We start from the raw sequence: 60,948 nt of genomic DNA, 5'->3' as shown, positions 1-60,948 counted from the left end.
AAAAAAAATGCTTTTTAATCTTTTTGTCGATCTTGTATTTACAAAAATCAACAGTATTGTTGGCAAAAGTGAATTGCAAATGATCGATAGCAAGCTAGACTGCAGCACGTAACATTCATCATATTTTGTTCATTTCTTACTTATTTTAGTTATTCTACTGTACGCTGAAGTTCTTCTTTATTATAAAAAAGAACCTATATGAAGCATTAATATTACTGTAAAACAATCATAACTTCTACAATTTTATACTAATAATGGTAAAAACTATAATAATCATTAGTTTGTACAAACCATAAAAATCCATTTAAACAAAAAAAAACGCATAAATCTGGTCTAAAACCTTTGATAATATTGAAATTTCTGTTGAACAAATTTTTTTTCATCGTTTTGTTGATAATGAATTCCAAACTATCACCAGTACTTCGATTCTCAAGCAAAAATTATGTACAAATGATTTATAGAAAATTAATTCACCTTCAATATAAGAAAAAACGATTTAAAATACATGTTATGTAGCGGAAGATAAACGGATTTCAGTGCAAGTACTTGAGCTTTTATTAACTAAATTTTATATTTTAAATTTTATTGAAAACTGGTCTGCTTGGATATGTTTCAATTTGATGTGAGGTAAACGAAATTCCAAATGTCATAAACTATCATCAAAATTTGTATATTTGTTTTCTAAAGTGCGTATACATATGCATCAGAGTCTGCAAATAATGTGGAAATTTTTCAAAGAACAATTTTCAAATAAAGAAAAGATTTTCAATACTTTGTAGAAAACCAATCAAATGATGTTAGACTGTTTTTATTCATGTGTCATAATTTTTTTTTAAACCAAAATTCGTTCTCCAAAATATACACACTGAATGATTCATATGACATTTGGATAACACCAATTAAAACAAGGATATTTCAAATAATAAAATTTTGAATAAAATGCTCATATAAAAATAAGTTTTCCAGAAAATCCAAATGACCTACCTTTCCAGGCGTTGACATTTTATATTGTTTCAGAATGACAAAAACTTGAATAAAAATAAAAAAAATACATTTTAACGAAAAAAGTTACTATTCCATTGCATTTGAATAATTTTACAGATAAAAATTTCTAAATATGGACAACAAATTTTCAAAAAAATAAAACGTATGGGGACTCACCGACCAAATATTTTAATTTTGCCTGAAAATGATTCAGAAAAGGCTAAATTTTCTATTTCTGAAAAAAATTAGAGTTACTGTATTTTTTTTTAACTTCTTCTATAAACACACCGTGAGCAATCTACTTGGGCCTGGATTCGCTGGATGAGAACTCATTCGGTGGTGCTGCTGGGTGGGTGATGCAACATCGAATGGTGCTTCGCTTGGCAAATCCTGTACATTAACTCAGATTTACAGGTTCTAGCCTGATGGGTCTAGCTCTCGCCGTGGGAAGCTTGACAGGTTCGAAAATGCTGGACATTGGTGAAGCGGATGTGTTCTCAAACAACAGTGGCATGTGCGAAGTGCTGGATTGAGTTTCGGATGTAGCTGTGTTCACGACAGATCGGATGGGAGCTGGTTTCTTCGGGATTTGTCCGGACACCTTGGAACCGGTGAGCGCTAAGGAACGATGCTGAAGATCGCTGTCCACGGATTTCAACATCCGTACCTGGTGGACGCGAAACTCGATGAGTTCGTCATACTTCACTTCATCTTTCTGTCGAGTATCCTGCTGCCATGCGCGAGTCGTTGCTGAGTCCAACTTGTTCGTTAAGATGAAGATAAGTGGAGTGTCCCAATGCTCGATCGGTTCCCCTAGTTTTCCCAGAACCTTAACGTGTCGCTGGAAATCTTCAACCAGTGTGTTGAGGTCTTGTGCGGACTCGTGCTGTATCGGTGGAAGGTTGTATAGGCCACGGAAGAGCTCCTTTCTGAGGAACCGCTTGTTGTCGTAATGCTTCTTAAGCGCGTCCCACGTCGGCTTGGATATCCACCGACTCGAACGGTTGGCTTCTCCTTCAAGCGACTGTAATAGGTACTGCAGCTTGTTGACGATCGGTATGTCCACGTTGCAGTGAATCATCGAAATGAAATTGTCGCGGAATGATATCCATCGCAATTCATTCCCGCTAAACTTCGGTAGATCGATTTTCGGCAACCGATGATGAAAACTGGAAGACATGCTATGAGAAGTCGATGCGTGCATGATCGTCGAACTCAGAAGATGCTCCCTGCCTTCCAGTTAAGACAGCAAAAAACCTTTCGCTCTGCAAAATCGATCCTCGAAATCAGCCCAGAACTAGATGACCTTCAAACTTATCCTGGTGATCACCCAGCTCGATGTCGTTCTGCACGTTCAAGAACGACGTTGGATTTGTTGAGAGCCTCCAAACGAACCGAAACCTGGCAGCTATCCCGTTCATAGGTGTAGTCCGCGATGAACTTCTCCACCTCATCTCGCTCAGCACACGCTCGTTGTCTCGTCAGAAGGTCCGCTACTAACTTTTTCTCCACCTTGCTAGTCATCACTCAACACCACTCAAATCACACTTGTTGACACCAAAAACGATCGGAAACCCCGTTGGGGGAGAAATTTCGTTTGCACTTCGGTGTATCTTGGTGATGTTCAATCACTTTGCAATTTGATTGCACTTGGTACTACCACTTTATTATAAGCCCGATTTTGGATAAACTTGAGAAGAAAGTCGAAAAAAGTAAAAATTTGTTCATCTATTGCTCGATTTTTTAAATTTTCTATGAGAATCAAAAACATAAAAAAACTAGCTCAAGATGTGTGAAACTATCATATAGTATGAAATTATTATTTTCTGTTAACGATAACTCAGGATAAATTAAATCAGTAGGATTGAAAATGAAAAGAATGGGCATGGTTGGGTTACGAAAAGTTAGGGGAAAGTAGCTGCAGAAGCAGTGAAAATATCTGGCTGAAAGAAAAGCTAGGAAAAGCAGTGTTATGTTGAATAAAACCACAGCCGGGGGAAAAGCCACAACCGTGCTTGGACGAAAAAAGCTATTTAACCTTCCCATGCCGTTCGGGTCAATATGACCCGAAGCGCACATTTAAAATCTTTTTATCATCATTCCAATATACTGAAGAACTTGGAATTTTGACAGACCAAGTATGTTCTATGAAAATAATGATCAAATTAACGTCAAAAAATTGAAATTTGAGTTTTGAAAATTGGTTCTTTGGGAAATGAAATACAGCTAAGCAAAGCAAAAATTGGATATCGTTTTTTTAAAGTTAGATTTTTTTCTACCGGAAGATCTGAGATAGCGGTCAAAACTTTCATTGGACCCCAACATATCTATACACTGTCGGATAGATGGATTCTTGACGATTTCAAACATTAATGAAACACTTAAATACAGAAAAGCTGTCAAAAGTTATGAGCATTTTAAAAATATAATTGATTTTTCGGACTTTTTACTTTCTGAACCAGTTTCTGATAACTTGGTAATACATATCGACTTTATTTTAAAATTTTGAGTAATAAGAACAAATTACCTACACAATGAATATAATATCATCAAAATCGGTTAACATTTACAGCCAGGAGAACGAAATCAAACTACAACTCAAATTTCCCCGAAACGGATATTTTGCGAACGGCATGGGAAGGTTAAGAGAGAATAAGATGTGAGAAAAGCGCGTGGGAGGTGGAAGTGGTAATTTTTTTTCGCAAAATGCCTTCCTGGGTATCAAAAATGAGTGTGAATAAAAAATTGAAAAAAGTTCAGATGATCTGTGGTTTTGATTTGAGGCGATTTAAGTGTTTTAAAAAGAGTTCAACGATGGCTTTTCGTGGTGGGGTAGGTCTCAAATAGCGAAGAAATAAAGAGAGTGAATAAGATAAGTTGAGGTGTATGAGGGAAATTCTCAGAAAAGAGAAAAAAGCATAGGGGTCTTCTTTGAAACAAGGGTAGGGGAAAAGTTCATATAACGCCCCATGTGGCTAATACGCGCCACCCTTGTTTTGAAGAATCTGTAACATTTTAAGCCTGCAAAATATTACCAATTGGGTTTAAATGCTGTGATTGGTCATGGCAAGTATGAATTTTTCCTTAAAATGCCCCTGTGTCGTAATAATTTCACAATTTAAGTTTTTCTTCATTTCGATCTAAATTTCAAAACACTTTCAATAAGGTGTCACCAAGCAGAGAAAAACGAATAAGACAATATTTTCTGACACATCGATAGAGGAGAATCTAAACTATGATTTTATGCTAAAAAATCATACTGAACTCGCTATGGTATGCTTTTTATGGGTATGTTCTATCACGGCCCATGCGCTCGTTATAACGCGCCAATCGAAGTAGGCTGAAAATAGCATTTATTTTTCAAAAAGGCCAATTTTTATTGAAAATGAACGAAAAGACTAAAACCATATTTTGAGCGTGAATTCAGCCCAAAAAATGTACTTTTATTTTTTTTTTAAATTTCGATTAGTCCATTTTGATTTTCTTTTCATTCAAAGTGTCTGTAAGTATTGGTGTGTTTTCGGTCTTCGGCTGCTTTCGGGTGTGTTCGGCTGCTAGGCGCGTATTGAATACACAGCGGCGCGTATTTGCAACACAGTTTTGTTCTGTGGCTTTGAATATGGTTTTAAAAAATCAAGTTTTTGAAGCAACTATAGCAATTTGAGTAATAAAAAATCATAGGCATTTGTAGAAAACACTTTTCTTCAACAATTTCACCCATTTTTAACACAATTTGTACGTGGAATGCATAGAAAATCAACGATTCGCTTAGGTGGCGCATAATAAGGCATGTTCCCCTATAGTATAGGGGCAGGAGTGAAAAGAAGAAAAAAAATTCATGAGTGGGTGGTGTGGTGTGAGTTTCGTTTAAAATGCTAGACGGATTTGTACTTGGAGTTCAGTATCGGCTGTAAGTTTTGGGTTAGGATCCCATCCAACTAGCCGATGGGTAAGATGTTTGTCTCAGATGATCGCATAAATTGGAACGTTCAATCAGCTGTCAGCTGGCCAGGTATATACACGGATGCCGGAATACCTGTAGTAAAGATATAACATTTAAAATGTTATAAATTTTTAACCGGTTGTGTAACTGATCGATTCGTTCTCCCAAAATATACTTTCATGTACACGTAATACATTCACTTCATAACAGTTCACACGAAATCATGGTGTCGGGTATAGTGTATGCTGCATTTTAGGTTTGATTATTGATAGGTGTTATCCAAAAATGCATGAGCACTTACTTTGATAAAACTGCGGTGAATCCGTGCACCCATGATGGATTATCTACATACATACATACATACAGCTCAAGATGTGTGAAACTATGTCATCATCATTTTGTAATCATTAAAAGATACCTATGTAACAGCATATTAAAATAAAAAAAAAATCAATATTCAACTGTTGCTTCTAACCCTGCTGTTGCATGATGCCCCTTTTGACGATATTTATCGTGCCTTGTAAGTGATCCTGTTAAGATACAAAGTGAAAAGACACTAAATGAAAAAAAACCTTATTTGCAATTTTTATCTTTTTCAAAGAATATATGTAAATGATTAGATTATACAAAGTAAGAATTTTTTAAAGATGGGGTATCAAAGTTATGTTTAGCATTTAGAATGAAAAATAAATACTCATAAATTTAACATTGCTAGAACAAAACTTTGTGTCGAAACTCAGGCATGAAAAACATTCTTCAAGTAAACGTATTGATAAACAATGTCCAAGATATGTTTCTTCTCTAAACACTTGAAGTTAGGACCAGGCTTGTAATTGGTCACCATCGTTTGAATTTTTCCGGAGACAACCACCACACATCGTTCGTGACAATCGTGGAGAGCGCAATCGTTTGATCGGAGAGCAAAAAAATGTCAAACGAAATTTTGATCTTTTTTGTGGTTAGTCGTTTGACTGTCATCCCTCTTGCGTAGATAATCGAGATAATCATTCCACATTGTTCGACCAACACATCCAAACATCACCCGGCGCTGCAGAGTGACGAATTTTTTTTTCAACAGGAGGGAGTGAATAGAAAAGATTGCATTTGCTTATTGAGTCTGTAAGTTCTGCTGCGTGAAAGAGATAGGCGATGTCGTAAACTGTCGGGAATGATGGTCGTTTGACCATCAAATTATCCCTCTCGTGTACCAAGACACGAAATTTCGTTCGACAATCACACAAAGAAGAATGAATGTCGTTTCGTTTGATGGTAGTCGACTGTTCGGCAAGTTTTCGGTCGCATTCGTTTGATGGCACGAACAATGATACTGATAAAAGCAGGCTGTGCGACTGTCAGAGAAAATGTCGATGGTTTACAAGTCTGGTTAGGACCTGAAAAACTTCCCCATTGTTTGCCAGCATTCCAACTTCAGCTGAAAGTTGTTTCCACCACTCAGTTCATCAAACCTAAGTTCATTGAAACCGAAAACTGTCCCTCCTTTTTGCGTTGGAATGGTCGAACAAATCTTTCCTCTCATATTGTCAACGATGTGGTATGGTCGGAAAAACTTTGACTTCTGCTTTGATTGGCATCAAGAACATCGTCGATGATTGTCTTTGGATTGTTGGATGACACAACATCACACCGGCTGCTGTCCGTCTACCGGTTCTGGTTCTGGGGAAAAGTTTTACGCCCACAAAACATGAGCTTTGAAACGGTCTTTTGGGGATCATTTTACGATGTTACGACAGTGATAAGTTGGGTCACACTGATGTTAAATTGATTGTTGTGGGAAATGACTGATAATGATTAGAAAACTTTTTCTGTTCAGTGAAAAGATGTTTGGACATAACTACAAAATACAAGCGCGGTTCGAGCTAATTCAGATAAACTTTTTAAAACTTTAATCTGGTTTATGGCGTTAATAGACTTCCAAGTCCAGTCAACTTCAAAACTCCCCAAAGCTATAAAAAAGCTCACGGTACCTGGTGGTGAATGAAATTCAGCTTTCTTAGCTTCAAAGAAACTCGGACTGAAGGTTTGGAAAAAGCAGATCAAAACACAGAACGAGAACGGATCAACCGGTGTACAGGTGCGTCTGTTTCTGTATGTGTGTTGAGGAGCATTCCTACGAAGATTCCTCACCGGTCCAATTCCAGCCGAAACTACCAGCGGTGGCTTTCTTGTGGAGCTTAGCCCTCAGGAATTTTTCAAATTTGGTGCTGATTTTCTGACTGAAAGTACATTTTAGAAACTTTATTCTTAAGAGTTAAGTGAATATCAATAGAATATCGTCAAGTTTCGTAGAAAGCTTCTCAAAATAAAGTGAAAAACGTGATTTAAAATTGTCAAAAAACTTAGTTGGAAGCTGCTGCCATGATTTGAGTGATCGTTATTCAAGTGTCTGACTCCTCGTCGAAGAAGTTGGTAGTTGTGAGCAAAACAAAAAAAGTGTTGCATACCTGTTGAGCCAACAGTAACCGGGTGTGTTTATTGATGTGTTTACCGAGTGTGGGTTCATTGCATAAGACCAAAACATACCGAGAGAAAAAAACGTGACTCGATCAGTTGTTTCTGTTTGTTTACATTTGAAAGCATTCGTTAGGGTTCGATTACTTCTTTTTCGTAGCATAAAAAAGATCGCCAAAAAATTCTACCATTAACAATTATTAGAGACACGTGTTCATGAAATACGAAATAAGCTACCATAGCGATTCGGAGAAGATGGGAAGCCGTGCGCAGTCTGTGATCTGTGACAAGGTGCTAGCCGGATTACCCCAGTTGCTGGATGATTTGCAGCGTCTGTCTGAGGAACAGGAAACGGCCGATGTGGTTTTCATTCTAGGAACGGCCGAAGAACGCATCTATGCCCACCGAATCATACTGATGGCGAGGTAAGTGTGGTGACATTCCTCTGTGACTATCACGTGTTTGACTTCTTAACGGCTTATGAGTTTTTGTTAACACCTTGCGAACTTAATACTGTGTTCGCTTCATTTAGAACCATAACCACAGAGAACCAGGCGCGTTTCTATGGGAGGGGGGGGGGGTGGGGGCGATTGGGGTGCTTTAAACAGATAAAATAGCTACTTAATTTATCGATCAAAAGTTTGGGCTCACCCCTCAGTATGGTGAATCGGCAAAAAGTTTGGGATCATGCAGAACATTCGATTTAATTTCGTGCGTATCTCTGTCATCAAACAACGTATCGCTAATCTGATAAGTTATATTTAATGCTCATGAGTTGTTTTCGCTTTTTGGATATTTAGTGAAAATGTTTTTTCAGACTAATTTCGTTAAAACTTTAGCTATAGTTTGATCATTTTTTGATGATGTTCACCAAATAGCCGGTTTATTCAATGAATACCCGCAAACTTGTTTCAACCATAACTTTATTATCTTACGTTATTGCAGACCGGTTTGGCTCCATGTTTGATGGATCAACATATTTCGATCCTTTTTAAAAGTAAAAAGACTTGAGCCTTAAGAGCCTTTGGGGCCATTCTACCACGTGGACAGAAAATGAGGTTTTTACCCCTCTCCGTGCACAAGTTTGGACATTTGGCAACCATTTGATATAAAACGATTCTTCATAATTCAAACTATCTTTGGTAATTTTTTAGATAATTAGAATATTAATTAACATATTTTTACGTCTGAAAAAAAAAACAAAATTTAGATAAATATATGGAAAATGGTCAAACACATCAAATTAAAAAAGTGTTTTCTCGAAATAAGTTTCTTTTTGTTAATAAAACATTTATTTTTCTTTCCAAGGCTTATTTACTGTGATATTTAACGTCTTTTATTAGCATTTATGCACTTATGCCCCTTTGGGGCCTCATGTATTTTGAGCCTGTTGAAACTTACGGTTTTCCTTGGTAGCAGCAACTTTTGCTGCCACGAGCAGAACCAAAACAGTTTGTTTTGGTTCCGCATGCTTTGAGTCAAATGCAATTGAAATTCCCGTTTAGGGAATATAAGATGTGGAAGTGACAATTAGCTATCGCTAATTAATATAGTTGTAATCTAATGACCTCATAGACGAAACATGAATAAAGATAACTCTATTCCACCACTGAAACCTGCGTTTTTCAACAGAGCCGTTATCACAATTAAACAATTTGAATAATGATTAATAGTTTTTATAAAAAAAATTCATTGTTTAATTTAAAACTTTCAAAATTAATTAATTAAGTAAGAAATGGTTATGATAAAGTTGTTTTGAGACCAAATTATGATTAAAATTATAAGAATAAATTTCAGTTATGAGGATTTTATGCTACTAAAAAATACATTAAAAATGTGAAACTTAGATTATTTGTTGCAGTTATGCTTCAAATTCTATACAAAGCACGAAAAAATAGTGTTTTAACCTGCTCTGATTAGTACTTTTGCTTTGCAATTCTATCATCACTTTTAAAATATTACTCACTATGGAATTTACTTTTGAACACATTTACAGCTTATTGAAGATTATTCGTTTCGTTTCGTTTCACCGAATTCCTGAAAAGGGCCAAAAGTCGGTATTCGACCGTTCGCACTATCCGGTACATCTCTAATGATATCTACATATTCAATTTTCGAAAAATACTAAAAATGCTACTTCTGAAACTAGATAAAATCTAAAATCGAGTTTAGAAATTTATTTCCAAAATCAATTTTTTTTTGTGATGGTCCCACAGGCTCATTTGGGTCCTTCCTCCACCCCATACGCAAATATTTAGAAGTGGGAGGGACAGTTTATCCTTAGGATAATATATATTGTTTACTTTATTTTATCAATTTCTGTACGACTTATTCGTCTTACTCCCGCGTATGTCCATCACCGTACAATTTCTATCTGGTGCTTCATCAGATCTTCATCACTATTGTATTATCCTTTTTAGGATTAGTCCTTTTCTCAAATTATCTGTTTCACGTAATTTATTGCCAACTTAAAAGTGTTTAAGTTTGGACTGTCTTTGATGCTTTGCGGTAGGTTGCTATACATTTTCAGTCCGTTATAGAACACAGAACGTTTGGTCATCTCTTTTTTCGTGTTTGGTAATCTGAAATCGTGTGCTCTTCTTGTATTGTATCCGTGTATATCAATTCCGTACTGCAGACCGTCTGATAGATAAGCTGGAAGCAACCCTTTAATCATTTTGTAGATAAAAATCAAACTGTTATACGCAATCCTCTGCTGACAACCATTGCAGCATATCAAGCATTAAAGCACTAGAAGTATATCTGTTGCATCGTATAACTACTCGCATTATTTTGTTTTGTATTCTTTGCAGCCGCTTTGTTTGTGTTTCTGATGCATGAAGCAATATCGTAGCACAATAATCAAAGTGTGGCATAATAACAGATTTCACGTAAGTTATTTTTGACCAAAAAGTCATATATCTATTTATTCGACAAAGTACACCATATTTAATGGCAATTTTCTTTATGATGTAGTCGATGTGAGCTATGAAATTTAGTTTTTCGTCGACTTGTATTCCTAGGTATTTAACCTGACGTACTTTTTCGACGACACAACCATCAATAAACAATTCTGGGCAAACTCCAATCTGTCGATTTCCAATCATCCAGTTGGTCTTATTTAAGTTAAGGCACAGTTTTCTATGCTTCAAAAACTCTGCAATGTTTTTCAAATCTGAATTTGCCTCTGACATCACGAGATCCAAGTCTTTACCACTCCAGTAGGAAACGGAATCATCTGCGAACAGTTTAAGGCTGCCATGGCGTAAGCACTTTTTCATGTCATTTATGTAGAGTATAAATAACAAGGGACCCAATACACTTCCTTGGGGAACCCCTAGACTGTTTTCTCTGTATTGAGAGTAAGATGAACCATATTTTGTTCGTTGCATTCTGCTATTCAAGTAATTTTTAAACCAGTTTAAAACCGTACCATTTATACCATATTTCATCAGCACTTTTAGGAGTTTTAATCGATCAATTGTCTCGAATGCTCTTTTGAAGTCTAGAAACACAGCAACTGTGTATTTACCGTCTTCAATATTAATTTTCCAATTACGAAGTAGTAGGTTTACAGCAGATTCAGTAGAATGCTGCTTCCTAAATCCTGACTGCTCAGCAATCAAAATGTCTTCACGCTCAATAAAGCGTAAGAATTGCTTTTTGACTGCTAATTCTAGGACCTTTTCTTGGATTTCCAACATGTTTATAGGTCGATATGATGAAACCTCTCGTGCATTCTTCTGTTTTTTCAATAGGAATCACTGTTGAACATTTCAAGGTATCAGGTATTTACTATCCCTGTTCGAAGACTTGTGTTTATGACATCTCTCAATGGAATTGCTAGTACAGGTAATGATGTCAGTGCTGCACAAGAAAACCAGACAGATGTTGAGCTCTGACAAAAACCATAAATTTTTTTCGATTTTTTTGACGTTTTCAGACTTAACTCTTCATCATCGTAGTTTTTAGTGATGGTCCCACAGGCCCATTTGGGTCCTTCCTCCACCCCATACGCATCTTTTGAAGAAGGAGGGACAGTTTATCCTTAGGATAATATGTATTGTTTACTTATGTTGTCAATTTCTGTACGACTTGTTCGTCTTACTCCCGCGTATGTCCATCACCGTACAAATTTCTATCTGATGTTCCGTCAGATCTTCATCACTATTGTATGATCCTTTTTAGGATTAGTCCTTGTTTCAAATTGTATGTTTTATGTAATTTATTGTCAGCTTCTTAAAAATATTTAAGTTTGAACTGTCTTTGATGCTCCGTGGTAGGCTGTTATACAGTTTCAGTCCATTGTAGAACACAGATCGTTTGGTCATCTCTTTTTTTGTATTTGGTAGTCTGAAATCTCGGGCTCTCCTTGTATTGTATCCGTGTATGTCAACTCCGTACTGCAGACCGTCCAATAAATAGGATGGTAACATTCCTTTTTTTCATTTTGTAGATAAAAATCATACTGTTGTAAGCAATCCTCTGCTTTACTGACATCCATTGCAACATATCAAGCATAAGAGCACTAGGAGTATATCTGTTGCATCGTGTTACCACTCGCATGATCTTGTTTTGTATTCTTGGCAGCCGCTTTGTCTGCGTGTCCGATGCATGAAGCAATATTGTAGCGCAATAATCAAAGTGTGGCATAAAAACAGATTTCACGTAGATAATTTTTGACCAGAAAGTCATATATCTGCTTATCCGACAAAGTATTCCATATTTCATGGCAATCTTCTTAATAGTGTAGTCAATGTGAGCTATAAAATTTAACTTTTCATCTATCTGTACTCCTAAGTATTTAACTTGATGTACTCTTTCGATTGCACAACCATCAATCAACAAGTTTGAACACTCTCCAATTTTGCGGTTGCCAATGATCATCCAGTTGGTTTTATTGAGATTCAGACACAACTTTCTCTGTTTTAGGAAATCTGCAATATTTTTCAAATCAGCATTTGCTTTTTGAATAACAAGCTCTAAGTCATTTCCACTCCAGTAGGAGACTGAATCATCCGCAAATAGCTTAAGACGACCGTACTGTAGGCATTGTTTCATGTCGTTGATGTACAGTATAAATAACAATGGACCCAAGACACTTCCTTGTGGGACACCTAAGTTATTTTCTCTGTATTGCGAGTAAGATGAACCAAATTTTGTTCTTTGCATTCTGTTATCTAAATAATTCTTAAACCAGTTAAGAACCGTATCATTGATACCAACTCTCACTAGTACATCTATCAGCAATAACCGATCAATCGTTTCAAATGCTCTCTTAAAATCCAAAAACACAGCAATTGTGTAGCTACCGTTTTCAATATTGATCTTCCAGTTTCGAAGTATCAAATTTACAGCAGCTTCTGTTGAATGTTGTTTCCTAAATCCAGACTGCTCTGCAATAAGTATTTCTTGGGACTAAATAAAGTTTAAAAACTGTTTTTTTACTGCTAATTCTAGCACTTTTTCTTGGATTTCCAACATATTTATTGGACGGAATAACGTTTCCTCTCGTGCATTTTTCTGTTTTTCTATAGGCACTACAGTTGAACACTTCCACGTATCAGGTACTATCCCTGTTTGAAGACTTGTGTTTATAGCATCTCGTAACGGACTCGCTAGTACAGATAAAGAATCTTTAAAAACTCTTAGAGAAACATTTTCGATACCCGCCGTTGGTTTCATATTGTTCACTATTTCAAAGAACTCTTGGCTATTTATTGGTTCAAAAGTGCGAAAATCTCCGCCATTGTAGGTTAGCTGATTTAAGCAGCCACTAAAGCTTGCTGGAATACTGTCATGAATTTCCATGACACTATCGATAAAGAAGTCATTAAACTTCTTTGCAATTTTAGATTCATCTATAATTTCAACACCGCTAAACGAGATCGAGTCAGATTTGGCGCCACTCGGATTCGTTAGTCGTTTTATCGACTTCCATAATAACTTTCCATTATTTTTGTTTCTCTCTAGCTCTTCTTGAATAGATTGGTTTTTCGCTTCTTTTTTTTTACGCGAGTATTCGTTTCTTACAACTTTATAATTACGCCAACTTCTTTCGCATTTAGTTCTTAAAAACTGTTTATAAAGCTTATCTCTTCGTTTTTTTATCTCACTAAGACTACTAGAATACCAATTAGTACCCGAACCAGTACCATTTAGTACCGATGTTTGGCGAACACTTTTCCGCTTTACTAGTGCATTAACACTATTTTTTAACAATAAATCGAAACGTCTTACCAGCTCATTAAAGTCTGCGCATCTCAGGGTTGGCAAACCTGCCTCAAGAAGTTGACGTAATTTGTTGCTTTTATACTGACTCCAGTCATTAACTATTTGATGTGTTTCGGGTATGACAGCTTCAGGTCCTAACCCCGCAAATATTTTTATTGACTCATGGTCTGATACGCGATAATCTGGAATGATAGTCGCTTCAGCTCTGTCCACATTTGTGAAAACCAAGTCTATTCTAGTACTGCTGGAAACCGTTATATGGGTGTCTGCAGTGACAATTTGTCGAAAACCATATGCCTCCATAACACGTTTCAAGTCTCGGCACTCTGCTTCTTTATTGAAATTTATATTAAAATCGCCACAAAAAATGTTATCGATTTCTTCTTCAACTGTTTCCTTAAGCCAATGATTCTCAAGAATATCCAGGAAGCGAAGATTACTTGCGCTCGGTGAATGGTAAATTCCTCCAACGACTATTCGTTTCTTTCCATCATTCAGTTTTGCTGCCAGAATCCAATTCATTTCTACGTTAGCATTAAGCAAAATGACGATTTTGTAAATGTTCCGAACAAACATTGAGACTCCTCCAGTATGCCTTGAATGAGAGAAACAATGTATCGTTGTGTAACCACTTATGTTCAAAAAATTTGAATTTGAGTCTTCAGTCAAGTGAGTTTCAACTAAAACTGCAACAGCTGGTTTCAGATCCTGGATCAATATGCAAATTTCTTCAAAATTACTTGTCAACCCACACACATTAAGATACACAATATCAGATTTTGATTGCTATTTACCGTAGTCTATGAATTTTTTAGCTTTTGAAACTTTGCGTTTGTAAATCTCGCAATCATAACTCCAAGCTGGATGACCAATATCTACTATTTTCTCCAATTCAGGTGTAATTGTGCTATTGAAGTTGACACAATTTACACATTTCTCAAACTGAGAATTGCATTCATTAATTTCGTGGCCTTCGCCACACTTAGCACAACAGATTGATTCTTTACAATATTCAGCTTTATGGCCATATCTCCAGCAATTAGGTATAACATCTTAGAACGCTAATGGCCTCATAAATTTTACAACGCTCCCATCCTACATTAACTTTCCCACGTTTTATTAATGTAGTGAATGTTTGCGAATCAACTTCTAAGGTAGCAATCATTGGATTGTACGTCCATTTCTTATTTTTTTCTATCTTGACCACCGTAATGACAGAGTCTAACAAATTATTCTGCTTTTTCAATAACTTTACAAAATCGTTTTCATCAAAATCATCTGATTCTTCAAATCCCACAATTTTAACTTTGGGTTTGGCCGGTTGCTTAATTTCTACAGAATATTTTTTACCTAAAACTTTTGTAGAATGAGCCATAAAACTTTGTGCTTTTTCTTTCGTACTACATCGCACCAAAACTTCCCCTGATGATTCAATGTAGCGAACTGATGTTACTCCCATTGAAATCGGATCGAAATTTGATTTCAAATCTTTACGTGTGATACTCATATCCTGCTCAATATTTGGTTTGAAACGAACTGTTTCCTCCAATTTAGCTAATGAAAAATTTCTGGTTTTGCTTTTAATTTGCTCGTCAATTTTAACCGGAGTATCACTTTTTACCGTTAGATTTCTAACGTTTGATAACACGACATTCTGCGCAGCTGCAGTCTTCACTACTTTAGAATATGTCATAGTTGGTGTTTTTTCGTTGTCGTTTAACTTACGTTTTTTTTGAATTCGAACGCAAATGATACCTAACAGCTTCATCACTACGATTTATATCGGATTGCTTAGACGTCCTTAACTCTTCTCTAACAATATCCTGAATTTGTTTTTTCAAATCGGAAAGAACGAAATTTTGATTTTTAATTTTATCGACTTTATCGCTTAAATTTTTGATCATCATCATTAAATTATCAAAATTTTTATCCAAACCAGGATTTTCTACACAATCATCGCAAACGGAAACAGCATTTTTATTTTTTCGAAACAAATCAATATTTTGACACACCGCGTGCGGTAAACAGCTGATGTGAAAAGCTCTGTTGCAATTACCAAAACAGAGAACAAGATCATCTGGCGAAGTAACTCTCCCACAGCATCGAGAGCATAACGCGGAACTCATTCTCGCACTCTCGCATTCATCCATGTCACGCACACACCACACGAAACGGCTTAGCCGCTTCTTCACACAACCCGTCGGCAGTCAGCAGCGTTCGTTTTTTTTTTCAGACGTATACAGGACAATACAAAAAACAACAACAACAACACAGAAATGATACTTATCGACGGTTCAAAATGGAACAATATAATATTGTTATCCTCTCGGAAATAGTTCTCCGCTATGATAACTCGATGTCATCCGATGGCAGCAGGTAGCATTGAGGATTATCACTGCACAGAAAACTATTTAGCACACAAAATAACTTTATTTCACATGAAAAAAACTAAATTAATTGGCACGAAAAAACGAACAAACATCACTTCATCACTTTCTAAGCCGAGGTGTTTATAAATATAAGATCGTTTATCGGTGCACTAGTAGCAAGAGGAGCTTGATACCACCTTTTTAAATAAACTTTTTTTTTTGGTTCTGTCCCATCTGAACTGTTTGAAAAAAAAATTCCTCAGGGGCGGTTGTTCATTCCGAAACAGGTATGAACGCTGCCATTAAAACGAGTTCATATACGTGGTGCCTGCAAGGAAAATCAAGCAGTTTTCTTTCAAGCAGAAGTTCTGAAATGGGCAATGAAATTGCAACTTATTTATTATTTGCTTCATGCAATCTGCTCCAGTCACCACGACAGTCAATTTTTCTATTTTTTTCCTTCTATACGAAAGTTGCTTTGAGTTCTAAAACCACGAAGCACCGAGCGAATTTTCCGGTTAGACGACGGTTTGTAGGACTTATGTACATATGGTGTGGAACCGCTGATGATGGGTTTATTAACTCCATAATAGATTTTTTTTTCAGAAAAGTTGCCTAGCAGTACACCATCAATGGCCCTTATTCTGCGCCGCGCGTGACGTGATGATTGTCACCTCACCTCGGAGTCACCGTGAGATTTGTCACCTTATTCCAGGAGTCGATCTGGGTAAAGTGACAGAGGTTCATTCTAGGTGAGCGACCGAATGAACACATCTGTCAAAATGGCAGAATTCGGGTTGGTGCTGTTTTGATTTTGCTCTTGCTTCGGATTTTTCGAATTAAGTTTTTGTATAACTGGTTGGAATTTCGGTTCGAAAATGGCCATCATCGGATTTTACGGTCACAGCAAGCTGCTCAAGGACGATAAACGGACGATTTATGCGACGTAAGTTGAAATTTCGCTCATCAAAACTGGGGTTGGATCTGGGTCATAGTGCCGAAAAAAAACAACAGCAGATGCCGACGGCTGCTGCTCCAAAAAAAAATGTTTGCTAAACATTTTCCTTTTTTCCAAACATTTATCAGGTAAGTAAAATATATAGTTTGTGTTTTGTACATGAAACTGTTCGATCAGAATGGTTTTCGTAAATTTTGACCATTCAAGATTAGATAAGTTTTATTTTTCGTTTTCAGTATAAGTGCTGCTGATAGTTCTAGGGTGAAATTCCATTTATTCTGAAGTGAAATTTAAAAAAAGATGGAAAAAGTGTACCCGGTGGAGCAAGTGTCAAGGAACCAAACCAGGAATACATCCCGGGGGAGCAAACTGTCTTTTGTGTTCAAAGACGGCAGCAACTGAATTTGCATCTTTAAAAATTAATTAAAGTTTTAGAATGTGACAAAAAGTGCAAATAAAATAAAAGATTATTATACATATTTTACCACTTTTACAATCAGAAAACTAATTCCAACAAACTAAATTTTGCATTTATATTAGGATATCAAATTTAAATGTTTGCATTCAGTATTCAAATATGAATGATGGATTTTAGGTAACAAGGTTTTTTTTTATTAAATTACATAAATAATAAATTTAATAAATTGGTTTCATTATTTCCAAAACTACAATTCTTTAGTGTAATTAACTATTCAGAGCCTAACATTCCGCTTTACATAAATTTAATGCTCAATTTCTATCCCGTCACCACCTGAAAAGGTACCGACAATTGTCACCTAAAATCGTCACCCGAATGCGACGATTCTCACCCACGGTGACTACGAGAATAGGGTAAGAACTCACAAAGTTCATCCGAAGTGACGTTCCTCACCTAAACCGACTGCTGGAATAGAGTGACATGGGTGACTCTACTATCGTCACGTCACTCGAGGCGCAGAATAAGGGCCAATAACATTTTTAATGTTTAAATAAATAACATACTTTCTTCGGCCAATTCGTTGTACGTAAAAATTCACATTCTTTGGTGGTCTTGGTTTTCAAAAAGTATAATGCAAAGTACACTTTCTGGACGGTTTAAATAAAAAGCTATCGCTAAAATAAAATAATTTATTAGAAAAAACCATTCTGAAAAACCTGTGAAAAAAATCGATTTTTTTTTAATTTTTCACGTAAAGTTTGTAACCTAAACAAAATAAAAAAAAATATAAAACTCATATGTTTACTGTAATTTCTATGAACCAAAATTATCTAAGTACAAAATTTTAAAAGAACGGATTGACCCAGTGCGACTTCTAAACACCATTTTTTCGAGTCGCCGCCATATAAAAGATTGTTTCTTATACCCTAAGCTACCATTTGGAGGTTGAGCCCCCAGAATTTCAGACAAAAACCAATTTGGGCCACCCTAGTGGTCACCTCAATCAGTTTAGTACATTAATTCGAAAATCAGATAATTTTACTGCATCAGCAATTGCTTTACGAGTAAATTCAATGTCAGCTTTCCAATTCATTTTCATTAGCTATTCAAACTTTCATATTATAATAAGAGATCTGTTTAATGAGAATATTTTTAACAGAATTTGAAATCAGAATGACCTATTTAATTTTTAAGATAAAAAATTTATATCCAGGGATTAAATTCATATTAATATTAATATTCAGGATTAAACTAATATTCAAGAATCGAAATTTAGAATCCTAGCAATTCTGAATTTCAATGTATTCAGAATGAGATATGCTAGGATTCTGAATGTCGATTCTTTTTTTTCGTCAACTTCCAGATGCAAATCTTTCCAAACCCAGAAGCGAGGCGAAATCTGTCGAGTTCCGGGTTGTTCGGTGCTTCCCTCCGCACCCGGAACTCCATCACTCATCCGTTTGCCCCACATCGAAGCGGACATCTTCCGGCAGTTTATACTCTACGTCTACACGGCAAAGGTTAGATTGCTGATAATAGAGCTGAATGAAAGGATTTAATTTGCAAAGTCTATATTTTAGATAATGCTTCAAGATTCTAAAGTGTTCGAAATGATGATTCTGGCCCAGGATTTGGGTGTCGATGAACTAAAAATTGCATGCGAAGAACACATCAAAACCACGATGTCCGTTGCAAATGCCTGCACGTTTCTGGCGGCTGTAATGGAGATTCAGGAGAAAGCTTCAGGTGAGTTCTCTTTCTGATTTATCACTATTGTATTTAATAAAAAGTTAATGTTTAAATAAGTAATTCATCATATCATTAAAACTTAGACACGGTTTATTGTTTCCAGTCATATGTGAAACGGCGCTAGCGTTTTACATTAGTAGCGACACCTTGTGTACAGTAGCACAACAACTTCTAAAAACATGGTCGTTTTCCATAAAATTATCTACTGGTGATACTTCTAGTCACCACTAGGATTATATTACATACACAAACCTTTTATAGCAAAATGCTTTGGTGTCTTGATGGGGTTTCGCATGTTCGTATAAAACACCCTCGCCATAACAGGCGAGATGAACATTTTCGCCGCTGTCATTTCTATCGTTTGACATTTCGGTCGCTCCTAAAAATTGTTTGTGTTCCTATCGCGTCTTTTCAACTCGGTGAAATTCGAAACGTTTTGTACAATTTTCCAACTTTTGATCGCGAATTTCGTCCTCCAAGATGTCATTCAAGGGTTCCAAAGTGCAAAAGGTGATGGTTCAACCCATCAACCTGATCTTCCGTTACCTGCAGAACCGATCCAGGGTGCAGGTTTGGCTGTACGAAAACACTCATCTCCGGATAGAAGGGCATATTGGTAAGCGGCATTTTGTTTTGTTTGATTCTCGTGATTTAACCTCAAAAAAGTCTTATCCGATGAGCGGTTCTTTAATAAATTATTTGATCTTTGTTTCAGTTGGATTCGATGAGTACATGAATCTGGTTCTGGACGAGGGCGAGGAGTACAACATCAAGAAACAGACCCGCCGGCCACTCGGAAGGATTATGCTGAAGGGCGACAACATTACCTTGATTCAGAACGTTCAAACGAACTAAAGTGTTGGATACAAATTCAACACTTGATAAATTCATGGCTTCACGGAATCCGATGAGCAGACTCTTTAATTTAATATTCTTACTCCTAGTTGTAGTATTTCTCGCGACGGGTGGTGAGAAGGAAATTTTGCTTTGAATTTCTTTGTAACATAAGTTTAATAAATAGAACAGTGAACTGAACTTACGAAAATTTCAGCTGTTTTTTTTCTTTTTTGCGAAGTACCTTACCATCATATTTACGGATACAATCCTTAGACACAAATTTTCTTGAATAAATGAAACATGAAACAAAAAGTACTGGTAGAATAAAACATATATAGAAGGTAGTTTAAAAAAAACAAACCCCTTTATTCAGCAGAAAAGGATTGGGTAAAGCCTTTACAAAACCCAAGATTATTTTATGGAAAATTTCTCGGTTGCTTTAAGTTTTGATTTACCTGTATGAATGAGATAAAATATTCATATCTTATTATTTTCTGAATTCAGTATCCTAGAATAAATGCGATTTATTTAGTTATTTTTTGTCAGTTTTTAGTTAAAATATTAATTTACAATGAAATATTGCATACACAAAGGCGCTAATATTAACTGTTATACAAAGTGAGCATTAGCGCAGGCTTTTTCTTACAGCAACCTTCTCGCAATTTTCGAAAAGCGTAAAGGCTCTTACTTTATACCTGCTAAAATTTTGTAATTTATTAACTTAAACGTAGCCTAACAGTTAATAATTCAACTAAAAGCTTAACTGAATCCAACTACCCTCAACGGTATTTCATCGAAAAAAGATAAAATCCACAGTGAAACTTGAAATTGAAATTGTTCCCAAGGATTGACAGGGTATAAAATAAATTTAACGAAAACGTAAGAACAATAAACCCAAGTTACATCCTGATCTCCATTAGACTCTTTGAAAAAAAAAAAATCAAACGCCATCAACATGATTTATATAAAATTGAGATTACAGTTGCAGACTTACCATTCGACAAGATATTTTTTGTCATTTTACCGGAACATTGAAACTCTTATGAAGACATCGAGGCTGCACTAGTCGATTCATACCGTCAGACTTGCAAATAAATCGAATTTTGATCACGATATGCACTAAGTTTGGTCTGATTGATAAAAAATGTTTTAAAAAAACTGCTTCCACTGGGTAATTTGTTCTAATTATTAGAGCCTACTTTCAGGCGCTTTCTTCGCAGTATTCAACGAGTATGACTGGTCCTTTAAACACGGTGTGTTTCGTAGAAGGACTTAAAGAAAAAAAAAATACAGTAACGCTAATTTTAGCATGGGTAGAAAGTAGAGCTTCTTCCGGTTCATTTTCACCGAAAATTAAAATATTTATTCGGTGACCCCCCATACAAATTTTTTTTTGAAAATTTTGTTTTTGAAATCTTCAAAAAATAAATATATTTTTAGTGTTTTATAACTTCAGAGGAGCTAATTCTCTTAGTTTTAACTTTTAATACCTTTAAATTGAACTCAACAATGTCATTAGAAACTTTGAAAAATTTTCAAAATTTTTTAAACTAGTTACAGAGCTGTTTAACATAAAAAAAGTTTAAAAAGTATCTTCGTATCCTAAAAAAAAAAAAATTAAAATTGGCCAGCAAATCCTGTCAGTAGTCTGAGAGGGTCAAATTATCTGAAATTAATAGAATTATCTAGAATAATATGAATCCATTTGAATCCATAATTTTTAGATTTTTTGATTGTGGCAACATTGGAGGAAATTTTATTAAAACAAAAAGCTCAATGATTAAGAAAATTAGTAAACACTAGGAACCGCTATAACTTTTTTATGATAACTCTTATCGTAATGCAATCAGGAGTAGAAACGTTTGCCTTAATTTAATTACGATAATGAATATTTGAACATCATCTTTGATGAGAAATCCGTTTTTATACTTCTTCTGAGTTAAATGTCTCAAAATTCCAATAGCACTTCAGACTCATTGTTAATCGCTACAGCAGTTCAATCTAGCTTCAATTTTGCTTGTTTCTGTCTTTTGATACAATTATCATTATAAGCCTGGAGTTTGCTTTAACCTTTTTATTTTTATTATTTTCTAGCCCAAGTTTTGTAACCCTGCTGCACTCTGTGATTCTTCCATTTTATTCAAAGAGCTAGCATTACTGTTAAGATTAAATAATCTTAGCTTCCACGATTTCCAACCCACTATATTATTTAAATCATCTCTTAAATTCATTGTTTTAAATAAAATTTTACAGTTTTTTAGAAATAAATTTATTTAATGGATGAATTTAGTCTAAAACTGTGATAAATTTGGAATTTTTTCTAAAGAAAATTCATTTCAATCTTTTTGTCGATCTTACATGTACAAAAATTATCAGTATTGTTGGCAAAAGTGAATTGCAGATTACCGATAGCAAACTAGCCTGCAGCGCGTCAGATTCATCATATTTTGTTCATCCCTTACTTATTTTAATTATTCTACTGCACACTGAAGGTCTCTTTATAATTAAATATAACCATAATAAAGCATTTATGTTACAGTAAAACAATCATAACTTCTACAATTGCATACCAACTATGGCAAAAAGTATAGAAATCATTGATTTGAATAAACCATAGAAATCCATAAAAACAAAAAAAAACGCATAAATCAGGTCCAAAACCGTCGATAAATTAGAAATTTCTCTAGAAAAAAAATCGTTTTTCATCGTTTTGTTGATCATGAATATGAAAATGTCAGCAGTACTTCAATTCTTAAGCAAAAATGAAGTTCAAATGGTTAAAAGAAAATTTATTCATCATCAATATGAGAAAAAGAAATTTAAAATAGATGTTATGTAGCGGAAGATAAGCAGATTTCAGTGCAAGTACCTACTTTAACTTTAAACAAAATTTCATTGAAAACTGGTCTTCTTAGATATGTTTAAATCTAATATTTATCTTTAAATTTATTTAAAAAATGCCGTAAACGAGTGACATCATCAAAAATTAATTTTTTGTTTTCAAAAGTGCGTACCCATATTCATCAGAGCCTGCAAATATTGTGGAAATATTGCAAAGAACAATTTTGAATAAAAAATAAAAGATTTTTAGTATTTTGTTGGAAACCAATCAAATGGTGTTGGACTGTTCTTATTCATGTATCATAACATTTTTTTAACCAGAATTAGTTCTCCAAGATACACATATATAAATATAAATTCATGTTACATTTGGATAACACCAATAATAACAAGGATATTCCAAATAATAAAATTTAAAATAAAATGTTCATATAAAAATAAGTTTTTCAGGAAGTCCAAATCACTTATCTTTCCAGGCGTTGACATTTTTTATTGTTTCAGAATGACAAAATATTTCAGCTAAAATAAAAAATAAGTTTTCCATGAAAAAAGTTACTATAGTCCTATTTGCCGCTGGTAGTGTTCGTGATTTTTTGCTGGTTGTTTCACCAACACTTTTCAGTTTTGGGACAATTAACCTCAAAAACGACCATGTGTGTCGACCGGCTGCCCGTTTTTTGTACTGAGAGTTTTTGAGGTTAATTGTCCCGTCTCATCTGCACACGCTCAGCAAGTGTGCGTAAGAAATGTCAAAAACAACTCTATTCAATTGCACTGGAATAAATTTACAGGTAATAATTTCTAAATATGGACAACAAATCTTCAAAAAAAAAAACAAAACGTATGAGGACTCACCGACCAAATATTTTAATTTTGCCTGAAAATGATTCAGATAAGGCTAAATTTTTCATTTCTGAAAAAAATAGAGTTACTGTATTTTTTCTTTTAAACATCTTCCATAAAAGCACCGTGTAAAATTTTCATTTGCAGACTTCTTGAATAGACCGATTGGAATCTGAACGGTAAATTCAACAAGATATATGTGTTCTTGTCACTAAGTAAAATCAAATGCATTTGTTACAGGCTGACTGGATACGATTTTTAACAAATTCGCACCCTGCAACAAAGAACGTTACGTAGAAATACACTGGTGCGGGTATGTTGAGAAACGTTCGTCGCCAAGAATGGAGCATAGAAATAGCGCCTTAAAGTATGCAGTTTTTAGAATTCTTTTTTCGGACACTTATAAATTGTGAAATGAGAACTGACTATTGCGTATTCAGAGAAAAATTGGATTCACGCAACGGTAGTACAACAACAACAATCGGAAATTGGGTTAGCAAGTTTGAACTCAACGGAACGGTTAACAGATGCAATAGGGAAAAAATCTTTTAAAAATTTTCCGAAACAGAGCGGAAGTGAATCGTTCAACAACAACAACAACGATTGCTCCATCGGAAAATTCATTTTCATAAGCAGTACCGTCAAACGGGGCATCATGCAACAGCGGGGTTCGATGCAACATTTATATAACACTACATTGAATCAATTTTTAATTTAATGTATTGTAATAAAGTTATCTTTTAATGATAACAAAATGATGATGACATAATTTCTCGTATTTTAAGCTAGTTGTCTTAAGTTTTTTATTTTTATGTAAAATTTGAAAAATCGAGCAATAAATGTACAAATTTTAACATTTTTTGATGCCGAAAAAAACTTTGCCCAGTATGACTGATCGGCTTGATAAAATTACCTACAAACTTTTTACAGATTTCCTCATGTTATACCAACATTGTTGGTGTAAAAATATTTTTCGAACAATCACCCAATTTTTTTAAATGAATATTTTTAAAATTCAGTTAGGTGTCTGGGGTTAAATGCAACAAAATGCAAATCAAAGAAATACCTTGTAAATCTCGTTTCCATGTGCTGGAATATGAATGTTTTGCATCACGCGTTTGTAAACATTTAAATTTCATTCATCCAAACATTTATTTTTATGATTTCAGCTTGTAGATTTTTTCGTAGTATTATTTAACCCCTAAATGTATGCAGCATCCTTATTTTCAGAAAAAATGTGAAAATTTGTTTTTACAGACCCAAAAACTACTGCAATCGGTGTTGTCATGCGTAATGGTCTTTAAGGCATCGCAAATATATTAAAAACTATGAATTTTCGTACGTGTTCATAAGATTTTTCATTAAAAACAAAGTTTGTTGCAAGTTACCCCATTTTCTAAGGAGTGTGAAAATCGCATGTTTTTAGAAAATTAAAAATAACTGAAGAGACCAATAATTTTTTTAATTACGCCAATTTGATGTCCCAGCATCCTTAAAACTTTTGATGCATAAAGGATACGATTTACTGTGAACATAAGTTTTTTAGAAGCCATTTTAGTTGAAAATTGTTGCATGTTACCCCAGTTGACTGTAGTCAATGAAATTCCCGAATGCACAGATGTCGATCACATTTGATTCCATTTTATTATTTTTATATTTTTTACTTCCGTTGTATGTTGTTCGGTAGAAATTAAGTAGCCAAATGTTTTCAAATTGTTTGTTTGATTAAATAAATGTTTCTAAAATATCAATGGTTTTCTTTAAATGAGATATTGTAACTAATAAAAATCCCGTCAAGCTAGCTCAGTAGCAAGAAACTCCTCGAACTGGGTCTCAGAGTCGGCTTACTACTGGGTAATCGGAGGACCTACGCGAACAAACTTTACACAAAATACTATCACAATTCTTTCACATAAATTAATACAAAAAGCTGAACTTTACTAGGGAAAAACTTTATTAAATTAATTGCAAAAGAACTAGACTTTAAACTTGCAAATTTTATTTTTAGCGATTTGTGTTTGATTCTAGTGTGGGTGTGGGTGTGGGAACAGAATTCTTAGGTAACGTACCGGTACTATTACACGGTGTGCCAAAATACGTTATTAAAAATAAAAAATGACCACCAAAACGGCACTTGACATTCGAAAGATACATGACGAACAATAGCAGAAATGAAAAGTTTGAAATAATGATTAAACATATTGATCGATTTAAACATGGAAATGAATGGTTCTAGTTGAGTGTGTAAAAGGCCTTTTAGAAACGGTTAGAAAAGAGAAAGAGAGGAGGAAAGACAAATGTGCGTGAAGCATCAGTTCAGTAACGAATTTTGGCAGTAACGGAAGTTTTCCAATTGTTTATCCGGAAGATTCCTTAGAAGAATCCGACAATACAGTATTCAGGCATCTATCCTGAAAATTTGGAAATGTTTCATCGGGCTTTTTTGAAATTAGAGCAATTTTAAATTTTGAGTCAATTTGCATTAGATTTCCAATGGGGTTTTTCGAAGTTATGTTCTATGACCATGGATTTTCCTGACTACACATATTTTATGATAATCACCCAGTTCAACGACTTTATAGAAAATTTCATGCCCGACAACTTTGTGGAAGACTGGAAAAAGATTTGAGTTGATCCTGAAAAGTTATTGGAAATTTTCTAAAACTTTATTAGACTGATTGAAATTTTTCCATGTTTCTTAAGTTTTTTATCAATTCCGCTTCACTAAAAAGCGAATATCTTTCCAGGCGTAGTTTGAATCGTTTTTGGGTCTTCGATAAAGTTGTTTGAAATTGAATTTTCAACACAAATGTGTATGTAAAACTAAATCTATGGGTAATAGTCATCATACGTGCTCACAGCTCTTTGAAACCAACTGCTCCTGTATCTGCCCAGAATGTGTTCGAAATGAAAGTTGACAACAATTTAAGCGTGAGGAAAACCCTTAGTATTACACGAAACTTCCGTAAAATGGTTATAAAATTTAAGCCTAATCTTAAAGAAAAGTTAGGCTCATATAACCGAAGTTTGGTGCTATGGGAGAAAACGAAAGCGTCAAAGAAGCACCTATAGTATACTGCGTCGATGTAAAAGAAATTATTCAAAAGATTCGAGACACGTGAAATATGACTTATGAAGAACTAATTTTTAAATTTGGAATGGACGGTGGAGGTGGTTCTTTTCAAATTACTTTCTCGGTGATTTCACTGGGACAGCAGTCCAAAGCTTAACGTTTCAAGGATGGCGGTGTTCGAAGGTATTTTAGAAATAGTTATGAACATTAGGCTTATAGTATAATAACGTCAAATTATTTAATCAACTATTAGGCTTTTGATTTTTACTCTTGCCCCAAAACTGGAAGAAGAATATGAGAATATTTCTAGAATTTGGAACGCGCTACAGTTGCAAGACATCGATGGATATGTTGCAGGAGATTTAAAAGTCATAAATATTCTAACGGGCATAATGGCTCATTCGTCAGCAAATTCGTGCCCATATTGCGATGTCAGTAAGCAATATTTGATGACACGTAACGGAAACTTGAGAACTTGGGACAATCAAGAAAAACGCACAGCAATGGAAAGAAGCTAACTGTAAATCTGATAAGAGATTATTATGCTGTGTTCACGAGCCACTCTTCAAAGGATCTGACGATCAGCTAATATTAACTGCCGCTCCCTCACCGTCTTAGCACTTAACTCTCGGAAATGTGAATGCCTTGTTTAAGGCAGTTGCAGCAACGAATCCAGAGCTAGCAGAATTGTGGACTGCAAAGGCAGGAGTTAGGCATCTCCAACAAACGTTTGGTTTCACAGAGAAAGCTTGCCATAATCTAATGGATTCCTCAGATGTGCTTGAAGGTCATTTTGATGTGCAAAAACATTTAAAGGTAAGTAAAATAGATAAATAAAATAAAACACTTAAAACTGTAAAAATACCGATATCGCAGGCACTGAAGCTGTTCCAGGAGATTTACAAGGCATGCTTTAAGGAAAACTTAGATTCCGAGTACACATCACTCCACTCATTGATGAGTTTTCTACAGTGTGGGAGAATCTTAAACTGCCAAACTCTTCCAAATTCCACATTCTACGATTCCATGTAAAAGATTGTTGCGAATACACCGGAAAACCGCTGGGTGTATTCGGAGAGCAAGCCTCGGAGAGTGTTTATCATGATTTTTCAGAAACGTGGAAACGATAACAACCCCCCGATACATCGAAGTTGTACTATGATCATTTCTTAAATGCTGTAGTGGACTATAACAGTGGTCATCTGTGTTGATTTTTAATATTAAATAAAAAATATCGTTTATTTTTATTGTTGAATCCAAGAAGGTAATCATAAATGACTATTTTAAAGCCAATATTACGCTATATACCTTGTTCGACTAAGCACATTTAAGCACGAAAAAAATGGTTGAAGACCCAAAAACGATTCAAACTATGCCTGGAAAGATATTCGCTTTTTAGTGAAGCGGAATTGAAAAAAAAACTTAAGAAACATGGAAAAATTTCAATCAGTCTAATAAAGTTTTAGAAAATTGCCAATAACTTTTCAGAATCAACTCAAATCTTTTTCCAGTCTTCCACAAAGTTGTCGGGCATGAAATTTTCTATAAAGTCGTTGAACTGGGTGATTGTCATAAAATATGTGTAGTCAGAAAAATCCATGGTCATAGAACATAAGGTCGAAAAACCCCATTGGAAATCTAATGCAAATTAACTTAAAATTTAAAATCGCTCTAATTTCAAAAAAGCCCGATGAAACATTTCCAAATTTTCAGGATAGATGCCTGAATACTATATCTTTCGAATGTCGAGTGCCGTTTTGGTGGTCATTTTTTATTTTTAATAACGTATTTTGACACACCGTGATTATTTTGCTGGTGCTGCTGTTGAAGTCGTCTGCGTTGTCCGCTCGTAGCGAACCCTCGGTGTGTCTGTTGCAACTGGTAGGTGACCTCAGGTGGGTATTCTTGGGTGATGATAGGTCCGCAGCCTCAATAACTTGCTGGGACACGTGGCTGAAGCTGATCCTTCGAGTTTCGCTACCTGGCTCTATTGGTGGTTGGAGCAGAATCAGGTAACTACAGGCGTCTTCTCTCGTTGGCACAATCGGTTCGGTCCAGGATCTGGCCAGAGTGACCGAACCGAGAGAGGAATGTTCTCCTTAATGCTTATGGCCCGCAGGCCAGAGAACTCGATGCTCCTTTTACTGTGAGACGTAGCAGATACAAGTATCTACTAGGCCGAAGCGTGTGTTGTCCTCAGAAAATCCAAGGATAGAATACTAGGGATTTTTACAGGTTTTCCCTCAAAAAGCCACTTCCGGTTTCACAATTAACTCGGTAAATGCTCCTGTGATGTTCAACACACGCACGCCTGCACTCGAATGCCCTTTTTCCGGACACAGCTCTTTTTCGCCTTCTTTCTGCTTTTCGCCTTTTCGCATCTGGGGCGAGGCGAGATGTCCAATCGATGGTCGACTTTACGCCGAAGGCGAGATGTTTCATCGATAGTCGACATCACGGCGAAGGCGAGGCGAATACCCACTAAGAATGGACTGTTATCTTACCCCACCCCCATCATAAGTGTTTTACATTTGTAGATTTACATCATTTAAACAACAAAATTAAAATATACAAAAATAATTAAAAGAAAAACAAAATAAGAATCGTGACAGTAAGCACAAACAATTAAAGCAAATTGCACCCGTTAAAAAAAACAAAGAGGTTTTGTAACTGAACGGTTACACTATCCACCTCCTCGGATTAAATAAATGTCATGCTTTGATCATTTATTTAACCCTTCACAGAGTTAGCGTTAGATCATTGAATAACCTTCAGAAGTTGCCGCTTTAAAAGAAAGTGTGTGGTGTGTAGCAGTTATAATTTCAAATTTTCGACCTAGCCTAACAGTTTAAAATCGTGGATTCAATTAAAAGCTAAAATTTCAAATAAAATTTGCCATAATTTGTGATTCTAATTGCCTGTAAGTATGTCTTTGATCACTCGTGGTGATTTTTGCTACATATCGTTTAATTGTCATCAATCGGTTTAGCTCTTGGGATGTATAGCATTCTCGCTGGAACTCTCTTCAGTCTACTATTATATCTACCGCATGTGAACCAAAAACTACGAGTGGATTGATCTGAATTTTTATATTGTTTCACTAGATGAGTTATTTTTATTCGTTCTTTAATGTTGTTAGGCTTATGATTTGTTATAAAGTTCCAGGTATAATCAGTCCAGTGGCCAGCTGGATTGATTATTGTAACGGTTTTACGATGGATGACGAGTGATATGGTAAGTGATGATAAACATAACCTCATAGGCGAAGGATTCGTAGACGACTTAGCTTATATTTCGATTCCGGAATATATATTCCTTTAGAAGCGCGCTTTCTTCTAAGGGAATATCTTACTCTTCATTTTCTTGGAAAGTAATTAAACTTTTGTTCCCTTCCTTTTTTTAGGGCTCTCTACTATAGCTTCATAAACGCTAACATACAACCTGATGCCACATCAAAGAAGGAGCTTCAGCAATCATCAGACGAAAGCTCCACTGATGATAATGATGATTCCAATGATCCCCCATGTACTGGATCTCACTCTCTCATTCGCCTCCTATTCACCACAAGACCCAATGTAAACAACCACTCATGGTTTCATATTTGGACTATACTAGAGGACGAACGATTTGTACTTTGGACCTCGACTTGGAATATTTACCTACTATCTACAAGTGCATGATTGAACTAAGTGAACATGGATTGGATTGGAACTAATTAACGAAAACCGAACTACAGAATTCAACGAAGAACCAAAACAACGAAATGTGACGAAACTATTAGGAATCAGGAATGCTTGCACTCTGCAAAATTGGACGACGCATGATCTTTTACGGTACTACTTTTTCAATCTATTTATATCCACCACTTTTTTAAGCACCTACTGATAATAATGGGATGTGCAACATCCAATGATTGCCAATCTTACTTTTCGGGACGAATATCATTAGCAGAGAATACTCCTAGCACTTTCCCCTGCTCGTCTGCCAGTTCGTAAGAGCTACTACCACGTTTCGATACAACGGTGCAGGGCATATATACGGGGCCATACTTTGCATTGTAGTGTTGCGCAGCGGACGACAGTTGGAAATTGCGTTTGTACACCCGTTGCCCTACTTGATACGCAGGGGCAAACTTTTTGTGACGCAAGTTGTACACTTTTCGATTTTTGTCATCCGCTTTTTGCAGGTTTTTCTGCACTACTGCTGCGAGCGATCCCTGAGCTTCATGACGAAGGTGATCCCTCTCTTGCATGGTCATTTCTTTCTTTTCCCGTTCTAGTCGATGCTCGTCGCCCGTGACCATTTTTTCGTGACCATATAGAATCCGGTAGGGCGAGTATCCGGTCGATGAATGCATGGTGCTATTAAGGAGATCTTCAACTTCTGCAATTCTAGTATCCCATAATCTTTGATCAACTTGCATATATGATCTCATACAGGCATTAATCGTCCGGTTAACTCGCTCCACAGGATTTGCTTGGCTATGATACCTCGCGTTCGTCCAGTGGCGTATCTTTCTCCTTTTCAGCAGCGCTTGAAATTCCTTACCAATGAAAGTGCTAGCATTATCCGACATTACTATTTCTGGAGTTCCAAACCGCCTTATCCACTGCTCTTCCAAGATCTTACACACGAGCTTCGCCTCGATCTTCCTCACAGGAACAAGGATAGTCCATTTAGAAAAGACATCCATCATGACTAATAAATGGCAATTTCCATTCTTGCTCCTAGGAATATTCTGGATGAAGTCGAGTGCTAAGATCTGGAATGGTTTATTGGTAAGGCGTTGGTTCCCCAGGATAGGAGCGGCAGACAATGTAGATGGCTTACATTGCTTACACGTCTCACAGTCTCGAATGTAACGCTTTATTTCAGAAGACATCTTAGGCCAAAAGTACCGCAGTTTTATCTTCTGAATAGTTTTCTCGAACCCTGGATGAAGTGAGTTGTCATGTTCCTCATTAAGTACTTGTCTTCTTAATGATTCAGGTACACATAGCTTCCATTCGTAGAAGTAGTCCATCACATCAGAAGCCGACTGCACAAATTTGTATAATTTGTTTTCTTCTATTTTAAAATCAATGAAATCTTCGGGAGATTTTTCGACTTTCCTAAATAACCTTGCATACCAATCATTATTCGTTGAGACTTCAAGGACATCCATCGATCGGGACAAGGCATCCGCGACTACGTTTTCTGACCCTTTCCTATGTTGAACAATCATGTCATGTTGTTGTAGCAAAATGCTCCACCTACTCAGTTTAGATGAAGGTTTCCATTTGGTGTTTAGTATAAAGGAAAGAGCCGATGAATCCGTGACTAATGTAAATCTAACCCCCTCAATATACGGTCTAAATTTTTCAATAGCCTCTAGTGCAGCTAGTCCCTCCTTTTCCGCTGCTTTCCAGGATCTTTGCGTAGTGGTAAGCTTTCTTGAAAAATATGCAATCACAAACTCCTTCCCACCTTCTTCCTGTGTAAGAATGCCAGCGATTGCAAGGTCGCTGGCATCTGTTTGCACCTTGAAAGGTAAGGAAAAGTTGGGATTGGATAAAATTGGAGCCGAGATTAACTTTTCCTTAAGATTTACAAACGCACTTTCAGCCGATTCATTCCAAATGATCACCTTAGGCTTTCCCTTGAGAAGGTCAGTTAATGGACCAGTCGCTTCACTGAAAGCATCAATGAAGCGACGGTAATAATTGACCATCCCAAGGAAGCGCCTTAAGGATCTCACGGAAGACGGACGTTCAAAATTAACAATGGCTTCTACTTTGTTTGGATTTGGCCGCACTCCATCCTTTGAAAGGATATATCCTAGATATGGAACCTCAGAAACGCAGAATTTTGATTTCTCAAGATTTATAGAAAGATTCGCCTCTCTCAATCTCCTGGCTACTTCCTTCAAGCTGGCTATATGCTGCTCAAACGTTTCGCTTGCGACGACTATGTCGTCCAAATAGACGAAAACGTTTGGCTCGAGTTCCCCGTATCCAAGAGTCCTGTCCATTAAAGATGCCAAACATGCTGCCGAATTGACCAATCCGAAAGGCAATCTTCTAAATTGATACAATCCTCGCCCAAATATCCGAAACGCAGTATATTTTCTAGACTCTGGGGCTAAAGGAACTTGCCAAAATGCTTTCGACAGATCGATTGTCGATAGATACTTAGACGCTCCTAAACGTCCAAGGATTCGATCCTGGTGAGGTAGTGGATACGCATCCCTGCGTGTCCTTTCGTTGAGCTTTCTGGCGTCTAAGCACATTCGAACTTTGACCGTCTGCTCTCCTTCTTCGTTTTCGGTCTTCTTCATCACTGGAACTATCAGTAGTGCCCAGTCACTGTTAGATCTTTCCACGACTCCTGCTGCTATCCATTGGTCCAGTTCCTCGTCAACATGGCGCTGTACTTCCGGTGACCAAGGGTACGGATTAAGTCGGACGGGTGGAGCGTTTTTAAATTCCTCAGCCAATTCAATTTTATGCTCAATCAAAGGAGTAAAATCGAGTTTTCCTCCTTCTGTATAAACCTTAAAACTTTGCTTGACCTCTTCTAAGACCTTTTGCTGCTCCTTCGTCAACCTTATATCTTCTTCTTCTAGTCGTTCTTCTTCAACTTCCAATATTTCCGTTTCCCAATTTTCTATGTTGTGCACAGCTGGAGCGATTTCAAAAAACTTCCAGAAATTCATGCCCAAGATAAGCCTACGCTTCATCGAAGGTGCAATCAATGTTGTGACAATTCTCGTGATATTGTTAAACCTGATTGGGAGATTTACAAATCCAATCACGCCTAAATTTTGCCCGCCGGCTGTCGATAGTGTTGTGGATGTATGACACAGTTTCAATTCTAGCTTACGAATTAGTTTTTCGCTTCCTAACCCCAGAACTGAAACCTGTGCTCCACTATCCAATAAACCTAACATTTTTATCCCTAAGACATCTACCTCAACAAACGGACGATTATCACCTACGACTTCTACCTTTAACTCGCTGATTTCGGGTCGACACGAAACAAAAACTGTGGGAGGTGTTCGACGCTGCCCTCGACGCCCTCCTACGCCGATAGCAGTCTGTTTTTTTGGCAAAATGGACATTTTTCAGTAGAAAAATCATGAAAACCGCAAATTTCGCAGAAGATTTCTTTTTCCATCAGACAAGATTTGAAGTGATGGAACTTTTGACGACAATTAAAACAAACTAGTTTGTCTGGGATTTTATAGTTTGCTACCCTGCGTTCTAAATTTCTTCTACTAGATTCTTGTTGTGGAATATCTTCTTTCTGTTTCTCGAACCTTTGCTCATAGCGCTGTCTCGGACGGTTCTGGTTTCTCTCATTAATTGAGGGCTCCCAACTTTTTCGGCGATTTTCCCAAGGTTTCTGGTTCCTGTCAGCGGTCACACTAACTTCATGCACCTTGGCTCTATGTGGAATTTCGGGATCCTTCGGGCGATACATCCATGAATTGACAGCATCCAACTTCTTACCCCAAAGCTTCAGCGATTTTACAGTCCGTATCCCTTTGACTGTTAATGGTGTCTTATAATCTGTACGCATATTGGCGAACAGAATATCAAACTGCCTTTGCTCACTTGGTTGAATCGCCATGAAGCTGAAAATTTCAATTACGGCGTTGTAGTACTCCTGAAACTTTTCTCCCCTACGTTGCCTTCGTTGCATAGCCTGCTGCTCATAGACAAAATCCATGTCAGGGGGCTGGAATTCCCTTTGCATTTCTGTTACCAGTTCTTCCCAATTTCGAAAATCACGGTTATTCCTACCCTCCATGAACCACGTTCGAGCCTCGCCACTAAAGAGGTGGATCGCTTCACGGAACAACTCTTTTTTGCTGATGCATTCGGCTTCGGCCATAAACTCTACTTCAGTGACAAATTTATTTAATTTTTTTCCTTCGTCTCTACCATCATATTTCAACCGCCAATCTGCTACCGGACGTGGACTACGCCTACGCGAGCGATTGCGGTTCCTAAAACTACCATCTGACCATTCGTTATTCGATTCTGATTCTAAGTCCATTTGTGGGTGATAAATTTCAAACCCTGGATTCTCAAAACCGATTCTTCTTTCTTTTTCTACAATTTCAGTTTTCTTGGGAATTGATTCTTTATTTTTATTATTTAAAGAATTCTGCGATGCCTTATCACTTCCCAGACTGCTCAATTTCATTTCTAGATAACTATCAACTTTTTCAATGATTTTCTTAAACAACTCCTCTGTATTTTTATCATCAATTTTCTTAGGAGTGCTCGATTTTCTTCTTATTCTACGATTTCTTCTTTCCATTTCTAAATTTTCTTCTTCATCTGATTCTGTTTCACTATTACCTTTTTCATTTTCCTCGTCTACACTGAGCTTTGTAAGTTCTTGAAATAGTAAGTTTTCATTTCTTTGTTTATTCTCGGCATCTGATGACATGGGTGTAAAGTGATCTGAAAGCAATCTTAATGCAGTCACTTCCAACCCTTCTGCGTTGTAATTATTTTTCAATCGTTTAAGTCGGGCATAAAGATGAATTAAACGAGTTCTATAAACTGGAAGGTCGGTCTTCCTTGCTTTTCTGTTTTCTAATTGATTTCGAATAGCCGACAATTTCTCATCAATCAATTCTAACTCTTTTTCGCATTCATTTGGGTTCGTTATTTCTATTATTTCAAAATCATTACTTTCACGCTGCTCTTTCATTTTGATTCTTAAACGCCTTCTTTTTGCGTCACGAGATTCAGCGGATTTAAAAGGAATTTTTCTAATTTGTAATTCATGTTCAATCTCATCCGTTAGCAAATGGTTCACATTCAAGAAACGATATTGCATTAGAAATTGCGAGCTCATTTTTGGGAATTTACGAAACAAAATCAGAAATTTAAGAATAAGAACAAATTAAAATTAAAATGAATTATTTGAATCCAGACAGACTTTGAATATTACGACGATACTAAGTAAAATCAATTCAGACTCATAATTCTTATAAGTAGCAATTAGTTAATAAATAGTAATTAAAAACAGGCAGATTTTCTAAAATTATGTAATAAATAAATAAATAACACAAATTGGCAAATTTAACACAAGTAGGGAATATTTAAAAGTAGTTAAAATAAACGTGGGTTTTGAACACTATTTAGCAATAAATAACACTGATTATAAACACGATTTTGGGAACTCAACACTAATAAGCAATAAATAACATAGAAATATCACAGTGCTGAGCTTAGAATTAAAAGTTATATAGGAATTTAATAAAAATGTGGTTTTTGTGTTGGTGTTTTATTTGGTCAAAGACCTTTAGTGTGGGTTCATTTAGGTTTACAGGTAACTAGTTAGATTCGATCTTAAACTGAAATTCAACTGCTTTTTGTAATTTAAACTTCGGCCACTTCTTCCAGCTAAACAAATCACTTTTTATGTAACTCTGAACGGAAGTAGTAATGAACAGGACATACACAATCAATATTAAAAAATTTAAAATTGATTGTGTACTCTCCCGCCGCTAGTTCAAAAAATCTCTGATTTTTTTAATGCTACTCGGATCCTCGAATTACCTTTCGTGTGTTGTAGTTGGGTGCCAATTGTAACTAATAAAAATCCCGTCAAGCTAGCTCAGTAGCAAGAAACTCCTCGAACTGGGTCTCAGAGTCGGCTTACTACTGGGTAATCGGAGGACCTACGCGAACAAACTTTACACAAAATACTATCACAATTCTTTCACATAAATTAATACAAAAAGCTGAACTTTACTAGGGAAAAACTTTATTAAATTAATTGCAAAAGAACTAGACTTTAAACTTGCAAATTTTATTTTTAGCGATTTGTGTTTGATTCTAGTGTGGGTGTGGGTGTGGGAACAGAATTCTTAGGTAACGTACCGGTACTATTATTTTGCTGGTGCTGCTGTTGAAGTCGTCTGCGTTGTCCGCTCGTAGCGAACCCTTGGTGTGTCTGTTGCAACTGGTAGGTGACCTCAGGTGGGTATTCTTGGGTGATGATAGGTCCGCAGCCTCAATAACTTGCTGGGACACGTGGCTGAAGCTGATCCTTCGAGTTTCGCTACCTGGCTCTATTGGTGGTTGGAGCAGAATCAGGTAACTACAGGCGTCTTCTCTCGTTGGCACAATCGGTTCGGTCCAGGATCTGGCCAGAGTGACCGAACCGAGAGAGGAATGTTCTCCTTAATGCTTATGGCCCGCAGGCCAGAGAACTCGATGCTCCTTTTACTGTGAGACGTAGCAGATACAAGTATCTACTAGGCCGAAGCGTGTGTTGTCCTCAGAAAATCCAAGGATAGAATACTAGGGATTTTTACAGGTTTTCCCTCAAAAAGCCACTTCCGGTTTCACAATTAACTCGGTAAATGCTCCTGTGATGTTCAACACACGCACGCCTGCACTCGAATGCCCTTTTTCCGGACACAGCTCTTTTTCGCCTTCTTTCTGGCTTTTCGCTTTTTCGCATCTGGGGCGAGGCGAGATGTCCAATCGATGGTCGACTTTACGCCGAAGGCGAGATGTTTCATCGATAGTCGACATCACGGCGAAGGCGAGGCGAATACCCACTAAGAATGGACTGTTATCTTACCCCACCCCCATCATAAGTGTTTTACATTTGTAGATTTACATCATTTAAACAACAAAATTAAAATATACAAAAATAATTAAAAGAAAAACAAAATAAGAATCGTGACAGTAAGCACAAACAATTAAAGCAAATTGTACCCGTTAAAAAAAACAAAGAGGTTTTGTAACTGAACGGTTACAATATTGAAAAAAAATCTGAAAAATGTTTTGGGCTGGTTTAGGCATCCATTTTTTTTTTAAATCAGTGGTTGTTTCTTTTGTTTTAAATCACGAAAATAGGTAATAAAAAAACATTTCATGTTGATTGTTAAAGAGTAGTTTTTGAAATATATTTTGTTCTACAACTATAATTCATAATTTCTTTTTTTTTGTAGCGGCCCACCACACTCCCCCACACCAAAAGGCTCATTTGAGCCCCCTGGTAATGGACGCTACTGTTCTCAGCACGTCTGGCAGCAATTGAAAAAGAAAAATTAATTTCTAAAAATTAAGAATTCTACTCATGCTGAGAACACAAAAATTATTTAATTAATTGCGAGGAAATGTGATGAATATTATTTACACTAATTTACACTATGAATCTCAATGGAAAAAGTTTCCTTTGAAGAGATTCATGTTGAAACCAAGTTAAACTAATTATACAATAAACTATACTAAATTTAAAAAAAAACTAACACTTCAAGTAAAAATTATACAGAATTAAAAAAGACATACACCGTCTTAGCCGATTTAGGCTTTACAGACTGAATAAATGACGTGGACAAATTAAGATTAACATTTAAACACCCAGTACCGAGATGGGAATCGAACCCATGCCATCAGTGGATCAGCGATTACCGTCTTACCACGCTAACCACTCGACCACCGAGGACGTACATTAAATCTTTACACTAAAAGCTAGCTTTGTTCGACTTGTTTAACGACTTATTTTTTCTTTAAACATTTGAAGCAGTTTGTTTTTGAATATGGATCGACGATTAGTTTCTTTCAGAGCGAAATATCATATACTTAGTTTTTGTGTAGTTTAATGATAGCAAATTGCTGTTAAAATATGCGGATAGTAATGTTAAATCATGCTCCATGTTATCGATTATGACATTCGGAGATTTTCCTGTATAGAAAAGTGCTGTGTCATCAGCGAAAAGCCTTGCAGTACCTAAAAGTGGAAGTTTACATAGATCATTAGTATATAAAAGAAAGAGTAGTGGCCCTATATTGCTGCCTTGTGGGACGCCTAAACTAATATTTCTGATTTCACTCTCTACTCCTTGAACAACTACATATTGTTTCCTATCCGAAAGATAACTGTGAATTATATCATTTGCTTTGCCCCTTATTCCATATTTATTCAATTTTTCCAGTAAGATGCCATGATTAAGCGTATCAAACGCCTTTTTCAGGTCCAAGAATAAAGCACCAACAATATTTTTGGAATCAATTTCTTTAATTATGGTATCCACAAGTTCAGAAATTGCAATAAGAGTATTTGAGCCTGCTCTAAACCCGTATTGCATACTATATAGAACATTGTTACAATTGAGGAAATTTGTAATTCTATTTACTAGTAATTTCTCGAAAACTTTGCTAAATACGCTGAGACTTGATATTGGTCGATAGTTGCTAACATCTTCTGGATCGCCTGATTTAAAAATAGGAGTCACTTTTGCTGTTTTTAGGCAATCTGGGTAACGTCCAGATTCAATTATTGAGTTAAAAAACTGTTTGAGGATGGGAGTGAATAAAATGCTGTTATTTTTTAACACACTTACGGGAAAACTATCAGGCCCACAGCTTTTTTTGTTTTTAAGGGTAGTAATGACTGATTTGACTTCATTTTCATCCGTTGGTTGCAAGAAAATTGTGTTCTGAACCTGGTTGATGTTGGACAAGACATCAAATTCAGTTTCAACGGGTATTTTCTTAGCAAGATCTGATCCAATCGAAGAAAAATATCTGTTAAATTTATTGCCAACAAGTTTTTTGTCTGTAATGAGTTCTTCACCTTCCTTGATTGTAATTGGTGACGATGATTTAGATTTACCCAAGAGTTGGTTGATGTTTTTCCAGAGCTTAGAGTGGGTAGTATCATCTAGTAATCTCTCAAAATACATCCGTTTACACGTTTTCTTTTTATGGTGCAGTTTTTTGTTGATGTGCACAAGCATTTCTTTTAGATTGTTATCATTAGGATGTTTTTTTACTCGTTTTAAACAATTATCTTTCAACTTAATCAGAGCCCATAGGTCAAAAGACATCCAAGGACAATATCTGCCTTTCAGGCTTATTTGCTTAGATACTGTTTTTGTACACTGCTTAAATATGCGATTGTATGTAGCTATTATTTCTTCAATGCCATTATTTACGTTATCTCCTGGGACGTACGATCTTAAATATTCCGAAAACAAATTATTAAGTTTAGTGTGATCCGTGATATATTTATTCAAGACCACTTTTTGTCTTTCTGATTTCATTTCCAAAGTTGTAAAGATTTGTGAATGATCACTTTTATCAGTAAGTATTGTGTAATTTTTTAGGCGTTCAATATCTTTTATTTTACATATTACATGGTCTAGAATGTTTAGACTTTTTGGCCTAGTTGGGTAAGAATTGGTACAAAGAAAACTAAAGGATTCCAGCAATGATTTGTATTTACACACAATATTTGTATTGTGCTGGTAAACGGTGGATAATGTGCAACACGAGACCCCATAGTAGTCATATCACCTCTTATTCACAACTCCTATCTCTACCTCCCCGCGGTGCCGGCTGGGGTGCGAGTAACCTAAGCGGAGATCGGGTACCCAACCCCGGTGGATGCTTTGGTCGCATGCAGACTGAGAAGGTGGCCGCACGCGTCTGTTCCCCAGGTCAGGGGCGGCGTGCAACAACAACCGAGCGTCTGTTCTCCAGGTCAGGGGCGGCTCAAACAGCGTCTGTCTTGCAGCAAACGGCTGAATTTATGAAATGCGGCTCCCGCCAGCTAAGTCCAAGATGGCAGACCCATCGCGGGATAGGGACTTTAGGCTAACAACCTACTGCTCCCGATTTGAAATTGTTACGGAATCCGAAAGAAATGACCGACCTGGAACTTTGGCGACGACTTTTAGCATGAAAACACGGACACGAATTGGAACTTGGAATGTTTTACCCCTTGCTCAACAAGGCAAGCTGGCTCAACTTGCTAGAAAAGCTAGCCGCCTCAAGCTTGAAATGGACTGAGCGAAGTCCGTTGGCCTAACACTGGAGAACACAACACACAGTCCGGGCAAGTCCTGCTTTACTCTGGCATACGAGGAGAACATGCTACTCGGGAACGAGGAGTTGGTTTCCTGTTAAGCCCGCAGGCCTACGCGGCCCTCATTAGATGGGAACCGATAAACGAAAGAATAATCGTAGCCAGATTTAGAACACGGGTTAGAAACCTTACAATGGTCCAGTGTTATGCGCCAACTGACGTTGCCGATTTGCAGGAGAAAGAGCAGTTTTACAGTCAACTGAACAGCGTGGTAGAGAGAATTCCGAAGGGTGACATTCAAATCCATTTGGGCGACTTCAACGCAAAGATTGGCTCCGACAATCAAGACCTTGAGCGCATCATGGGCGCCATGGCCTAGGACAGATGAGCGAGCTGACAGAGCTGTTTGTAGAATTTTGTGGCAACAATAACATGGTGATCGGTGGATCGCTCTTCCCCCATCGACCAGCACATAAGGTCACTTGGGTATCTCGAGATGGCCGAACAGAAAATCAAATTGACCACATCTGCACCAGCCGAAAATGGTGAAGGAGCCTTCTTGATGTCCGCAACAAACGAAGCGCAGACATTGCATCTGACCATCACCTCGTCCTTGGCGAGATACGACTGAGAGTTGCGCGTGTCCAACGGCGCGAGGAGAAAGTCGAGTGTCGATACGACGTCCGCCGGTTGGAGAATCCAGAGGTGAAAAGGGCATACGTTGAACAGCTAGAATCCCGAGCCTTGGAGCTGCCGACAGACGGAACAGTCGAAGAACAGTGGTGTGGAATCAAGAATGTCTTTATCACGACGAGCCATGGTACTCTCGGTAAAGTTTGTGGAAGAAGAAGTGAATGGATGTCGTATGAAACTTGGAGGATGGTCGATGATCGGAGAAAGGCGAAAGTCGGAATTGAGCAGGCATGTACCGGGTCAGCCAAAGCAGCCGCCCGCTTACGATATGCGGAGCTGGAAAAGGCAGTTAAACGAGCTTGTAGACGAGACAAGAGAGCCTGGACAAACTCCCTAGCCGAAGAGGGGGAAAGAGCCGCCGCCAATGGAGATATCCGATTATTTTATGACATTTCTCGCCGCCTCAGTGGTGCAAGGACTAATGCAAGAATTCCGCTGAAAGACCGAGCAGGTCAGTTATTGACCGATCGAACAGATCAGCTCAAACTGGACTGGACTGGATGGACTGAGCACTTCGAACAACTCTTCCGAGTCACGAATAGCGATGGCCAACAGAACCCGCAGCTTGAAGCGCCAACAGTAAGTCGCATAAATGGCGTCAACTCGGAAGCGCCCTCGCTGGCTGAAATAGAAGCGGCAATCAAAAACATGAAATCCAACAAAGCACCTGGGATCGATTGCATCCCTGCTGAAATGCTGAAAGCCGACCCTGCCCCATCAGCACAAATGTTGCACCGTCTTTTCGCTGACATCTGGGATACTGCAACATTCCCGGCCAACTGGATGCAGGGTATCCTCGTAAAGGTCCCGAAGAAAGGAGACCTGACAGAGTGCGGTAACTGGCGAGGCATAACGTTGATCTGTACAACCCTCAAAGTACTCTGCAATGTGATCCTTAACAGGATGCAGGAGAAAATCGACGCTACACTCCGACGGCAACAAGCTGGATTCCGATCCGGACGATCATGTGTGGACCACATCACAACGCTACGAATCATACTGGAACAAATCAACGAACTCCAGGACTCTCTTCTGCTGGTGTTCGTTGATTCCGAAAAAGCATTCGACCGACTTAACCATGAAAACATGTGGGCGGCTCAAGGCGACGAGGGGTCCCAGAGAAACTAGTCCATCTCATCGAAGCACAATACGAGGCATTTTCGTGCAAGGTCTTGCACGACGGTGTCTTGTCCGAACTAATTCCGGTGACTGCTGGAGTGAGACAAGGATGTATTTTGTCACCGCTGCTTTTTCTCATCGTAATGGATGAGATTCTGACTGGATCGATCGAATGTGCACCGAACCGAGGATTGCCGTGGAATCCTTCAACAATGGAGCATCTGAACGACCTTGACTTGGCTGACGATATTGTTTTGCTCGCCCAAACGCAACCGGATATGCAGAGCAAACTCGACGACCTCACCGAAAGTTCCAAGGCAGCAGGTCTCAAAGTCAATGTCGGAAAGACCAAGTCGATGGAGATCTACACAGGAAATCCCTCCAGTTTCATGGTAGCTGGGCAACAAGTTGAGAAAGTGGAGTGCTTCCAGTATCTTGGTAGCCAGATAACGCCTGATGGTGGTACCAGGAAAGACATCGAAACCCGGATCAGAAAGGCCCGATTTGCGTTTGCGAGTCTCCGAAACATCTGGCGGTTCCGCCAGATCTCTCTACGAACGAAAATCCGAATCTTCAACTCAAACGTCAAATCCGTATTGTTGTACGGGTGCGAAACTTGGTGCACATATGCGGTGACGACGCGAAAACTGAAAGTATTTGTAAACCGCTACCTGCGGAATATCATCCGCGCTTGGTGGCATGGCAACTGGATCTCGAATGCGGCACTACATCGCCGGTGTCATCAAAGGGCGCTAGAAATCGAGATTCGGGAACGTAAGTGGAGATGGATTGGGCACACGCTGCGAAAAGATGAAAACGAGATTTGCAGAGAGGCGCTAGATTGGAATCCAGAAGGTCATCGAAGAAGAGGCAGGCCCAGAAACTCGTGGCGGCGAAGCCTAGCCGCTGAAATCCGAACTGTCGACGAAAATCTTGACTGGGACCAGGTGAAGACGCTGGCTCCGGATCGTCAACAGTAGAGGTCTTTTACCACGGCCTTAAGCACCGGAGGATCGGCGCGGGATCATTAAACAAACAAACAATTGTCGTTGCATACTTAAAGGCGCTATACTCTTATTTTTAGATAAAACAGTGTTTTGAGTCCTTATTAACAGGTTTAAATTACTGGATAAATATCATTCATTGGACAAATATTAATAATCTCGAGCTTAGGAATAATCAAAATCCATTCAGAAGAAAAATATATCTTTTTGGAATCTGGGAATCAATTGAACCCATAACATTCATTTTAAAATACTTGAAAAAAATTGAGAGTTGACTATTACTTTGAAAACTTGGTAAGTCAAGTCAAGTCACATTTTGTTAAAATTTTCAAACAAAGTTCAATAAATCAAAAATTCCAATTTTCAAAGCATTGTTGTTTTGTTCTATTTTGCACATTTTTCTAGAACATTTGGTCGGGATTTAACCAGACCAGACTGAACGCCATCAGCATTTTTTTCGAGTCACTTGAGCTTAATGCACACATATTTTCAACTACAGGCGAAATCTGTTGAACTCAACGACCAGAATCAATAGTTTTTAATTCAAGAAACACATACCAATGAATTGTTTAAGTTTTTTTTCGGTCTCACATAAGAATGATATGGGTTTCAAAATCTGCAGTTTATAAATTTTCTCATGGCGATCAGTTCGGTCTGGTCGCAGCCAGCCGATTTGATCTTTGTAAGATACTACGATTCTGAGATATAGCGAAGGTATCCTAGTATCCCAAGTAATCAAGTATCCTCATTCTACTCTAGTTCTAACTTTCGGATTTATAAACATGAAATTGCACGCTATCAGAGTATTTGAAAGCCAGAAGGTAGCTAAATTTTTTCATCAAACCGATATGATGAAATCAGAAAATTGGGATCAAGTATCCCACCCTAATTTCAGTATTATGAACAAATGAAGAATTTCGATTTTCAAATTTATCTTCAGGGGCCAAACTGGCACCACCTTTTCTGGAAAAATGCATCACGTATATTGCTGAGAACGCATCAGAATGCGTCAAGACGAACGCATTCTTAAATCTCACTAAGGAGGGGCTGATCCAGGTCATCTCGTACGATAACGTAAGTTTGCTTTCTAAATATGCGATGTCATCTTAACATTCTTTGGCATTAAAATCCTCAATTTTATATTACGGTTTAAAATAATTTATTTTCAGCTCGGTCTCGAAGAGGAAGACGTCTGGCGTTGTGTACTTGCATGGGCCAAAAACCAGGCCGGTGTTACGCAACCAACTGCCCACTGGACCGAGGAAGAGCGGCAACGAGTCTGTCAACAGTTGGCACCGGTTATATCCCATGTGCGGCTTTTCCTAATCGATAGTCAAGTTTTTGCGGAAGAAGTCGAACCAACGGGGGCGGTTCCTATTGAACTATCTCTGGAACGGTATCGGAGGGCAGCTTTACACTCCAACAAATTACCGGCTGCGGCAGCTCCAGTTTCGGCAGGACCGCTAGCCGAAAACGACAAAAGGTTGCAGCCCCGATTGATGCTGAATTTGTACCATGGATCAACGATATTGAAGAATGACAAAATTCATATGCAAGGAACGCTTAATGGCTGGTACGGAGCGTCGAAGCAAACTTGGCGGCTAGTTTACCGAGCTTCAACCAACGGATTTTCTGCTGCTTCTTTCCATCGACATTGTGACGGAATTGCTCCTCTGTTCATCGTTGCTGTGGTAAGAATGGATATTTAATGTGAACAAAATATCTTTAAACAGAGATTCACCTTATTTGTAACTGTTTTCAGAGTAATCAAGGTGCTATAAGCGGCGGCTACACTGACGTGGCTTTCGCCAAAACTAATCGGAAAGGAGGTTACATTCACTCCGAGAAAGCATTCCTGTTTGCTCTAAACTACTCAAATGGTCCTCCGATGAAATTCGATATTGTTAAGAAACCTTACGCCATTTGCTACCATCCAGAGTAAGCCTATAAAAAAAAATTCTAGTTTTTCTGAAGATGTCTAAAATTGAATTATCTTTTGACAGATGTGGTCCTATCTTCGGTGCCGGTGCTGATTTGCTTATTTCGAATAACTGCAACGTCAACGTGGAATCGTACTCAAACTTTCCGCACTCGTACGATGGGCCAAATGCTGCCTTCGGGACCCTTTTCGGGGATTACAACTTCTCCATCGCCGACTACGAGGTGTTTACGTTGGCTCCTTCTAACAATGGCCCCACAGGAATGAAGATGAAACATGAGCGGTACCCGTGAAGGTTGATTTGAGATTTTTTTTTCTTTAGTAAGTGTAAAGTTCTCTATGCGTGTTAAAAACTTTCATTAGTTTAAAACCTATGCAAAAGAGTTGAATAGCGTTAGCTTTAAGGATGTACCGTGAAATGTTTGAGCATTACAGGAAAGTTTATGCAATAATTAAAAATAAGTTAAATACAAATAAAAGTTTTAAGTCATGTCTTTGCTTATGGCGTTTGTCATTAGAGAAAGGGTTTTGAATTTCTTTTTCATTTTTCAGAGATCTTGTAGGATGAATCATCCCTGGATAAAGGGTTTTGTAATAGAAAATGCATGAAAATTTGTCAGTTTTCTAAACTTTTGAACCATTATGAGGAACTGTGTTAAATGTTGAAACCAGTGTCTGGCACAAAACACGCTAATTAGTCCGCTAACTTAAGGCCAGCAAATATTTTTTTTCGCTTAATTTTGAGTGAGCTTATACAACATGTTAGTTCCACTTAATGAGCACTTTAATCTGAATTTGACAAAAATATCACAAAAAGAATCCCAAAACTGCCTTTTTTCATCCCATTTTATAACCTCAATTTTATAACCAGCTAGCTCACCCGGTGTGCTTTGCTACACCTTCCAAAATAAATTAAATTTGTTAAAATAATTGAAATTTAGTTTTATTTCTCAAGCAGCATTTCAAACCAAATTCCAACATAATTTAAAAGCAAACGCGTTAAAAAGAGAGCTGCAAGTTTCAAATTACAGTACAAAGATGATTTAATAATATTTCCTTAAAGTTTATCTCTAAATTTTGTTTTCAAGACATGAAATTTTACTGTTTTTATAAAGTTCATAGAATTTATAATGATGTCAAAATGTATGTTTCAATGACTTCCAGCCCTTTCACTTTCCCAATGCAAAAAGTGCTCACAAACTATTATAAAATCATTTTTAGGATCTGAATGACGTAACATTTCGCTTTATGTGTCTGAAAAGTTGTCAAATTAAGCCAAATATAATACGAATAAAGTCTTGCCTTCTTCTTTCCGACTCCACCAAGAAATAAGGGAGGGCCTCAAATTATTCGTACGCCATCAACATCTCTTCCTTTTGCTTGATAAATTCTCGATTTATTTATAGCAACAAACTGTTACGGAAGCCTTGATTGGTTCATAAGTTTTCAAGCTATACAACGCAGTTTATATGGAACTCCCTTTGTCCCTCTTTTCTTCCCACTGCAATGCAAAATGGTTTGTAACAATCATAGAAACATATCTCGTACCCAAATACCTTCCCATGTTAATACCATGATAATATTTTTTTCCGCCATATAAATACTTGTACACATGACACATTACAACTCGAAATGATGTCAAACAACACTTGTCTTGGTATGAAATCCAGCAACTTTTTTTTAACTGCAAATTACCATATTTTCATTTGTTTAAGCAAAACAAAAGCGAATTAATTTCATATGAAAAAGCTGTAGTAACAGCCTGTTACCCAATAAATCAAGAAAAAGAATGGTTTTTAAAGGAGAAAAAATGATTAAATTTTGTTATTGGATATCATCACAGCAGTTTTCTCTTTTTTGTGCTGAGGGTTTTTTTTTTTTGAGACTTTTCAAGATATAAACTAACTGTCCTTATCTTCGAATGCTCGGCAAATGTGCCGTTGTCAGTTTCTTGGGCCTACCTACCCTTTTCTGGGTGTTGCCAGGTAGATTATTATTGTTACCCGCCCTATTTTGGGCGTTGTCAGGTAAATTATATTTCTTCTTACCTAAGAATTTGAACAGCCAACTATGACCTGGTCCGTTGTCTCCGTTCAACAGATTAGCTGAATTTTGATTGAAAATTTCAATACTTTCCGCTACATCTAACTTCAGCGAATTACTGTTCAACGATCGAAGTAAAGAAATATTTTCTTGATCGATCAAATGACCTGTTTCACAGATGTGTAAAGCTACTGAAGATCTAGGAATCTGTGAAGGAAGAACTTTTTTCTTCGAATCTGATTTGGCAATTGCCAAATGTTCTTCGAATCTATCGATTAACTTCCTTTTTGTTTGCCCAATGTATACCTTATCACAGTCAGAACAACTGATCTTGTACACACCGGATCTATATAGAAGTTCCACCGGATCTTTTATTGATCCTAAAATGGATTTCAATTGATTATTGGAACTACTAAAAACCAATTCAATATCAAATTTTGTTAACTTGGATCGTAATTCAAGAGCATTGAAGCTATTAAACTCCATCGATCTCCGTTGAAACTCGTTTTGAATTGGAGTTAATTGGCCGTTTGGAAGATATATTGAAGTTCCTTTTCTTTCCCTTCTTTTGAGAGAGGAATCGAATTCATTCTGTGGATCATATGATGGAAAGCGTCCATCTTATGTCCGAATGAATGATTAGAGGTGCTCGGGATAACCCTCATAGTATTGGTTGGTTTCCTGTAGATCTCAAAATTGAAAAGATTTTCTTCTCTCTTAATAAGAACGTCCAGGAAAGGGATTTTCTTATCCTCTTCCACTTCACAAGTGAACTTGATATTCTTATGTAAACCATTTATGGCTGTCAGAAGTTCCTCAAGAAAATCTTTGTTTACTACACAGAAAATATCGTCGACGTATCTCCACCATTTTTCGGGTAGTAAATCCTGCTTTTCAAGAGTTTCCTCCAAATGAGCCATAAACAGTTCACAAAGAAACGGAGACAACGGGTTTCCCATTGGAGCCCCTTTTGTCTGTCTATAGAACAGATCCCTAAACTTGAAATATGTCTGTCTCATACACAAGTCAACAAGTTTCTTGTAGTTTCGCACTTTGAGTCTCCAAGCGCTGCCACTATGTTGTTGAAGCAACCAATCCTCTAACAGATTAGAAGCTTTTTTAACCGGGACGCTTGGAAATAGTGCTGAAACATCAAATGAAACCATGATATCATCCTCATCTATGTTGCCTGAGGCTTGAAGTCTCTTGACAAATTCCAGAGTGTTGGTTACCGATCTAGTTCTAAAAGGTTTTGGCATCCTTTTGAACTCTTCTAGTAACCATTTTGCCACTTTTTCTGTGGGTGCGTTTACACCTGAAATTATCTCCCTCATTTCATTCCCCGGTTTGTGAATCTTGGGTAAACCTTTGATTCTGGGGACGATAGGGGCTGATACTTTTAATGCGATCGGCGCAAACCCCAGAATAGGAATTCAAAGGAATCTTCGACTACTTTGAAATCATAGTTTCATTCAGCTAAGAGGTTCTTCAAACCTTTAATTATTAGTGACAATGGCATCCACGCCTAGTGAACCAAACAAATTTATTAGATTGAAAAAGTGTATCGCGGGGTTGCAGAAAAGCATTTATTTTCTTAAGGAATGTTTACGTTTTGGGTTAACTCCTGTTAGCCATAAAGTGAAAGTGTTCAAGTGCCAAATAAGTTAGTGAAAAAGTTACAGTGTGAGTTCATCAGGGACAGCATCCAAAAGATGTATGCCCAGTTGAATTCTAAAATCCTGGAGTGTTACGCACTTCATCTTAAATTAGCGAAACAATACGAAGCAGAGTTTCCTACTTTTTTGATGAAAGTGAAAGTAGCTGAAGAGTGTGAGGCGAGAAGAAAGAAGTTGACGCTTGACAAAAAGTTGAAGCTCTTGAAGGTGAGGCAACCGGTCAAATCGAGGGAAATACCAAGCGTTGCCGATTTGGACGGGTTTGTTGTGAATCGCTCTTCGGAACAATTCACGGATAAACAAATAAGCCTACTGAATAAAGGGCTGAACTATGCGGTGCATAGGAAACCGCGAATGGACCAGGTAGTCCTGGACGTCGAGACAGCTATTAGGTCTAGCAAGTTGTCCTCAACCCAAAAGGACTGTGCGAGGGCTGAAGTAGCAGAAGTCCTGAGGAAAGGTATCAAAGGACACTCGAATAAGGATGAGCTTGATGTGGTTAAAGAGCTCAAAAAGAAACTGGTGTTTTTTGTGAAAGCGGATAAGGGTAGCTCAGTAGTTATTTTGAATAAAACTGATTACAATCAGTTAATTCAAAGTAAGATCGATGAGGGCCCCTATCGAATTCGCAGAGAGGATCCTTTGCCAGAAATGGTGAAGGAAGTAGAAAAAACACTAAAAGAGTGTGGGCCTATTCTGGGGTTTGCGCCGATCGCATTAAAAGTATCAGCCCCTATCGTCCCCAGCCAGAATCAAAGGTTTACCCAAGATTCACAAACCGGGGAATGAAATGAGGGAGATAATTTCAGGTGTAAACGCACCCACAGAAAAAGTGGCAAAATGGTTACTAGAAGAGTTCAAAAGGATGCCAAAACCTTTTAGAACTAGATCGGTAACCAACACTCTGGAATTTGTCAAGAGACTTCAAGCCTCAGGCAACATAGACGAGGATGATATCATGGTTTCATTTGATGTTTCAGCACTATTTCCAAGCGTCCCGGTTAAAAAAGCTTCTAATCTGTTAGAGGATTGGTTGCTTCAACAGCATAGTGGCAGCGCTTGGAGACTCAAAGTGCGAAACTACAAGAAACTTGTTGACTTGTGTATGAGGCAGACATATTTCAAGTTTAGGGATCTGTTCTATAGACAGACAAAAGGGGCTCCAATGGGAAACCCGTTGTCTCCTTTGTGAACTGTTTATGGCTCATTTGGAGGAAACTCTTGAAAAGCAGGATTTACTACCCGAAAAATGGTGGAGATACGTCAACGATATTTTCTGTGTAGTAAACAAAGATTTTCTTGAGGAACTTCTGACAGCCATAAATGGTTTACATAAGAATATCAAGTTCACTTGTGAAGTGGAAGAGGATAAGAAAATCCCTTTCCTGGACGTTCTTATTAAGAGAGAAGAAAATCTTTTCAATTTTGAGATCTACAGGAAACCAACCAATACTATGAGGGTTATCCCGAGCACCTCTAATCATACATTCGGACATAAGATGGCCGCTTTCCATCATATGATCCACAGAATGAATTCGATTCCTCTCTCAAAAGAAGGGAAAGAAAAGGAACTTCAATATATCTTCCAAACGGCTAATAAGAATGGATATCAATCCAGTTCTATTCAAGCCATCATCAACAAAAAACAAAAAAATCTTCAGAGAAATCCTTCACTACTTTAACTCCAATTCAAAACGAGTTTCAACGGAGATCGATGGAATTTAATAGCTTCAATGCTCTTGAATTACGATCCAAGTTAACAAAATTTGATATTGAATTGGTTTTTAGTAGTTCCAATAATCAATTGAAATCCATTTTAGGATCAATAAAAGATCCGGTGGAACTTCTACACAGATCCGGTGTGTACAAGATCAGTTGTTCTGACTGTGATAAGGTATACATTGGGCAAACAAAAAGGAAGTTAATAGATAGATTCGAAGAACATTTGGCAATTGCCAAATCAGATTCGAAGAAAAAAGTTCTTCCTTCACAGAATCCTAGATCTTCAGTAGCTTTACACATCTGTGAAACAGGTCACTTGATCGATCAAGAAAATATTTCTTCACTTCGATCGTTGAACAGTAATTCGCTGAAGTTAGATGTAGCGGAAAGTATTGAAATTTTCAATCAAAATTCAGCTAATCTGTTGAACGGAGACAACGGACCAGGTAATAGTTGGCTGTTGAAGTTCTTAGGTAAGAAGAAATATAATTTACCTGACAACGCCCAAAATAGGTAACAACAATAATCTACCTGACAATACCCAGAAAAGGGTAGGTAGGCCCAAGAAACTGACAACGGCACATTTGCCGAGCATTCGAAGGTTCTTTTTACCTACAAATAATTCAGAGCTACCTAGCTTGGACAATTTAAGGGAGGGAAATGATACACTTTCTTCAGTCGATACCCCACTGAGGATGCTAGCAAGTAGCTAGTGAAATACTAGTATTTGGGTCTTTCAAATACTACAGTCTGTAGCTGAATTCAAAGGAATCTTCGTCTACTTTGAAATCATAGTTTCATTCAGCTAAGAGGTTCTTCAAACCTTTAATTATTAGTGTCCTTATCTGTTTCCTTACATTCGATTTAAAATCAGATTTTCAAAAATTGAATGGATCGAAAAAAAATTGTTCATGCTTCGACGGTGGTATGAATATTTTCCGAAAATTGTATGTTAATCTTTAAATAATAAATTTTGTGCCGCGAAGGGTAACAGTTAGCAAAGTTTCTTTCGCTTCTATTTTTTAGTTTCAATCTTGATTTCTTATTTTTATTTATTTATGTTATTGCCTTTGATAATCACCATACGGACATATCTTAAACTTAACACAACTTATGTTCTAAGACTACGAATAATATTTTTAAAGACATCTTTGGACTGGTTAAAATTAAAAACGCTTGACACTTCGTTAAAAACACGACAACGACACGGGGTGGTTTTGTGCAAAAACGGTGCGACTGAGTGGTATCCACAAAATTTCTGTTGTCGAAGTCGTCTCGTTGGTGCGTGAATGTTGATGTTTTGTAGCAGTTACGGACAGTCTATGTTATTCATTAACAGGTCAAAGACAAACATTCTTTGAATGTATGTCTGCCTGCAACGAAGGGTTTCCAGGGATAATAAAGTGCATCGGTCTACGTACGGTGGTAGTCTAACGGCATCACTCCATGGCAGTCGTCGAAGTGCATATCTTAAAAACTTCTTTTGAACGCTTTCAATCCTTTCGATTTGTACTTCCTGATAAGGTGTCCAGACTATCTCGGCATATTCCAATACACTACGAACCAAGGCACAGAAAATCGCCTTGAGGCAGTAAATATTTTCAAAATCAACGGTGTTTCTCCGGATGAAAGCAAAGATAGCAAAAGCTTTTGCGGTGGTCCGTAAAAGTCAGTTTGTGATCAAACACTACGCCCAAATCTTTTATGGAAGTCACTCTCTCCATTTCTTCTGTGTCCATGGTGTAAGCAAAGCGGATGTGCTCTCTTGATCTATGGAAAGTTATACATTTACACTTATTCGAGTTAGCTATCATCCCATGTGACCTGCTCCAGTTCAAGAGTATAAAGATGTCAGCTTGAAGTGCTGCACAGTCCACAAGTGATCCAATAATTCGGTATATTTTAAGGTCATCTGCGTACATCAACTTCGAAGATTTGAGTATCCAAGCAAGGTCGTTCATGAAAGTATGAAAATGAGTGGGCCTAAGTGGCTTCCCTGAGGGACGCCGGACGGAACATCGAATGGCTGAGATTTGATTCCTTGTAAATTCACAAATGCTTGGTGTTTCGTCAGGTAAGAGTACAGCCACGATGTGGACCACGACAGGAAACCTAAGAGTGCGATTTTTTTAATTGCGAGCTCGTGCGGTACTTTGTCGAATGCTTTAGAAAAGTCCACGTAAATAGCGTCAACTTGTTGTTTTTTGCTCATAGCCGAATGCAGTGTATTAAAATAGCACAACAAGTTGGAAACAGTTGATCTTTTCTGCACAAACCCGTGTTGATATTCTGATATTATCGGTTTAGCGGCGTTGTACAGTCTTCCATACATAATTGTTTCGAAAACCTTTGATAAACAGCAGAGTATTGAGATCGGTCTGTAATTTTTCACATCATGTAAATTTCCTGATTTGTGAATAGGAGTTACAGCAGCCATTTTCCAAACACTAGGCAAAACACCATCAGTAAGCGATCGATTGAAAATTATCCGTAATGGCTCGGCGATCGAAGCGGCAATGTTCAGTATGAGAAACGGAGGAATCAATGGCTTTTAAGGCAGACAAAACTTCATGTTGGGTGAGAATTGGCTGAGGTAAATGACGCCAAAGCTGGGCAATGCTTCATGGTATTCGTTAGAGGAGGGCGGTGATTGTGAAGTGTGGACGCTCTTAAAGAATTCAGCGAACAGATTCGCGGATTTGGCAGTAGTTTCAAAGGAATGACCTTCAAACAAAAGTAACTAGCGATGGAAAGCTGTTGGAACTGTCTGGACAAACTTCCAGAAATCTGACGGCTTATTTTCCATTTCTCTCCATTTTTCATCTCAATTCAAATACACCGGTGTGGCTCAGCATAATTTATGCTTCAGCCACCTGGCTAGAATTAGTCATTTCCCTCTGTTTCCCACGCTGGGGTTTACGGGTGTTTATCTTTAACTTAGTTTATGTTTATCTTTAACTTAGTTTATGTTTATCTTTAACTTAGTTTAGTTCTCCCGCTGCATAGGGCCGTGGGAAAGGTCCTCCACTGTTGACGATAGCCAGTGTCTTTTCTTGTATAAATAAAGTGGAACGAGGTTCCAAAGACATAGTATAAGTTTAACCATAGAAGTAGTTATTCTTCTTCCATCCGAAATTGCCACAGTGGTGGCAGCGGTGTGTTCAGTCTGGTAAAAGCCATCGACCAATATAGCGTCTAGTACTCGCTTACTCTAGTGCCACCAAGTTTCTCTCTCAAGTTAAGAGACCAGTTCAAACAGTGTCAGCGAAAAACTATTTAATAGTTTTGAAGTCCTGTCAGTGAAAACCTATTTAAAAGTATTGAAGTCGGAAAATCTGATCTTGCTCAGGACTTGTAGTTCAAAGTGAATTGCCGATCTCAGCCTTAACGATTAATCGAATCAACGAACAATTCGATCAACGTTACTATTTTTCCTCGACGTTCGGTTCAGACCAAGGTCTATGACTAACGCTGGCCTATTTCGAACGTTTCTAGTAAGTGGCGCTACCGGCAAACAGTTTTTGCTGCACATCATCATCATCTTCAATTTTTGCCAATAAGTGTCGCAATTGAGTGAACGTTTCTAGTAATTGGCGCTACCGCAAACAGTTTTTGCTGCACATCATCATCATCTTCAATTTTTGCCAGTAAGTGTCGCAATTGAGTGAACGTTATCATTGATCAATGTATCCGCGCATCAGTTGCTGTAGTGTGCCACCATAGTCCCATCATCGCCACCGACGCCGTTGCCGCTCCGCTACCGCTCGCCACCAGTCACCATCATCGGTTGTAATTAAGGTACCTACATTTTATTTCTTCTCTTTCTTTTCTCAACCTTATAAAATAAAAAGGGAGACAAAAAAAAAAAACAAATTTGATAAACATTAGGATAAGGAATCAGCAGTTTATGAATTTAATTAAAGTGGTTAGGAAATTAAGGAATAGGGATATAATTGAAGAAACCTCTCCTTCCATCCCATCAGATTCCGATTCAGAAGACACTACGTCATTGTGTCCCGAAAGAAATTTAACACAAATTTTTAGAACAATGTCTTTCGATTCTCGTGAAGCACGAGAAGCTATCCCAGCTTTTGAGGGAAAAAATATTTTTTTTCAATTCATTACAATTTGTAATGAATTTCATGAAGAACTCGGAGAAGAAGAATCAGATGGACCACTCATTAGGGTCGTTAGGCAAAAATTAAACAAAGAAGCATTTACTCTTTGTAGAAATGCTACATCATATGAAGAATTAATAGACATACTAACAAAGAAATATGGGGAAGATATCCCTCTTACAGTTTTGGTGTCAAGAATGGTAAGCCTTAAGCAAAATGATATCGAGACCATGAAAACTTATGGTGATCGATCAATTTTGCTTTTGGAAAAAATTACCATGACATCGGAAACTTTAGTGAAAGCGTCCAATATTAGAAATAAAAATGTAGACGCAACAAATTTTATTTATAAAAAATTAATTCTTGAATATTTTATAAATGGAATAAAAATTCAAGACGTGAAAAATATAGTTAAATCAAACAATTTTGAAAATTTAACAGAGGCAGTTGAATATGCTGTAAATTTGGAACCAAGTTATAGAAAAAGCAATTGGTCAAATGATACGAACTCTAATAACAATAGAAGAAATTCAAATTTTGAAAATAACCATTACAGAAACACAAATTATAATAATGTTGGAAGGAACAATAACTTCCAAAGCAATATTAATACAAGAAATTCTGGTTACCGAGAACAAAGACATTTTACCCAAAACGGGAACAAATCCAATTCCACAACTCAACAAAATTTAAATTCAAACTACCGACAACCGCGTTGGTCTGGAAACAAACAAATGAAAATTGAACCGGTAAATTCATATTCTCAGCATCCTGTTTGCAACTTTTGTGGAATAACAGGACATTATGAAATAAATTGTCGCAAAAAGGCGACATATAATGTAAACATATTGGAATCAAAAAACGACGATTCCAATCGAATAATAGCTCCCAATATAGAGGAGTTGAAATTTTTCAAGGAACTGGGTATCTGAAGATACCTTTTACAAAAATTAATTCGACAAATAGAGCTGTAATTCAGTTAAATGTTGATTTTTTTAAAAAACCATTGCTATTTTTGTTAGATACGGGAGCTGAGGTAAGTATAATTAAAAATATTTCTTCTATTCCTAAACATAAAATTTCTTACAAAGACATTTTGAAAATTGCTGGGGTAACTAACGAGTTGCTTTCAACCAAGGGCTCAATTGAATTACAATTTTATATAGAATCTTTTACCGATAATTTCAAATTTAATGTAGTTGAGTCAAATTTTCCAATACCTTGCTATGGTATTCTAGGAAATGATTTCTTTCAAAAGTATCCCTGTTTAATAGATTTTAAGGAAAATAACTTTAAATTCTTTCCTGATTATAATGTTTCAATAATTAACTCTATAAGAGAAAAAAATAAAATTAAAATTCCTCCTAGATCAGAAGTTATTAGGAAAATATTTGTTCCGCTTAATGGCGATATTTTATGCCATGCCAAAAAACTTCATAATAAAGAAATATATGTTGGAAATTGTATTTTGAAAACTATTGACAATTTTGCTCTTGTTCCAATTTTGAACGCAACCCATGATGAAGTTGAAATAAATTTGAATGATTTGCGTTTTGAGCCATTGGAAACTTTTTCAATTTTATCATTTAATTCGGATAGTCAAGCTGAAGCTCGTTTTAATCGAATCTTAACTGACATTAATTCGCAACATTTAAGTCATGAAGAAAAAGATTCTCTTCATGAACTTTTGAAAGAATATAATGACATATTTTTTTTTAGAGGGTGATAAATTGTCTTCTACAAATTCGTCAACCCATAAAATCAAACTTAACACTGAAAAACCTATTTTCACTAGACAATATAGGTTACCAAATATTCAGAAACATATTATTAATAAAGAAATAACAAATATGCTTGAAGATAATTTAATAAAGGAAAGTGATTCTCCTTGGAACTCTCCATTGTTAGTTGTTCCGAAGAAACCAGGTCCTAACGGGGAAAAAAAATGGCGAATAGTAATTGATTTCAGAAAAATCAATGAAGCAACCATTTCGGATGCATACCCTTTACCTTTAATATCAGATATACTTGATCAACTGGGTAAGGCTAGATATTTTTCAAACTTAGACTTAAAGAACCAGCTATTATTCAGTCAGGTGAAATAATATTGAGATTTTACCCCAAATTTAATCCAGCGGAAAACAGAATATTTGACAATAAAATTCCGGAAACAATTGCCAACACAATTATTTCTAATGTTAACAGAAAAAACGTTTTTGACGAAATAGTCAATTTGAAAAATATGAACGCTGGAAAAGTCCAATTATTAAATATTGAATTGGATAAACATACGTTTGCGACATGGAAATCCATTTTGATTTTTGTATTCTGTGCTACTTCATTTTTTGGAATTTTCAAAATATATGGATATTTGAAAATTAAATTACGGAGGGTGGAGGAGGTTGAGTCACATGAAGCTCAACCAGGGGCAAGTCCCCTATCTGAAATTTCAGTAACCGATTCAAATAATAGAAAAAATAAATTATTAGCTAACAATAGAGCCAGATTTTAGAATTTAATAAATAAATTTAAAAAAAAAATGTCTGCAAGTGTTTAGGACCGTTAAGGGTGACACCTTCTGGCCCTTAACCGTAGGTATTATAAAAAAAAAAGCTAAGTTAAGACCGTCAAATATATATATTAAAAAAAAAAAAAAAAAAAAGATTTGTTAGGACCGTCAAGGGTGACACCTTCTGGCCCTTGATCGTAGGAATTGTAACTGAAGTTTAGCTCAGGATGATCAAGGGTGACGCCTTCTGGCCCTTGATCATAAAAAAAGGGGTGAGTAATGTGGCTCAGCATAATTTATGCTTCAGCCACCTGGCTAGAATTAGTCATTTCCCTCTGTTTCCCACGCTGGGGTTTACGGGTGTTTATCTTTAACTTAGTTTATGTTTATCTTTAACTTAGTTTATGTTTATCTTTAACTTAGTTTAGTTCTCCCGCTGCATAGGGCCGTGGGAAAGGTCCTCCACTGTTGACGATAGCCAGTGTCTTTTCTTGTATAAATAAAGTGGAACGAGGTTCCAAAGACATAGTATAAGTTTAACCATAGAAGTAGTTATTCTTCTTCCATCCGAAATTGCCACACCGGGGAAGTACAAACGGATTTTACCATAGTTGAACTTGGAAAACTCCATGAAAATGAATATGTAAATCTTCAAAACAAACCAATTTTAGTTGTTTCATAACTAAATCAGTTCTCAACAAACACTTGTTGAAAGTAAAATAAGTAAAAATGTTGACAAAAAGATGTTTATTAATGAACATTTGTCCCGTTTATTGTGGCAATTGAAAACTCAATGCTTTTTCTGAACTTATACATAGATGCGTTACATAGTTTAAAAGCTTCGAAATAAATTTTACACTAGTTCCTTTTTGTAACACATTTGGACACATTTGAAAACCTTCTTCACTTGAATAGAAACACAACGATAGGAGGGTAGTAGAAAAAAACCATATTTTTAATTAATTGGGACAAATTGAAGAAAACCTTAAATGCAACAAACTTGCATACAATGTCATTGTGCAATATCGAAAAATCAAGTTATTTTAGATCGAAAATTTCAAAAAGTCTCAAATACATAAGGTTGAACCATTCCAATTTTCTACAGTTTGACATTCGCTCTTTTACCTGTTTAAATTTTCGAAGAATTTATCAAATTTTCATGATAAAATACCTTAAGCTATATTTATTCTCCCTTTCGGAATTTTCGAAAAAATTTCGAAGATAACCTCTTCATTCATAAAAGTAACCCTTTTACCCCGTTTTGTGGTCTCTCTGACTGAAAGAAGGTTTTCCTCAAGTCCAGGAATTGATAACACGTTCTATAATTCGAGTTTCTTTATTGAATTCTTTTCAATAACACTCTCCAATTTTATCTTCCCCATCTTCGTTGCCCGAAGATTTTCACCACATGGTCCGAGGCTTCCTTGTCAAAAACAAAACGTACTTTCTTGGAGTTAGCCGCCGGCGTCTTTTTGTTCCCAGCCATCATCGCGTGCGTTCTTGTTATGGTTTGCTTGTACTTCTCCCCAGTGATGGTTTGAATCATTTGACTTAATTTTGAATCATTTGCTTATAACTTCTTTTGAAAACATTTTTCCCAGAAATGATGTTCTAAACTTTAGTAGAACTAGATCTTAGCTGCAACTTTTGTGACCAACACAAACCTGTATCTCTTATGCCTTATGAATGAGAAATCGAAAAGTTTAAATTTTTGAGCAATGATCGTAATCACAATCATTTGGATTAGCGGGTTGGATTAAATCCTACAATTCATACCACATTGAAGATACATATTTATGACATACAAGAAAGTTGTAGCTTAGATCTGTATCTACTAAAGTTTAGAACATCATTTCATGGAAAAATGTTTTCAAAAGAAGTTATAACCAAATGATTCAAAAATAAGTCAAATGATTCAAACCATCACTGCTTCTCCCGCTCCTTTGCAATAAGGTTCTTCATAAGCGGGCACTTATCTTTGTAGAGACCAAAATCGTTGCACCAAAAGCACCGGACATCCTTCTTCAACTTCAAGGCTATGTTTCTATGTTCCTTTATCTCTGCCAGAGACTTCTGACAGAGCCCTTGATTGGAGGGGACCAGCAAAGCGCCTTTTACGTGGTTGAACGGATCAGGAAATGCGCTTAATAAAGCGTGCACCTTTACTTCGTGCGATCGCATCCTTTCCAATATTTTATGGAAAATAGCCTTTCTCGCATGTTGACTAGCGCCGCCGTTTCAGACTTCTGGTAGGATTTTTCCAGAATGTCCATTACGTCTTTCGCGTAACTAACAATCTTGTTGGGCACTTCGTTGTTCACGGCCATTGTTATCTCGGCGAGTGTGGTCTCATCGCCGTCCAAGCGCTTCCGAAGAGTGGCATTCCGCTTCTCCTCCTGCGCTTCTGTGGCCCCTGCCATCGGCTTGAAGAACTTCTCGTTGACTACGCGGCGTACGTAGCAGTGTGTAAGTGAGCTTCAGCTTAGCCAGCCGATGCTCAACTCGCCACTTCCACGCAACAAAAGTAGCCTCGTTACCGTCGAAAATGAGAGATATGTCGACGCTATGAAGGTGTCTAATAAGAGACAGTCCGCTCGAGAGTTCCCCACTCGTAGCGGCTATCTCTCCTATCGCCAATGCATGACCCGGAACTCTCCATGCCTCTGCCACCGCCGGTTGACATCTGTTAACCACTGGTTCCAAATTGGCTTCGACTAGCAAATTGATTATGTCCAGAATACTTCTGGGCACTTAACCTATTGGATTTTCTGAGTCATCGAATTAAAAACGCGATTTAAACTTTTGTCTAAGGTAATTTTATCAGGAACATACAGTGAGTATTGCTTAAAATTAAATGTGTTTTATTAGTGATGTTTAGATTTATTCATTCACTTTTACTCGGTGTACCGTAAAACGGGGTAACATTGATCACCGGGGTAGCTTTGATCAAAATGAAATTGTGCCAAATAATCATCAATAACTAAGTCTATAGTTTGAATTTTTGAAAACTCTTTTCTACGTTTGAAAGCCTATTAATTGATTATCAAATAGGCAAAATTTGGTTTGTATTTGAAATTTGTTTTCTGCTTGTAAAAATGTTATTTCAAAATCTTAAAATATCTATCTTTTCCAAGGCTCGCAAACAATCAGCTCTCCTGATGATACCAAAAAGCATTTAGAAGCAAACGAGTTGTTGAATGTGAAAGAACAACTTTTTTTCTTTGTATTTGTGTAGTTGTAGTGCTATTTTTATAGGCATTTAGTAATAAACTTTTTATATTTAAAAATAAAGGTCGTTTTCCAAGAGTAAGCCCGTATTGGAAAAATGGCTATGAACCCTATCAAATGGTTAACTTTGAAGAAAAAATGAAAATGGTAATAGTGGGTGAGCCTAGAAGAACGTGTGAAGGTAAAATTTCATTTGTATTTTGAAGCTAAAACTATTTAGCAATTGTTATAACTTTTGCCCCTAAATGTATGCAGCATCAGTGATCTTTTTTCGATTATAAATGTTTTTAAAAGAAAAGATTAAAAACTAGGTCAAATTCATGAACAAGCATTTAAAATTTTATAATTATGG

The 60,948-nt window shown here is 37.0% G+C and overlaps 3 protein-coding genes across 3 annotated transcripts; 2 read left to right on the top strand and 1 right to left on the bottom strand.

Moving 5' to 3' along the window:
- Nucleotides 1-1,381: 1,381 nt before the first annotated feature.
- Nucleotides 1,382-2,164, bottom strand: LOC129742868 (uncharacterized). The gene has a single exon (XM_055734813.1). It carries the CDS (start codon nt 2,162-2,164, stop codon nt 1,382-1,384), a length of 783 nt encoding a protein of 260 aa, XP_055590788.1.
- A 4,940-nt stretch (nt 2,165-7,104) lies between these two features.
- Nucleotides 7,105-45,733, top strand: LOC129747833 (serine-enriched protein). Its single transcript, XM_055742193.1, has 8 exons — nt 7,105-7,411; nt 7,557-7,821; nt 18,739-18,895; nt 18,956-19,121; nt 44,302-44,435; nt 44,531-45,052; nt 45,124-45,299; nt 45,365-45,733. The coding sequence occupies exons 2-8, from the start codon at nt 7,613-7,615 to the stop codon at nt 45,591-45,593; spliced, it is 1,593 nt and encodes a 530-aa protein (XP_055598168.1). The 5' UTR covers nt 7,105-7,411; nt 7,557-7,612; the 3' UTR covers nt 45,594-45,733.
- Nucleotides 19,497-20,174, top strand: LOC129747834 (probable small nuclear ribonucleoprotein E). The gene is made up of 2 exons (XM_055742194.1): nt 19,497-19,740; nt 19,840-20,174. Exons 1-2 carry the CDS (start codon nt 19,605-19,607, stop codon nt 19,977-19,979), a joined length of 276 nt encoding a protein of 91 aa, XP_055598169.1. The 5' UTR covers nt 19,497-19,604; the 3' UTR covers nt 19,980-20,174.
- Nucleotides 45,734-60,948: the final 15,215 nt, after the last annotated feature.

Source organism: Uranotaenia lowii, chromosome 2 (assembly GCF_029784155.1).
Source record: "Uranotaenia lowii strain MFRU-FL chromosome 2, ASM2978415v1, whole genome shotgun sequence".
Taxonomy (NCBI): Eukaryota; Metazoa; Arthropoda; class Insecta; order Diptera; family Culicidae; genus Uranotaenia; species Uranotaenia lowii.
This window is presented reverse-complemented; position numbering and strand designations above follow the sequence as displayed.

Coding starts and splice junctions, on each gene's coding strand:
- LOC129742868 (XM_055734813.1), bottom strand. CDS start 2,164: ATGTCTTCCAGTTTTCATCATCGGTTGCCGAAAATCGATCTACCGAAG.
- LOC129747833 (XM_055742193.1), top strand. CDS start 7,613: ATGAAATACGAAATAAGCTACCATAGCGATTCGGAGAAGATGGGAAGC. Junction 19,122..44,301: donor GATTCAGGAGAAAGCTTCAG/GTGAGTTCTCTT, acceptor ATTTATCTTCAG/GGGCCAAACTGGCACCACCT. Junction 44,436..44,530: donor AGGTCATCTCGTACGATAAC/GTAAGTTTGCTT, acceptor ATTTATTTTCAG/CTCGGTCTCGAAGAGGAAGA.
- LOC129747834 (XM_055742194.1), top strand. CDS start 19,605: ATGTCATTCAAGGGTTCCAAAGTGCAAAAGGTGATGGTTCAACCCATC. Junction 19,741..19,839: donor CCGGATAGAAGGGCATATTG/GTAAGCGGCATT, acceptor TCTTTGTTTCAG/TTGGATTCGATGAGTACATG.